At 35.9% G+C, this 72,089-nt stretch overlaps 1 protein-coding gene across 2 annotated transcripts; it reads right to left on the bottom strand.

Annotated features, from left to right (window-relative positions):
- Positions 1 to 20,069: 20,069 nt before the first annotated feature.
- Positions 20,070 to 33,832, bottom strand: LOC115955067 (diacylglycerol kinase 5). Of its 2 annotated transcripts, none has more exons than XM_031073107.1 (13): positions 33,633 to 33,832; positions 32,667 to 32,886; positions 32,450 to 32,572; positions 32,185 to 32,313; positions 31,646 to 31,731; positions 28,190 to 28,313; positions 27,022 to 27,070; positions 26,568 to 26,650; positions 25,888 to 25,955; positions 22,557 to 22,631; positions 21,625 to 21,712; positions 21,388 to 21,504; positions 20,070 to 20,774 (listed from the first exon to the last, which is right to left on the bottom strand). In XM_031073107.1, exons 2-13 carry the CDS (start codon positions 32,880 to 32,882, stop codon positions 20,451 to 20,453), a joined length of 1,482 nt encoding a protein of 493 aa, XP_030928967.1. In that variant the 5' UTR covers positions 32,883 to 32,886; positions 33,633 to 33,832; the 3' UTR covers positions 20,070 to 20,450. The 2 variants fall into 2 exon arrangements, with proteins under 2 accessions (XP_030928967.1, XP_030928968.1); XM_031073108.1 differs by having other exon boundaries at positions 32,667 to 32,876.
- Positions 33,833 to 72,089: the final 38,257 nt, after the last annotated feature.

Below are 72,089 nucleotides of genomic sequence, written 5' to 3'. Positions count from 1 at the left end.
ACTAGCCACTTCAAGAAAAATCTAAGTACTAGATAGAACCAAGGTCTTGCATGGTCCTCGGACTCAAACCTATGGGGAAATTAGCTACTTCAAGAAAAATCTAAGTATCGGACAGAACCAAAATCTTGCATGGTCCTCGGACTCAAACCTATGGGGAAATTAGCTACTTCAAGAAAAATCTAAGTATCGGACAGAACCAAAATCTTGCATGGTCCTCGGACTCAAACCTATGGGGAAACTAGCTATTTCAAGATTCATAAAAGTTGCGAATATGGCCTAAATATACGCTTAGTACCCTGGATCATCTACTCGGCCCCCATCCCCTAAAAATATGGGCAGACGCAAACTAAGCGTCCCCTTGATGCCGGTGAGTTAAAGTTTAAAGGTTTAATTTCAATTATGATACGTACATATCCATTTTTACCCATTAGGATAACCAACTCATGAGATACAAGGTTCACAGTAATAACAATAGCAATAATAACAATAAACACATAATATAAAAAAAATAAAATGGAATTTCATACATTTAATCTAAAAGTTTAATTACAATGATTCCAATGTTGTTAAAACTAATACAAAAGTTAGCTGGGTTGCCTACTTCAACTTTATCTTGACCCCTTCCTTAGGGAGTTGAGCAGGAGTGACCTCAAGACCCTTGGAGCCCTCGCTCGGGGGAACAGTTTGAAGGGGCTGAATCAAGAGAGCTGGCTCCTCGGCATAAGGGGCCTAAGCATCAGCCGTAGACTTTGTAGTCTTCTGGGCGCTTCTGGGTTCAAGTTTTCATTGTTTCTGTCGCCCCAAAAAGCTCACCCTCCTTGGCTGGCTCATTATGAGCAGTTATGGCTAGAGCAGCTTCAGGCCGAGTAGCCTCAACCTCCTCAAGAGCAACCTCAGCCTCGGAGCTAGCAGGGGCAGTTTCGCGGATGGCCGGAGGGTAGTATACATTCTCCACCTTCCATAGATCGGATGAAGCCTCAACCCCACCTTGTTTAAGGGCTTCATTCCAAACCTGGGAAACAGTAGAGCCTGCATACTCCAGGTACTTAAGCCTTGAGAGTGGCCTGGGTCTCAGCCACTCCTAAGTCGTAAGCCTCCTCCTCGGCTTTCTCCTTGGAGCTCTCAGCCTTTGTCCTGGCGAATTCCGCCTTTGCCTTGGCCCTTAAGGCCTCATCCTTGGCCCACTCAGCAACGTTCTTGGCCCCCTCTACCTCGGCTAGTTTCTTCTTCAAATCAATGATTTGCTCTTTGGCAATCTTCAACTGATCCTCGGCATCGAGTAGGCACCTTGTCTGGTCCTCGGCCTATTTTTGAGCACCAGCTAGGCCTACTTCAGCGCTTTCTCGGGCCCTCGTCATCTCCTTCAGCTCCTCCTTCGCTTTCAAGAGATCGGCCTTGGAGTTTTTAAGGGTTTGAGTAGCGTTCAAGCGCTTGTCACGCTTAAGCTCCAGGGACCTACTCTACTCCTTAGCATCCTTTTCCAGCCTATAAGTGGCCTGGACAGCCTGCCAATTGAAACAAGCACATGGTAAGTTGGAAACCAAGGAACGAAAACCAACGGAGTCACAAGTATTAGAAGTCTTACCATGCCCAAATACCTCTTGATGTTGAGAAAGACCTCCTGCCTCCTCAGATTCCCCAACTCGGCCATGTCAGCAGGAAGTAGCAGGGACCTCTCCAACGCATCAGCCACATATGTGCCTTCACCCCCTCGGAAGTTCTTGAAGGAGGCATTGTCCATCAATGGCTCCCCATGGAGCACTGGGGCAGGAAGCTAGGCCTGGGCCTCGGACTGAGTGGCGACCTCCTTTTCTTGGCCCTGGTGCCCGATTTTTAATTGTTTTAAAGCTCGTAAGGCTTCATCTTCCTCTCGAAAGGAGCGAGATCTCCCCCCATCTATGGGCTCCTTGCCTTTGGAAGCCCTCTTCCTTTTCGGATCAGCGGGCTCGGGCCGAGGAGGCAGGGTCGACTGAGAAGAAGGAGGAAGTCTGGACCGTGGAGATGATGGCTGTAATTGGGTGGAAGACAACCTGGTCTGAGCAGGCTGAGGCTGGGGTGGAAGAGGGGGAAGCTTGGGTTGTGACTTCCCCAGTGCGTCCTTTCCCGGTTGGCCCTTAATTAGGTTGAACAGGCTAGTTGGAGGTTTTCTCTTAAAACCCATTTCAGCCTGAGAAGAGGTCCCTACTGATAGGAGATCCGCTTCAGTCAAATCGAGGTCACCCAAGTCACCAGAGGGATCCTCGGATTGATTAACTTGGTCGAATGCACCAAATTCATCCTCGGACAGACCCAAATCACCCTCGACCTCTGCTGCTTGGTGGGATGAAGAAGGGCCTGTCAACGGGATGCCTTTTGGGACAGGAGATACTTCGGGAAGCACAAACCCGTGTTCTGTTACGGTGATTTTGTGAAGCCGAGGATTGTTAACTCTGATCACGTGCTTCGGAGCGAGAATGATTTTTGGATGGGATCGTACCCTAGGATCTTATGAGCAGCCCTGACTTAGTTGTCAGCTTCGTTTACAAAGACCGCCGCCTTGAGAATAGTTTCTAAATCTTCCCGGTTGACCAGGTGGAAGTGTCGTTCAAAGGCGTGTGGATCTGTAAAAAGAAAACATATTCATATTAGTAACCGAACAATGCAAATTATGATAACACAAAAGATTAGCCCTCTCCTACTCTCGATACCCCACCTGGTTCCCCCTTCTCTGTTGGGCAATGAAGGTTATCGTGCCACTCCCCAGACACAATGAAAAAGTCCTTATTTAACCCTTTGCTAGTCTCGAGGAGGCACTGAATAAGCCGAACCTTATCATCCCTCGTCTTCATATAGTAGGATTTACCCTTCAGGTGTTGGAGGTTGTAGCACCAGTTTACATCGTGATGAGTTAACCTTAACCCCATTTTCTCGTTTAAAGCATCCACACAACCCAGGATCCTAAACACGTTGGCAGCACATTAGGTGGGAACTAATCGGAAATGCCAAGGTAATCCCTCATCACTGGCTCCATAGGGATTCTCACGCCACCTTCTATGAAGGCGATTAGGGGAATCACTACTTCACCCTCTTGCCTCCTAAAATGCCACTCCCCTTCCTCACAGTACCTCAAACCTACATTAGGGGGTATCCTATAATCAATGATGAATTTTTTCATCGCCTCTTCAGACTCAACCAACTTTTTTAATTTACCTATCCCTAGAAACGGCTAAAAAACTCAGGGAAGGACGAAAGAAAGAAAGGAATAAAAGGAAGAGAAACTTAGAAGAGAGAAAACGTGAGTTAGAGAAAGAAGAAAACTTACAGAAATGAGGAAAAGCTCTTCGGACAAGCTTTTTATGCTAAAAAGAGACGTGAGTTTGGCTGGAGATTTGACCAAATTCAGGATATGTGCGTAAGAACTCTTGAGTGTAAAAGTAAAGATGAAAATTGGTTCAAATGGGTATTTATACCACCCATTAAAAGTAATTGTGCGGGTTTTCATGTCCATGAAGTTAAGGAAATCCACACCGTTGGATTACCATCGCACCATTGAACGTAGGGAGCATAGAGCTGCTAGAATTTAATGAGGACGTGCTCCGCATACCAAGGCGCCAGGAACGTGCCTTAGACAAGTGAAGAGGCTCTGGCACTGATGGAGGACAAGACTTGACAAGCCATGATAAAGGCCCGAGGACACCAAAATCCTCATTTCCATCTGAGGAGCCGGACAGCAGGATTTTGAGGGGTTATTGTGGGGCCAAAGAATTTGACAACCCCGACCCACTTTATACTAAGCCCAAGGCCCACGCCGAGGAGGAAGAAATGGCTGATGACGAATAAAGAAAGCCCAAACGGCCCAGAAATATCGCCGAGGACAATCTTGTCTTTAGCCAACCTAGATCCTAGTAGGGAAGAACGACCTGCCATCAACGGCAACCTCCCAGAGCATCCCAAGAAAAAGGACAAGTACTGTAGGACAGTCATGGGAGCATGGAGTAGGAACAGTTCAAGGAGAAACTGTCACATCTGCATTAAATGCCCACAACTAACATTCTAGCTGCATTAATGAGGAAATGACCCCTGAACAGTACAATCTTGGTTGCTGCAACTCACTGAAGGTTTAAGAAGGTGGCTAGTAGGACAAGCACTCGAGTAGTGACCTGCATGATCAACAGATGGAGGGCCAAAATTGACTGGAGGGGAATATATAATGTGAGAAATCCTCCAGGAAAAAGGGGAGAAAAAAGCAGGAGAATACGGTAGCAATTTGCATGTCCTTGGAAACCTTTGTAACCTAGCACTGAAGAGATAAGAATAACACTAAGTTCCTAGGACGAAATGCCCGATGACAGAATTTCATACTTTAGTTCATATCCTTGCTATTCAATCCATTCATAACCGTGTCTAATTGTTGTAATCCTTACTAAGACCTAGTTCTTAAACCTACTCTCTATAAATTTATTATATTGGGCTAGTTGGGCTTGAGTCCACTCATCTAGCAGCAGAAGTGCTCAATCCCAGTCCTTACAAGTACTATATATATATATATATATATATATACACACACACACTACTACTACTATTTTTTTTAATTAAAATATAGGGAAAGATAAGCTACCGCTAACCATATTGATTTAGAATATAAAAATTCACCAAGATGTAAGGTTAATTTTTCCTTTAAATCTATGGGATTTAATATGTCTATGTGCAAAAGGTAGAAACCTTCACAGTTAGCATATACCCATGAAAACGTATAAAGGAAAACACTACCTTCGAACAAGAAAATAAAAATAATAATTTTTTTTTAGCACGAAAATGAGGATAATAATTTAAATGACGAGAAAAGTAAATGATTTGAAAAGTGAATAGCAAGGAAAATAAATGACATGAATGTAAAGAGCAAGGAAAGTAAATGACATAATTGTAAAGAGCAAGGGAATTAAAGAGAATGTATTAAAATTTAGAATGTATATACAAAAGAAGACGTAAAAGGAATGTATATGCAAAAAAAATGGAAAGAGAAAGGGGAATAGAGTAGTAGCTACACTACCCTAGCTCTAGCAAAGAACTTTGGAGGCTTACTTATGGGTTTTTGGGAGAAAAAAGGGGGCTGGAATTTATGGGTTTGGTATCTATTCTAGAGAGGGAAAATATGCCTAGTGAGAATCCTAGAGAGGTTGGATAAGGTAGGGAATTTTTGTGTATAAAAATTTGGGGAAACTACACCTTACCCCCTTAAATTGTGACCCATTTTACACTTACCCTCCTAAACTATGAGAATGCACACTTATTTCTCTAAACTATTACCCATGGGATGGGATGTAAAGTGTTATATGAGTAATAGTTTAAGCGGTTAAGTGAGCGCTCTCATAGTTTAAGAGGGAAAGTGTTAGGTAAAGTGTGCATTCTCATAGTTTATGATAGGGGTGAGCAAAACATTACTGGAGTCGACCCAACCCACCGGCGCTGATGATACCGTCCCGAGTCTAGCGTCGACCGAATGAGCTGAGGCCGGGGTTCAGACTTCGCTCTCCATTTTCAATGCAGTGCGATGGAGTCACCGGCTTGAGATATCCGAATTCGAGATAGTGGCCGAACCGAGCCGATCCATATTCTGTTGTTCTTAATTTTTTTTAATTTTTTATTTTCTATTTTTATGAAACTGATGAGACGACGTCGTACTCGTATGTATAGGTGTGATTAAAAAAAAACTAAAGCAAAACGGTGCGTTTTATGCTAGGTTTTCAGATTCTCAGGGTATATATACATATTTTTCTCTCAGAATCATTTATCTCTCTCTCTCACTCTCACCTCTCGCCTGACGCAGTGCCTTGTCGTCGCACACCAATCACCGCAAAACAGTAAGCTTCTTCGTGTCTTTTCCTTTTCATTTGTTTGGGAAAGCTGAAAGCATGATTTAAGTTGGTTTGATTAAGTTTGGCTGTTTGGGAAAGCATGATTTATATTTTATATGTTAACCCCGAGACTCAGTGACTCACTCCATAGCAAAACTTCCTTTGCCTACACACTTCCCTCTAATCCGAGAAACCATGTTGATTTGTTTGAGTAAAGCTTAGCAGTTAGCAGCTAAGCCAATAGCACCTTTTAAAATCTCTCAAAGCAAAGCTTGTGTCTTTCTATTTTGTTGGGGGGGGGGGGGGGGGGGGGGGCAAGTAGCTGCTTAAATATAATAAGCAAAGCTTGTGTGTATATATATATATATATATATGAAATACATGGATGCATGAATGTCTTCGTGTTTAATAGTGGACTGGAAACTACTGGAAATATTATTATATTATATAGGCTAATAAGTATCCGGTTAGCCCCCCAAAAAAATAATAAAATAAAAAATAAAAATGCTATACTCTAATATGTCTTACTGTCTTTAATAAATTAATGTCTTAGGGTTATAACTTACTTTAATATGTATTAAGTAACTTACTTTAGTCCCACTTACTTTAATATGTCTTAATTATGTCATGAGCCTTAGTTGTTACTTAGTAATACATTGTTAGTTGTCACAGTCTATGGAGGAGGATCCTAGCACCGTTGTGTTGGATGATGATGAGTAATGTGCTACTCTTTGCTTGGAGTTAGTTAGTAGTTAGTATTATGTAAGTATACTTGCTATTATCATTCGTTTGTGTTAATTATAAATATTTTATTGTTCATAAACGTTTTATTGTTATTACCACGTGTTTATTTTGTTTTGTTTAGTATTTTGTAGGAGTTCTAGAATGATGCATAGTGCACAGACTTACTGGACAACGAACTTACAAGAATTAGCATTCTTTTGCCTATATGCTAATTATATTTGTACATGTTATTGGTAGTGGACTTTTCACTAATGGTAGTTATTTAAGTATTCATGGGTGGGATTATTATTGGGGATACAAGCAATTAGCATTCTTTTGCCTAAATACTAATTTAATTTGTATATCTTTCTTTTTGGCATTTGTGGACAGTGAAAAATGGTTCTGTAATACGTTATTAAGTGGATACATTAACGCTTATTGTTATTGGCACTGACACACACAGTGACACTAATGATATTATATGCTACATGATAGTATTTTGGGAATTGAACTCTTATTGAGGCAATTTCGAAATATTTTTGCATGGTGAATGAAATGAAAAAATTTGGATAGTTTGGATCATTACTATTTGGTTGAACAGATTTTATGTTGAATAGATATTTTGCACAGGTATTGCACAGATGGCTTGCTAAATAAAAAAACGGTTTGTATTTACTTGAAATCTTGAACAAGTTGATATATTGATATTGGGCTTGAAAGCCCAATTTTTTTATTATTAAAAAAACAAATTTTTTTTTAAATATTTTAAATTGACCAAACCGACTAAACTGATCGCAAACAACCGCACCGCTATAGGTCAGAAAACCGACCCTAAGCAGTGTGCATCGGTTCTAATTATGAAAAAACTGCTCTCTATCGGTTCGGTAATAAATTTGGAAAAAAATTGCCTCTATCGAACCGTGCACACCCCTAGTTTATGAGTGTAAGTGTGTGAGGGTCCTTTTCAGACGATGCCCAGGCCCAAGTAGGAACGAGGACCTCAAGCCTTTTAGTTGTTGTTTTAAGGGACTAGGTTTGGTTCACCGCAGCTAAATGAGCTAATTATGAACCAGATGGTGCACAGAACAGGAATCCTACAACACATACATACTAGCAAACAAGAAATATATGCATTAAATAGCAAGAAATAGTAAAGGGGTAATGCGATAGAGAAAGACACAAAGTAAATGTTAGGGGTCCTTAAGATATTGTGTAATATTTCATTAATTTCTCAATTGTGTAATATATCATGCTCACTAGGATGTATCACAAGGTTCAAATAAGTTCAAAAATCACAGACTTAGATGGCTCTTTAGGCCTCTATGACTTGCAAAGTTTGAATCCCTTTGAATCCAAATGTGTTCTCTAGTGGCAATTTGAGGATACCGGGCGATATTTCCTTCTCTTTTCTTACTTTCTTTTAATTCTAATAGAGATTTCTCAATGATTCTGCTCTAATTCATTGTTGCTAAAATGCCCTTCATTGTTGGCTGCTTCCTCCTTTTATAGTGTCATCCCCGAGTCCTGGGTACCACTGATTCCTCCCATTTGCTCTCCTGGGTCAGAACCAATGTTGTGCCAGCAACATTGGTGAGTTGGTCCCTTCCTTATTTCTCATAATTTTCTCCTTTTGGTGCTTCTTCCCCAAAAGTCTCTTGCTGACTTTTCATTCTGGGGTGTCCCTAAAGAGCTGACCTTTGGTCATTCTTCCTTCAAGGCCTCTCACCTTTTTTTCAGTCTCAGCTTTTGGCTACCTTTCCCTTTGTCATTTTTCCCAAGTGAGCTGATTCCTTCCTGCCAGGTTGAAAACTTCTTAGCCACTTCCCTTCATGGTTCTTCTTTCTAGGTTCCTCGAGGTACTAGCCCCTTGTTCATGAATTGTTGGTTCCCAAGCTTTTTGATTCCTTTCTGCATCATTGGGCGGCTGATAGGGACATATCTATTCTCATTCCTTATGTTTCTTGGCATCCCCTTTGAACTATCTTAATCCAACTCTGGCTTTGCTGCATGTCCACAGCATCCCAAGCTCTTGGCAATCCCCAGGTATCCCGGCCCAGTTCCCACTATTAGGCTCCCTAGCGATTTTTTGACCTTGGCAGGCTGGGCTTTTCTTCTTCCCTTCGTTTCATGGATTCTAAGGCTTATCCATTCATGGGGTTTAGGTTCCTTTTTTAAAACCTTAATGGATTTTGGGCCTATCAACCTTTTTCTTTATTGCGGGCTCAAGTATTCTATGGGGTTCAATTCTCTGTGCCATTTTGGTCCTTGGTGCAACTTCATGACTCTTTAAACCCTAACAAAGTGTAAAATGAAGTATAATTTAGGGAGTAAAATATAATTTTCCCCAAAAATTCCAAGAGGACCGTTGGAGGAGGGGTGTATTTATACAAAATTGAGGCGCACACCTTAATGGTATCCTACTGCCATCTCATCGTTTCTTTTAGAAACTCCTCCATTATTCATTTCCTAATTTTCTTATTTTTCCCTTTTCCAACCTAGTTTCGTGCTACTTTTTGGAGGTATTCAGGAGTTCGGATTTCTTCAAACAGACATTTTCAAAAAAAATTAGATGTATAGTTTCCAAAGGTTCTAGCTTCATCCAATTTGGAGTTACAGTCACTGAGATATTACGCTCAGAAAGGAGGTGATGCAGTATAAAAATTTATGTAACACTTTTCTTAGAAAATTAATTCCTCCTAATTCAAAGGGGATATCATCAAACCCTTTTTTTGTAGAGTAGCTAATCTATCATATTTTAATGCAATCTAGGTCGTTTGCACTCGTTGTGGTTGTATTTGTTCAATTTATTGCATGGAAAATCCATAAAAATTGCATTTTGACTTGGAATGAAATAATATTTTAAATCAGGATTTTGATATTTTTATGTTATTTCATCCTTTTCAACTCTAATTTTGGTCTATAAACTGTTGTTTTAAAGGTAATTTCATGATCTTTAAGAAGAAAAAAAAAAATTCTTGATCGGATAGTTAGATCTTTAGTCAACGTTTTGACTAGTTCTGGTTCAGGTTAGCTGACGTTGGTCAATTTTGGGATTTTGAACTCTTGGATCATTAAAATGGTTTATCCAATATCAGATCGGGACAAATAGAATTTTTTTCATGTAATTTATTATCATAAAAACACAATTTAAAAAAAAAAAAAAGGGATTAAGCTTGAATTTTGGCATGCTAATAATGATCAAATAAAATACAGTATCAACAAGCTCTATATTTCATTTTAATAGACAAACTGGAACAAATATTGTAGTGAAATTCACAACATTGGTTTATCACTTATTTAATAGGTCCATGAAATGCTCACTCTTAATTGTTTTAAACTAACCAAAAATGTTTTTAACTTTGAAAACACAATAAAACAATTTTTTTTCCCAATTCTTTTTATTTTATTTTATTTATGAAAACAAGTTTTTGAAAACTTAAAACAAAAATAATTACCAAACATAACCTATACCTAAACTCATTAAACCGTCCAAACTTGCATGAAAAAAGGGTAAGAGTAATAGAAATAGCAACTAGTTTAGTCCGATTTGTTTTTTATATAGCTTATTTGACTTGACCTAAGCAAATTTGATGTGCGGTTGTCAAATTTAAGTATTTGTTGTAAAATATAAAAAATATAAAATAATAAGAAGGAGAAATATAGAAAATTTAGAAAGAGATAATATATAGAGCTTTATTATTTAAGTGGTCAACCACACATTACACAAAGCTAGTTAATACTTTTCGTCCCTTAATAATTCAACTTCACCAATATATATATATATATATATATATATTGGTGATTGGTTGAGTTGTGTTTGATTGGTTAATGGTTTGGGATACCTGCTTATGAGGTAAGCTACATGGTGAAAATAGTGTAGTGTGGGACATCATAGCACACTATCCTAGGAGGTCTTTCACAATAGTATTTTCAATTTGAGTAAAACTTACGTACAGTATTTAGATATTATTTCTTAGGTTCTCTTTTTAAGATTCTATCATATAAATTTTTTCTTATAGGATAGAAGTGTATTTTTTAGTTAAATAGTCATATGACTAAATCTTAAGACGAGAAACTAAGAAACAGCATCTAAAGTATTGTATTTAAGTTTTGTCCTTTCAATATTAAATATACTGTTGCAATGACTTTGAGTACTTTTTCATATAAGTCCATTATACATTTTTCCTAACCATATTTTTACCTAAAACATGATATTTTTAGTCTTAAAGCTCTACCATGTGAGTTTGTATTAGTGTTTTTCTTTTAAATTTTTAGTTCATTTACTTATTTATACCTTTCTAAAGTCTCAATTCTTTTTTTAAAGCATAGCTATACTTTGCAATATAAATAAATGTGTTTTTGTGGGTTCCAATTAGCTCAATTGGTAAAATTTCTGATGGTTGAATAAGAGATCTAAGATTCAATCCCCGCTTACACCAAAAAAATGATTAATGTCTTAGTTTGATAATAAAGAGCTATTATCAGGAATGGACGTCATAGGTTGAAACTCTCTAAAAAAATAAAATAAATAAGTTTTCAACAAAATCTTCATCCATATGCACACTGTGGTGGGCCTTTTTTGCAACTGTAGGCTGGGCTATCTCTTACCACGTTACAGCCCAATGATTCTGGGTAGAAGAGTCAGGACTGGCTTGACTGCAACTCACTCCAAGCTAGTTTGTGCACAAGCTAAAACCCCTTTGCTAAGACCTTGAACACGTGCCCATGGTGAAGGAAACTGTTACAAACAGTTATGTCAGGTAAGTGTAATATGACAATAATAAGAAGAATATGTTTACTGTCAGCTAGGGGGAAAAAAAAAAAACAGAAAAGCTAAATCATGATCTTAGTAAAGGAGGAGATAATGCAGTGACATAAATGCAGCAGAAATGAGTTAATAACAATGATAAAAAGAAAAGGAAATAATATTAATGCTTGATCAATAAAATAAAAGGAAGGAAGGTTAGTCTAATGTGCTTGATTTCTCAACGGAGTCAAGTCCAAGAAGGGAACCACCCTTCAATGTGCGTAATCTCACTAGGACATCCTACCACAGAAATTGCCCACTTTGAAAGAATGGACCTAGATGGATTTTTCTCAACTTCCTTAATCCTCACTAAAGAGTAGGCTTTTAGAGGGAGAGAAAGGAACAGCCTATTGGTGCATACCTACTATCACACTCTTGCTCACTCTCTGTTTTCCCTCTTTGGTTCCTTTTTTCCTCTCAAAGTTTCCTGCTTTCCCTCTTATCTTTCATTCCTTTTATTACTTTTTTTTTTTTTTTTTTAATCTCGAGTTTTTCTTCCCATTTTCTCTATTCTCCTCCGTTCTCCCCTGTCCTGCCTCCACTGTGCACAATTGAGGCCCTTTTTTATACTACCTGCCATGATGAGTTTTTACTGTTTTGCCCCTTAACCGCTTTTGTCCTGGTATAGGTGTCCTTCCAAGACCACCCATTGGTCTGTCGACTACCCAGCCATCACCACTTATCTGTGCTGGCCATGCCACATCCCATTCCCAGACAAAAGAGTTTTATTTTGTTTTCTTGCTCACCATGGCATTCCCATTCGGATAAGGGTGGACATTCTCTCTTACTATTCCCGATGGCATGCACCTAGTGATTCCAGCTCATCTTTCCCTCTTTTGGGTGGTATGTCCTCCCACCAGGACATTTACCCCAAAAAAGCTGGAGCGGGAACCCTAGAATAGGCTTTTCCCTTCTCCCTACCGCCAAACCATACCTTCTCTTACCTCTGACTCATGGCGCACCACTCCTGTATTGACTGGGTAAAAGTGGGTGGTGCTTAAGCCTCGTAAGTGCTCCACTTCCATGTGTGTCAATGGCTTGTCTGTTGTTCATGCGTTTGCCATGACCTGAGGGCTTGTCTGCACGTTCCGCTACTCATTCTTGACTTCTTGTGGCATGGATGAGTCTCTGGGTTTCATTCTTTATGTCTTACTTCTTTCCTAGGCTGGGTCTTACTTGATTGTGGGCCTTTCCTTCTTCAATCCATCCCTTAACCTCTTTGTAGGTCGATTGACACTCTTGCCATGCTACCCCGTTGTTCCTGCCATGTTATTATTTGACTTGTGCTTACTGGGCCTCTTTTGGGCCTGCTGTATGCTTTCCTTTTGCTCAATTCCAGTAGCCCAGTACTATCATTGGTCTTGTACTCATGTTGTTTTGGGCTTCATTGGCCCATTTCATCACTTTCGAGCTCCCTTGGCCCATTTTATTCTTTTGGGCATCCTCGGCCCGTTTCATTTCCTTGGGCATCCTTGGTCCATTCCAATCCTTCATTCCTATGGGCTTTTGCTAAATCTTTTGGGCTTCCCCGGCCCAAGTTACCATATCCTTTACTTTCGGGGCTTATAGGCTTTTCCACCAACCCCTATTTACTTAATTCCTTCCTTTAGGTTCCTTCGGCCCATTCTTGCTTGCTTTCCATTTCTCATAATATCCATGGGTTTACTGCTTCTTTCTTCGGGCTTCTTTGGGTTCGCTTGCTTTCTTTGAGGCCCTTTTACTATTTTACAGGACTATGGTCCATTAATCCTACCATTCGGGGTTAAAGATTTTCTTCTCAATTTGCTAATTCTTCTTCTTTATTCCCTCCCATATTGTTGGGCTTCTTCTTATTATTGGGCCTCCTTGCCAAAGTGGGCATCAACACACACACTTAGTGGTTTTCTAGGTGATGTAACTTTATTCCATTTTTTATGTATAATATATAAATGCATGTTGTTTTATTCATTTTTAGAATCATTAAACTAGTAGATTTAGGATTAATTTACCTAACTATAAATTTTTAATAATTTATGTATTATTCAACTTTTTATTTTTTAGTGTTTTATTGAAAGAATTGAGAAAGAAGAAATTATAAAACATGTTAACTTTTTTTTTATATACAAAAAACATGAAAAAAATATACTATTAGGATAAGTTTTATCTGTTGTACAGATTTCGTTTATTGATTTTTGACTTGTGAGGTAATGGTCATTGGAATAATAACTTGTTTTGCTCCAAACATTTAATGATCTTTAACCAATTTGAATTTTACTCAACGAAATCAAACTCAAACCCATCCTCCCCCCATTTGCTAAGTCGAGTATTATAGACATTACATATTTATGTCAACAAAATTGAAAGCGTGCATATATCAAATTCATTAATATTATCTCTTAATCTAATTGAATATTGAGTTGGCATTCAACGTTCAGCTATTAGACTCTCATTTGATTGGGTCAAACTCTAACCTAACTTGTTTTTCAAATCTATTTTTCCCTCTCTTCTTTCCTTAAAAGCGTGACTATTTGCATTAAGAGCGCTAAAAATTTGAAAGCATGCATATTTCAAATTGTCTTTTGTTTTTGTTATAAAAACTCACATTATTCCTAGATTTTTCATTTCTTAAAATATACATTTAAAATTCTCGATAATTAATTATTTTTTTTATTTTTAACTTCGTTCTTCTTCTTCATTCCTCTCCCCTTTTATACAATCCTTCCTTCCTCCTTTGGCTCATTCAATGGCCACTACATCAATGATGTGTCTTATTATTGTTTCAAATATTAATTTTATAGTTTATTACAAGGTTTTTTTTTTTTTTTTTTTTTTTTTAAATTTTTTAGTACTGTTTTTCTTTCAAGTGTTCTAGTGAATGGGTATGCATTGTTTTGGGTGATGATGATGATTGTTTTGCAACACTATTCATGGCCTCTTAATGTTATTTGAAAGAATAGACTTTTGGAGCTTTAATTTTAGATTTACTTATGTTAAGTCCATGCTTTTGTTGGCTTAATTTAGTGACAAAGTTTTATGTATTTTTTCTTTGATTTTAATTTTTTTTTTCCCCAGAAAAAAATCGTATTTGGGTAAAATGTAATTAAGCCTAGTCAAACTTGGTCTCAAAACTGTAGAATTTTCTTTTCATTTAGCGTTAATTTTTTAACAATATCGTTAGTTGTCCTGTTGCAAAACAAATTGGAGAACTAGCATCTCGAGTTTTTAAAACTCGAGATCCATGTTAGAACTCGAGTTTTTAAAACTCAAGATGCAAGATCTAATCTATTCCACCTAGAACTCGAGTCTTAGAAACTTGAGTTCCACCATTTTCTTTTCAGACTAGCTCTTCATCTTCGTCGTCTTCTTCTTCGGTGGATTTCTTCTTCTTCCCCTGTTCTTTCGGTGGATGTTCCTCTGTTTTGCTTCTGATGTTCTTCGGTAGATCTCAAACCAGATTCTTGCTCTGTTTCCAGATTCTTCTTGCTTTTGATGTGCTTCCAGATTCTTTGCTTAGCACCAGTTCTTTGATGGATCTCAAACCAGATTCTTGCTCTGTTTCCAGATTCTTCGCTTAGCACCAGCATAAATCGAGTTTATAGAACTCGAGTTACAAATCGAGTTTCTAAAACTCAAGATGCTACTTTACAAAATCCTTTCAACCGTTTGTCAACTAATTATATTGTTTCCCCTCAGCATGCTAGGCTGCAAATATCCCCCAAAACTGCATTTTGTGACCTACAAGTGACCTCTATGCGACCTACCAGCCCGCGAGTGACACATGGCAAATAGATTAAGTGAGCTTGGAAAGTCGCAACCTACTTGCCACCTAGTAGGTCACGATTGGCATGCAAATAATAAATATTTTGTTTTTTCTTGATTTGCTTTTTCAGCTTTATCATATAAGTTAAGACTTCCACCCTCTGCTTCTAGGACATGGATGGAGTGTGAGTTGAGCTTATAAGACTAAAGAAACCATATACACATCTCAACTTTTTTTTTGAGAGAGATCTACCCATTCCTTAGAGAGAAATGTACTCCTTTACAATTTAACCATAACAAGTGTGTGAATATATTCTATGGAATCTATGTATAAAAGTGTAGGTGTCAAGAATATCCCCACTTACATAGTAATTTACTAAAGTGTGTGAATTTTTAATCTCTAGATTCCAACCTTCATATAGTGTCTTAATATTTTGGTATCACTAACATTGTTGAGTCCCATATATATATATATATATATATGAGAATAAACACTTGACATTCCACAATGAGAAACTCAAACAGTTGATTTCTTTGACCACATGTATTTCAATTTCTACTCAAATGTTACAACAGGAAATTCTCTCGTTCCCATAGTGTTACGCACACTTTCTCTCTTTCTTTCTTTCAGATTGTTCCCTTTTATCTCTTTTTTCTTTTTTCCAGCTCCTCCCCATTCATTTGCCTCCCTCCCCCCTTTTATAGTGACATTCCTTACTCTTATCTCTATAGCTGTCTTGTTACCAGTCAGATTCTCAGGGATATTTTCCTTTACTTTATCGGTTTCCTCCCCACCCTTATCCTAGAAGTCTGACTTTTGGGAGGTTGTTTGTACTGTTCAGGCTGTCTCATATGCATTCAATGCAGCAGAGTTTAGGTAAGAACCCCATCATTAATGCGGAGGCAAAAATTTTCAACTTTCTTGCTTGTTTTGAAAGTTTCCCATGGTTCTAAGCATATCCTGAAATCCATACATGGATCATTCGAGCATCGTTCCTTGGGTAAGGCTAGTTCCTTACTCTCTCCATGTGAATGACTTTCCTACGTCGCTCTCTTCTTCTATAGTACTTAGGATGGTCTAGCTTCCTTTCTTTCACAGCCCATTGTCCACTGGGCCTTCTTTTTATCATATAGGCTAGGCCCAATTCATTCCCTGCAGCCCATTTACTTCTTGGACTTAAGGTTTGGATGGGGACTCTTCCACTCCCCACAAATTATATTATTGATTTTTTCTTTTTCATTTTTTTTTTTTTTTTTTTTTTTTTGTATTCTAAGCAATTTTAATATGGGAGAGGATTTGTTGCATCATTGTTTGCAACAATTGCTACATACAAGGTAAGGTGGTCGCCAAAGAGAAGTGGCAAGTGTCTAAGGGGTCATGTGTTTTAAAATGCAGGATCACAACACCAAGTTGCAAGTCATCTACACGTTGCAATGTTTGAAAATGAAATAAATCATTATTTGCTAGGGTACTAGTGGCATTTCTCAACTTAGATTTATTATTATTAATAATCATAAGAAATTCTTTTACGAAGACGTTATATATATTTCTTATTTAATTGAATATGCACTTGACAATTTAATTAATTATTATTATTATTATTATTTTTTATTATTTTTTTTTTTAGGTGAGCACTCAATTTTAAAGTAGGATTTGTTGAGTTGAGGGAAATCTTAGGTTCCACTTCGTTATGAATGCACTTTTATATTATTTCTTCACAATCCCAATTGATTGGTGTAGGCTGAAAAGGTCTATCAAATACAAAATTCTTATATTTTTAGATTTTTAGACATGAAATAAGGAGTGTTCATAGAGGGTCGGTCTCAAGAACATTTTACTAGATTCATAAATTATCTAATCTGAAGCCAATTTAAATTGACTAAAAATAATTGAATTTACTATAATTATTGATTAGGTACCTAAAATGATCTTAGCAACATTATGCTAAGAGAAATCTCTCTTGTATTGTCACTACATGATTACTTCAATCTATTTGTAGTACTAATACTAGGCTAATCACACACTGCTATGTGGGTGCTCCAAGCCGCCCACCCTCCGAACCCCCCCCCCCTTTTTTTTTCTTTTTTTCTAGTTTAATGTCAAAATTTTCTGCTCATTCCAATTTGAAGTTTACATGTTTGTCCATCAGTGTTATGCATTTGCAAGCTACTGATATAGTCAAGAGAATGATGAGGCTAGGGATAAAAAAAAACACACACACACACACACACATTTTAGTGTTCATTTTTTGATCTAGCCTCATCATTCTCTCTCCAAAAAAATAAAATATCAAATTTCCTTTTTGATTTTTTTTTTTTTCCTTAATTCACACATAAAAAGTAAAGTTGCATGTTGTATGCTAGACAATTATTATGAATTCCATTACTCATGAAAAACAATCTACTTTGGATACCTTTTCATGTGATCAAAGCATATAAAATACTACATTGTAGTTTAACTGGCATCATCAAGAGTTCAAATTCCTTCACCCTCAACTATTGAATTATATATATAAATATATATATAAAAATACCATTTTATTTTTAATATAAATTTTCATGTAAAATATTGGAGGAAATTAAAAGCCTACAATTGTTTCATCCAAGCTCCCAACTACCATGTGCATTGATTCTACACCATTATTCTTCGATTTGGAGTTTGAGTTAAGGGGAATCATATTATTTTCATCACATGCAACTTGATGATGATTAATTGCATCAAATTTCTCCTTTACAAGTTACAACTTTGAAAGAAAAACCATCCTGTTTGTTATATATGGGTGTAGTGTAAAATTCAAAATATAAATGCATATAAAAAAAAAGTCCAATACAAGTGGAAAATGCTAGAGGATTCCTGTTAAAGCTATTTAGAACAATAAATCCATCAGTAATAAATTACTATTACATGAGTCCACCACTAAATCAAAGGTAATGGTGTAGTATAGGATAACCTTCAATTACGAGAGGGAATGAAATTAAAATAGAATAGGAAAACAAGCAAAGAAAGAAATTGCAGTAATCAATTGATGCATTGGTTTTGAAAATAAGATTTATAGTATGTCTAAAGATCATTTTTAGAACTCATCAGGTCAGGATGGAAGTTGGAGTAACTTGGAATGAAAATGTGTTGTAGGGCTTAGTTCAAATGCATTGATAAGTTATAATTGTTGAGCTGGATCATTGTCAAATTGTCCTATTAGTTGTAGTATTCTAGGCTTTCATATTGGACAACTATGTGTCATGTGTTCAAGTTCTTAATTCTTCCATTCAAGTTTGTAAGTCTTCCTATGTCATGTTTTCAAGTTCTTGAATCCTACTCCATATTCTAACTTTTTATTTTTCCGTTCATGTTCTTGTATCATTTTTTCAACTTGTTTCTCCAACAATATGATTGGTTAAGCAATAATGGTTCTTTCAAAATCCAACACTTTATTAATACAGAAATGGTTGTCATCCACCCAAAAAAAAAAAAAACTTTTATTGTATAAATTTGTTTATTAGTTATATTTAATAAAAATAATAATATTCTTGTATCATTCCAACCTCATTAACATGTATTGGGATAAGTTTCATCTTTATACGAAATTTTTTTATTGCATTAGGGCTCATATGGGAGAAAATGGGCAAATGCCCCTTTCAAAAAAAAAAATCTAGCATTTTGCTCCATTTTCCAAACTAATTAGGGAAATGTCCCTCTTTTGAAACTGGATTTTCTCAAAATCAAGTTATAAAAATAAAAAAAAAATAAAAAAAATCTAGAGCCCTATAGTGGCATTTTAAGGAGCTTATAGTGACATTTTAAAGATCTATAGTAGCGTTTTGTAATCCGATCTCCATGAAGTCAAGTTACATGCAATTTTTTTTTCTTTTTTTACCTATAACTCGACTTCATGAAAATTGGATTACAAAACGCCACTATAGGTCCTTAAAACGTCACTATAGAATCTTTAAAAACGTCACTATAAGACTTAACTCGATTTTGAGAAAATCGAGTTTCAAAAAAAAAGCATTTTCCTAATTAATTTGGAAAATAGAGCAAAATGCTAAATTGTTTTTTTGAAAGGGGCAAAAGCCAATTTTTTCCGGGCTCATATGTATCATACCTGATTGACAGATCCGACCCATCAAACAATGAGCAAGGTTCATAGGACAATTTGTTTTAATCCAATAATTTAAGAATCTGTAACCAATTTGACTTTTACCCAACCAGATAAACCGAAACCTATCCTACCAAACCCATTTGCTAGGTCTAGTTTTATAAACATTATTTTTTTTAATCAGTTATAAACATTGTTTATTAGTGTCACAAAATTTGAAACGCTAATACATATATCAAATCTATTTAGCGTCCAATTTTTGCTTGTTTAACTGATTTCTTATCGAGTTGGCATTCGGCCTTCAACTAACAAGTTCACATCTGATCGGGCCAAAACTAAACCCGCATAACCCGACCTCTTTCCCAACTCTACTCTTCCCTTTCTTATTTTCTTCGAAGGGTGACTATTTGCATTAAGTGGCTGAGCACTCTTTCTGCTTTTTGTGTTTGTTCCAAGCAGCAAGTTTTATGAAATTTTTTAGGGAAGACTTGAAACTTTTTTTTTTTTTTTTTTATACTTCTTTAATTGTTGCCATTAAACTTTTAAAAACTCATATTTATCCATGTCATCACTCTAATATTTATTTTATTATCTGGTTTTTTGCGTTATAAATATTCCCTAAATAACTTACCTTCAACTTTGGAGGGTTGAAACAACTCGGTACTTAACTTAGGTTTGATTTTCTCTAAACAAACTCTAATTAAATTGTGTAAATTATTACTATTTTTCTTTTTCTTTTTTGCAAATTCTCTAATTTGACTTTTATTTATTAGGCTGGAAGTAGCATGAGAGAGGAAAAATTATCGATGAGAATGTTACAAACTGAATATCTAAGCCTGATTAAATTGTTTAAAAAAAGAAAAAATCACCAGTACACAATTTTTATCTTTTATTTTTTGAGGTAGACCAGTTCACATTTATTCACTACAATTATTTTTCCCCCCTGAATCCTATATGACTAAATCCACACGTACGCACCCAGTACATATAATTGCAAATACAGAAAATGACTACCAAGAATCAGTACTTAATAATGAAAAATCACTAATTGTTTAGCAATAATTCTTCTAAGCTAATGTAAACTAAAATGTTCCCCACCCTTCCTCCAGAATATGACTACTAAGATTACCAACGGCAGTTAAGCTTCAATCAACTTGATCGGATTAAGACCAAGCAATCATAGAAGTGCTGAAACCCAAAACTATATTGGAACTCCAGCAACAGGACAAACTATTGCTTGGAGGAAATGATTTAACTAAGTTGGGAAATATCAACCTCATCAGGGATCTTAAATGTATCTGCTGCACCGAACTTCCTAAACTCTTCTTCTGTAAAGTCTTCTTCATTGCTATCCTCTTCCTCGTCATTGTGATGGCTAGGTGTTGTTTTGTGATCATTAATACTTTTGGACCTACAATCATGGGTGGCAAGCATGTTTACTTGGCCAAGGTGAGAGATTTCTACCACAACAGTGTCATCATCAACTGGGAGAGGTTGTTTCCAGGGTTCCCCATCAATTCTCATGAACGTATGATCACATGCGCCTTTGTGAAACTCAAAGCGGATACGATGTGCCTAATGCCAAAAATCATAATATACTGGGTCATTCAATTGGTGAGCTGGTTTTCAGTCATCCTTTCATTGAGTAATTCAAAATAATATATGTCAAATGGTAGGTTAGTGAAGTCATTCTCTGATACAACCAAACCTTGTAACCAAAAAGTACCACTCAATCTGTTCACAAGGGAAGGTGTATGCTTAACCCACCGGAGCGGGGAGAACTACTCAGAAATCTGTTCTCTGAAGGACCAAGATAAAAATTATAAAAAAATAAATAAAATAAAATAAAAAAAATAAAAAAAGGCCATGGTCTTCTAACTAGTGTCTCCTCTGCCAATAGGTTCAATCCCATATAGGGGTGTGAGTTGCATTTACCTACCACAAATAGAGTTGTCTACCTCATTACCATGACATAAAATTTCCAATGTTTTTGGAATTCTCTGGAACACCAAGATGGTGAACCTCTTAGCCATAGACTGCCAAATACATATATGGATTATGACCATATCCAAAGTTATGCAATTCCTTGTGCACGCCCTTTTTTGAGATTTGTCTTTTAGTTCACCAGAAAACTACAAAATTTTCTACCAATAAATTGAGGTTAGCACTTTAACAGTTGATTTCTTACCTGTGCAAGACGAGTTCCATGCCCATTTGGAGCGAGCAAAACAAGCCCATGCCAAGCATCTCTAAATCCCACAATCTCAAGAAGGCCATCATCTACAAATGGTGGAGTCAACTCTCTCTGTAAATCATATTCCATCAGGATATAAAATTAGAACTGTGTAAGCAGAAACAACTTGTGTGAAATTATTCAAGATCAACACATAGATTTGCAAAAAAAAGATTAAATGCAGTGAGCAACATCACGCTTTTTCTTGCTATTTGGCGTTCCCCAAGGATTTAGTCCACCAGAAAAGCTAGGCAAGTTCAGGCATATAATAGACCGGATACTGTATTTTTAACAAAAAATAAAAAAAAAAGGGTTATAATATTGAAACTTGAACTTGAACAATCTAATGATAAATCTAACTTTAGGAAAAAAATATAAAAAAGAGATACAACAGAAAAAATTTAGTAGCTGCATTTGTTTTAGTAACCAAGAAGGCAAGAACTCAATTGATTCTCCCCCCCTTCCCCCCTAAAAAAAGAGTAAGAAACCAAGGAATTATATACAGGAGCATTACAGGTAAAGGATGTTGCACTATAGATTAATGCTTTCAAAAAAATTTTACATGGTAAAAGTAAGAAATTAGGATCTCATACTAAGCATTGGATTCTACAATGTCAGCAACAAACAGATAATGTAGAGCCCCAATGAGCAATAGTTCAAACCGTACTTCCTCCTCCCAAAAAAACATGATGAAGGTTGTCTATGGGGTTAAAACCCACCGAGGCATATGGAAAAATAAAATAAAATAGATGATGAATAATCTCACACCTTAGATAAACAGATTGCAGTCAGACATTAACACATGAGAATGACTAATGAAAAACTTTTGCATGCTATGTATGTTCTTTTTTAACGTTTAATACAAGGAAGCAGATCTGATTTTGTCACCTGCAAGACAACAGCCAATAACATCCAAGCACAAATTTTTAATGAGACAGTCATGTAATTTTACATTGTTAACACGTAGCTGAGATTACATTCAAATCACATATAAATGAATGATCTTTTTCTGTTTAAGGGATCGATAATATGCTGTCCAAGTAGTCCATAAGCAGCAACCAGCATAAAACTGGGAACACGAAAACTAAACTAAATTAGTTCTAAAAATAAACACAGTGATTTACCTTTGATGTATGTGGAGTTCTTGCCAGGAACCATGTTTCCTCATAACCTTTACTTTTGCAAGTTGTGCTATGTTCCTGTATTGAAAGAATAACATTTGCAATTTACTAAAAACTGCTAACAAAAGCAGGTAATACAGGCTGAAAACCTTACCTTCCATTGCATAGTGGTAATTGTTCATGCATCGTAACAAACATTTTTTTTTGATAAGTAAAATTTTACCAAAAAAAAGACTTTCATGCAAAAAGACACGAGGCAGCCAGAAATTACAAAGAGAAAAGAACAAAAAGCTGCGTACATAAAAAAAAGAGTCTATAAACATCTAAAGGAGATCACTAGATGTGAGTCTCCAAGCTTGAGACCAATCAAACAAAGTAGCAATAAACATAGCAAACAGCTGATTCCCTGAACTTTCCACATCCTCAAATGTGCAATTATTGCGCTCCCTCCTAATACACCACATCAAGCACAATAGTGTCAAATTCCAAATGTCAGATGAAAGCTTCCCCATCCAATTCCTCCATCCAAAGAAAAGATCTAGCACCCTTTTAGGTAAGACCCACAAAACCCTGAATGATCTAAAGACAAAACATCACAATAGATAAGCCTTCTCACAATGAATCAAAAGATGATCCACTGTCTCCCCACTATGCCAACACATACAACACCAATCCACAATAGATAAACCTCTTCTCCTCAGATTGTCACCAGCGAGTATCTTCCTTCACGCCACAGTCCAAACAAAAAAGGAAACCCGAGGGAAAGATGACAAAAGAAGACCCTCTTAACGCATTATAGTAAGACTGGATATCAAAGATTATTTTTCTTTAACTTCCATGATGATTAAATGTATATATAAAAAGAAGCAAATATAAGTAGGAATGCTAATCAATTAGCAATGCTATGGACACAAAAGTTTATACAACTTTTTTCACAACCGCTAACATGACTTGTTGTAATTGGAGCAATATCATTTTTATTTAGAAGAAACATCATTTTTATTTTGGTTTACTACTAACACCACTTTTATTATGCACCAATCACAACAGGCAATGTCAACAATTGTGAAAAAAATTATGAAAAATATTGTCTCTAGACTTATTGATAATTATAAGTGTTTATATCTCTTATTTAAGGAATAAATTCTGTATATAAATTTTGGTAGTTGGTTTTGCTAAGGCTTATGCATAGTATGCATCTTTTGAACAAATTACCAAATTTTATAAAGATCCATAACATATGGACAATATGGATAATATATGGTCCGTTGATGTAAGCTTACATGAAATAATAATTGATGGAAAGTCAAAATTGTGATCAATTGTATATAGCAAGTGTTAAGCTAAAGAATTGGCTTTCCGGATATGAATTTCCCAAAAAAAATGGTCCCTCCGTCAATTTCATTTTTTCTTTATTTATTTCTTTTTTCTCTATGATTTTTTTCCCAGAATCCATAATTAATAAGACTTAAGGAGTTATGTTCATAAACTAAATAGGTGCATATATGGCATCCCCTTTGGAAACTCTTAAAGTGTGTTTGGAAGTGTGGTGGGAGATGAGAGTAGAAGCTACAAGGGGGAAGGAAAGGGGAGAGGAGAGGGAAGGAGAATGGATACAACGTGCAATTACGTAGGGTGAGTAGAATAGATATCCCTCCCCTTTGTTTGGATGCTTTCAAAAATAAAACGGAAAGGAGAGGAAATATTACAACGTCATATAAATTGAAAATTATACCATTTTTTCTTTAATTTAAAGAAATATTTATAAATGGTCATACTAAGAGCAAATGTATTTGTTAATAACAAATGTAAATTTAATTCAATATAAATTATCTTGTTGAATTAAATTATCTCACCCATAGCATTTTCTTAAATTATCTTGTTGAACACAAATGTAAAAATTAGTAAATTTAATTCAATATATTTGTTAATAACACACGCTTTAATTAAGCTATTAAAATTATAATATTATTACATCTGATATTTTAGAAAATAATTTAGCAAGCATAGATACACACTGACTCTTTATTTTTTAAGTAAGTTTTGGGCCCAAGGAAAGTGGGAAGGGAAGATTTAAACTAATGGCCTACGCTTCATGAGGTGTGATCCCTAACCAATTGTGCAACCCCTTAGGAAAAATACATGTTGAAGCCCATGTTAAGATATGACAAAATTCATCATCTGGATGTGAGTCCTTACTGTCTTATGTGAGCAATTTGGAGAGAACGTAATAACCAAACCTTTGAATGCATGGAGATCTATTATTGAGATTAGGCCTGTCCAATAAGAACCGAACCTGAAGAAACTGACCAACCCATCGTCATCCAACCAATCTGATGAGCCTGTCAGTCAGCTGCAGTTCTGAAAGGTGTAGACCTGACAAAGTCGGTTCAAGTGATGGGTGAGAGAGCTTGAAACCAGACAAACCCAACCGTCCGAAAACCTTCTTTTCCACCCTTTTTCCAGCGAGTTCTCCACCATTTGAAGGTTCCTTTGCTGTCCACATCAATATTCCAGCCAGATTTCATTGTCTTCACCTCATTCCAATAAGAATTTTCTTTTGGTTCCGTACTCCCCCACCTGAAGTGGTCGGGTCGAGTCCGGGTTGGGCACAAACCCAACCCGGGACCAATCAGTGAACACCCCTAATTGAGATTAAGTCTCTTTTCTTTTTCTTTTTTTGCTTGTGTTTAATGATTGAATGTTGCACTATTTTTTTTTTTTTTTGGTTTTGTGGGGGGGGGGGGGGTTTATCCTATAATTCTTTAGTTGACCTCTATTTTTTTAGTAATAAAATTCTTGATCACTTATCAAAACAAACAAACAAACAAATAAATAAAGAAAATTCTTGATCGCTTATCAATCAGTATACTTTAGTAATATGTTGATTTTTTTTACCAATAAATTTAGGCACCTAGTGGGTCTCAAACCCACAACCTCACCCTCCAACTTGTTTTTACAAAGAAATGACGTGTCATTTGAGTTAGAGCTCATTGGTGCATTAGTAATATGTTGATAACATAAAGTGGCTCATGTTGCGCAATTGAAAATATTCATGAACTGATATTAATCCATCCTAGAAAAGTTTCTACCAAAAAAGAGAGTTAAACTAAGACAACCAATGGCAACTAGTTCTTCATTTTGAGAGGTAAATACACGGGCACTGAATCCCCACCCTCCCCCTCCACCCCACCATACTTATGGGGGTGGAAATGCCATTTGGCCCAAAGGCCAATGGTGCTAATCTATAGTGACTAGTGGGACGATAATATAAAAAAAAGAACAAGAAAAGAATAGTATTGACTTGTTTAAAGGGTCATATCTTTGTACTCACCGGGAAGCAGGATGAAAAAGAGAAGCACAAAACCATCCTTGCGTACATCCAAGCTTTGCATAAGTACTCTAATTTTGAGGATTGAAATAAGAATAAAAGTTAGATAAAGGGTTAAAGAAAAGGGAGGCAGTAAGTAGCATTTGCTTCCAACAAATATAATTTTTGGTCAAAATATGATTTTAGTCCCTGAACTATGAGTCAAATTTCAGTTTTGTCACTACACTACTGACTATCTCAATTAGTCCTCGAAGATCCAAAAAAGTCTACCTGACTGTCACTATGTGAAAAGTGATTCAATGTCCATATTTTTTATGTATGATTATACTATATTGACCAGAAAGGGAAACTATATATATGATTATGAGAAGCATAAGAATGCCACTGCAATATATATACTGTCTTGTAGCTAATCAATACAAGCATTATACATACTTTCTTATAGCTAGTCAATGCAATTATACATAACAACTGTGTACATTCCAGGAACATCTGTGCTACACGTATCACATTCTTCTTTGCAAAATTACTACACTATTTCACCTCTGACAAGTTTGCTTATCAAAGTCCTCCTTCAAGATATTTAAGAACAGTTATGTGTACTCCAAAATTCAAAGAGGTCTCAATATATCTCCATAGAATAGTACAAATAAGCATAAATGGTCCAGAAACAATAGCAATACCTGATTAATTAACTGGTTTTTAAATTTTTCAGGATGCAACTTTCGCTCAGAATGAAAAGCATATGAAACTTGAGCATCCATTCCTACAGACGACAAATAACATGTTATTCCAAAACCAGATGGATTCATAAAGAGTTGCAAGAAATAAGCAAAAAGATATTAATTATGAAATCAAGTGAAAAAAAGAAATAAATGGAAGTATCAATCTTAGTTCCTAATCTCTTTTTGATAGGATACTAACGATAAACAACAATCAATAACTAGAAATTTCAAATCAATGCGTACAAAAGAATTTTATTTTTCAATTATTGGCCATAATTTATATGGATGTTTGAATAACTGGGCTCCTATTAAATGGTAAGATTTATTTCTCCAATATCAGATTTGTATTGGTTTAAAAGTTTAAATGTTAAGAATATAAAAGTTTAAGTTTGTTCAGGACTCATACTCTTACCCATGCTAAAGTAGTTCCAAAATCCCCCACGAAATGTGTGGCAACCTTCCTGAGGAGATGTCAGACATAAGCATGGTCAAAAAAATGCAGTATATACTAAAAGGAGACAGCTTTCACTGAAGGAATGTCAAGCAGGACAAAACATTAATGTTATCGTTATGGTTATTGTTTCTTCTCTATACAACTACTTCAGAATTTGGGTTGGGAGTGCTTATTTATGATTTAGCAGAGATGGAGACTGATGTGTTCAGAAGAAGTAATTACATACTGATCAACTGGGTTTGAGGAAGGTTTCATTTGAGAATCTAAAACAAAAGTGTCAAATTATAAATAGTCAGGTAAAACAACCAATTATAATTGCCACACAAAAGTTAAAATATTTTGTTCCAAATTCTTCATATAAAAATTTACCACCTGAAACCAACTGGGCAGACTCTTAAAAGATAGCATGACTAAATCAGTTGTGTAAATCACTGAAAATCATAATCAGGTATATTAATTAGAAGTTCCAGTTTGGCTACCTTTTTTTTTTTAATGATAAGTTCCAGTTCTGCCAGCCGAAGCTTTTTTTGGGTCAAATCTTAGCGGTTACAAATAAATAATAGTTGTATCATTAGGCCTAGGCATTTTCCAGCAAATCGGCCAATCTATCATATTATCTCTGTAGATCCAAAGCTAACATTGCACACTGTCATGGAGACTTACATCCACCTTCAATATTGCCTCCCCATATGACCATTGAATAGAGCAGTAAATTTCTCTCTCTCTCTCTCTCTCTCTTCCTTTTTTCTGCCTTTAACTTCAATGTCATGTATCATGCCACATGAATGAAATTTAACCTTTTTCTTTTTTTTTTTGCATGATTGTCATAGATTTGTTCATCCCTAAAAATGGAAGCTTGGGTCTTTAACAGAAAGACCTGGGAATGGACCGGAGAGACAACCAGCCATTCAGAAAAAAGAAATGGAAATATTCAAACATATTTGTGAAAATTTTGAAGTATTATTAGGAACCAAAAAAAAAAAAAAAAAAAACTAGTCTATGATTTAGAAAAGGAGGGCTTTAAAAAAAAAAACTTCTTACATGCAAGATACAGTATCTAAATTTAGAAGCCACACAGGATCACAGATACATTTAGTTTAGAGTGCATATAAGTTTAGATTGGTACCACATTCAGTTCATCAGCCTCAGAGCAACGATGAAATGCATGCAGAGAGTGTGGTAGTTCAAGAGGTGCAATGGGATCACAGGAACCTTCTTTTGGAGTCTTCATCCTCATGATAATATGCCAGCTGGATTACAAAACAAATTCAATAACCATATCTTGGGGGATGATAAGGGGGAAGACAAAGGAAAGAAAAACTGATGGATAGCTGTTGTAACAAAATTGACCTAGGCTATCAATATCAATTGTCCACAACTCCACATGTAAATGATAAGTGCCTTGTGAAACACCAAGTACTACCGGAAAACAGATGCACAATGGCAGTTAAACTAAGCAGCACAGACGCACAATGGCAGTTAAATTAAGTAGCACAGCCATAAAATGTTCGGAACAAAGGAGCACAGCTGCACAATGGCAGTTTAAGATTCAGGCGCTAAATAAAAAGACCTTAAGAGGAAAGGTGAATCCCTCCCAACTTTACTGACATCGCCAACCTCACACATATCCACGAGTGCCCGAAAATTCTTTGATAATATGCACAAACTGGTTTTGGAATTTCAACCAAGCTCCAACTTATTTATGGTATACTAAAGAAGGAATAACCTCAAGCTACAGTAATCACTCTTGCTAAGAAATGTAGATAACATAGTTCATAATAAGCTAAAGATTACTACGCCAAAGAAGGGCAGCTCCTCAAAAGCACATTGCCTTCATTTCATCTAAGATGTACATCACAAGGAAAGTATGTAATGTTAAAAAGTTTAGCATCATTTCGGTTTTAGATCACTTTTGTGTGAAACTCTAGAGTTAGAAGAGTAAAGTTGAAAGGATAAAGACTAAATCATCTAGGAATTGATACTTTGATAGAGCATCTTCTAGGGAGTAACGCTATAAGGGTAAATTATACTTTTGGCCCTTGAAAATTGGGGTAAGTTCGATTTTGGTTCCTTGAATTTTTAGAAGGTGACAATTTAGTGCCTTCATAATTTTCTGTCAATTTTATGCACACATCCCTTAATGGGCTGCTGATTTGGAACTTTTTATTTGATGTGGCTCTCGTTTAGTTTAATTTTTTTCTTTTTTTTCTTGGTCATTCCTCTTTGTCCTTCTTTTCACTTCCTTCTTCTTCTTCTTTAAATTCTCCTTTCTCCTTTCTTCTCCAGCCACCATGAACTCCCAAATTCCTCACCAGAAATCCACCGGCAAGAAAAAGCTCACCACCACTACTCCAAAGCCTCACCACACAAAGCCCATGAAACCCATTCAACAAAAACCAAACACTGCCACAAATCACTAAGATCACAAGACCACTCTCTTGTGGTTTTTATTTTTTATTTTTTATTATAAGTAATGGCATTATATTTAGAGAATATATTACTTCATGTTCACAATGACCTTAAAGTAAGTAAGTAACTAAAAAAATTACAAAGAAGTATACAAAAAGGTGAAGTGAATCTTGGAACTCAAGGATAAAGTTACAGTGTGTAAAACCCCATGTGTGATACCCATCAAACAAAGTTTGAATCAACAAGGATTCCAACTAATCCACTGGTCTCTCAATATCCTGAAAATTGTAGCTATTATGTCCCCCCACACTACCTACATCAAACATATCAGTCATATTCCAAACATGTGAAGAGTGCATCACAAACCAATTCTTCCACCCAAACAGTAGGTATGCTATCATCTTCGGCAACACCCAATGAACCCCGAACACCCTAAAGACTGCACTCCACAAAACATATACAACATCACAATGGAGCAACAAATAGACCACCATTTCCCCACTACACTGACATATACAACACCAGCCAGCTAAAGATAAATTCTTCTTGATAAGGCTGGCATAGGTGGTAATATTTCCCCAATCTGCCGTTCAAACAAAGAAGGGCACCGTCGCTGGGGCCTTGACACACCAATACTCTTCCAAGAGAATGAAACAGCATAAGTAACTTAGATAGCCTTTTAATAAGAATGACCATCAAACTTTTCACTCCCATTCAACTGCCATCTCATCCGATCACATCCCTCTTCCCCCTCTTCCCCTAGGCACCTGAGTAAATAAGTTCTAGAAAGGAATTTACCAACTCTAACACCCAATCATGAAAGTTTCTGTGAAATTACACATTCGAACTCAGTCCGCCCTATCCGATTGGCTATCCAAACATGCTAAAACTGAGGTATTTCTGTCACCTGAGCATACCAAAACCTTAATCATGTGCGAACTCCTACCACAAAGGACACGTGCCAGACAAATCTATCCATCCTGCTCTATAATACACCAAAAGCTAAGCCCATGAGCCCCAATTGGTTTTCCTTCCACCCCATACTTTGAAGCTATCACCCTACGCCATACGTGCATATCTTCATTCCCAAAGCACCATAATTATTTCCTCATTAAGGCTTGATTAAAGCTCCCTATGGGCATGAGGATAAATTACTTAACCCATCAGGGGTGAAAAGCCCCTGAATTACTCGGTTATTAGTTCTGGCAGGTAGGGTCAATTGCTTGAAGAAGTTTGATTAACAATGAGTATTGTTGTGCAGTATGCGCTGCAACATGCAACTAATTTGAGTGAACAAACCTTATTTGAGCAAACCTTATCCCACTCCACCAAAGAATATTTGAGCCCCTCTTTTGAGGTACTCCACAAGAAGATTGACTGGTGACTAGTGACTGGTAACCAGGGAAGTTTGGTGGTGATGGCTTGATTTGGACTTGTGTAGTGTGTGGTGGCTCATGACTGAGACTAGATAAAATGTTGGCTGGCCATGAAGGTTGATTTGCCAGTGGTGATGCTTGGGGCTTGGTTTTGAGAAAGATTTTGGATTTTAGCGTTAATCGGGATTGTGGGGGTATGGTTGTTTGGGAATTGCATTGGTTGATTGTCTACTTGTAATTTTTTAGCAAAGTGGTAGAGGAGTGATGACTATGGCATTTCGGCTCAAATGAATGAAGTTTCACCACCCTCAGATTTCAGCATTAATGGAGTTTGTGTGGGCTTGTAAGCAGCCATGGAGTTCTTAGTCCTACTAAACAGGCTTTGGGGTAGGGAAGGGGAAGCACATGTGTGGGTTTGTAAGCAGCCATGAAGTTCTCAGTCCTAAACAGGCTTTGGGGCAGGGAAGGGGAAGCACATGTGCGGGACTATAGTGTCCAAAAAAGAAGAAATTTAAATTACTATATCAGAAGCCACCTTAGCATGCCATTAGCCACATAGCAAAAAATTGATAGAAAATTAGAGGGACAAAATTGTCACCATCTAAAAATTTGTGGGACCAAAATCAAACTTAATCTATATTTCAAGGACCAAAAGTATATTTACCCAAAATAAAATAGATGAAGAATAAATCACCAAGGAAATGGTATAACACAAATAGATCTAGGCATCTAAGCAGCAACTCATGAAAATTTTATAAGCTATGCTTTAAAAGAAGAGATCAAGCCAGCTTCATAACCTGTCTATTTTCATTTCCTTGGCTTTCATTACTTCACCCAAAAATAGTTTCACAGAATTATCGTCTGTCCCAGGGTTCTTCTTTCCCTATAAAAGCAAATACACATTACCCAATTCAAATCATCGATGCATATACTGCTTACATATTAAAATGGAGAAACTTCTTGGTAGCAATATAATCACAATCTTCAAAAGTGGATGTTGCATAAAATATAGATGGCAACATATCTTCAAGCTCAGAGGCTACATTAGTAAAGTAAAAAAAATCTTCCAGATACTACAGCAACATACATACTCGCATGCTGTCTTTGAGATGCTTGACTAATGTCAAATGCTTTATCCAAAATGGTAAAATGGAATGGATCAAGACAAATACAAGCTTTCAAATTAGATAATTGCATGCAAAATTAAATAGCTTTTATTAAAAAAAAAAAAACTACAGCCTATTGAGCTTGAAAATGAAGATGGCTCATCTAGCCATTATAACTATTTAAAGGTAGTTTTAAGTCATAAAGGCTAATATGATAAGTCATTTCCTACCCATCCAAAAGAAAATGGAAGATTATTTCCTGTTCCCAAGGGAACTGTAGCTATTGGTGGTGAATGAGATAATTTTAGATCAGAAACGACTCCAAGAAGCCAGCCAGCTGTTCCATCACCACCTGCAACCTAAAAGGGAAATAACAGTCAGAAATATTAAAGGGAAACCGCATACAAGGTTGCCGCAAATAATACATTGTAAAATTAACAAGTACATATAAAGGAAACATATGCATCAGAAAGCATCCAAAACTACTCAACTCACAATTAATTTCAATCTATCCTGAATCTTAACAGCCAATTCATCTCCACTAATCTTGAGCTTTTCTAAATTGACATAGATTCTGCGCAGCACCTCATCAGGAGCCTCTTCCCCCAGATCAAAAACCTGAAAATCAGTTACTTTTAAAGTCAGCCCTCATGACAAAAATAGATGCTTAAATAAAAGAAATCTACCACATTTCACACACAACTAAATTTACCTGCTTTTCATTGAGAAGCTTACGAAATGTCACAAGAAGATCCCCACCCAGCTGACCACCACTCTTGGAATTGATGAACACTATCACCGGACACTTAGGCTCTTCAGGAATGTTCTCAACCTTCGCTTCATGTACAAGTATGTAAGTAGGGATTTTGAACTCCTCTAATTTCACGGACTCAGAATCAGCAACCGCCATTACTGCCTCTAACTGCATATCACTTAATCATTGTTTGTTAATTTCAGTGACCAAGAAAGAAATATTTTTCTTCTTTTATCTACAAGAAACATGAGAAATACCACCCATACCACCAATTCAACTGTTTATCAAATACAGCCAAAGAATCAAATCTTTATTTCTTAACTGAAATTGCAAAACAATGCAAGCCTTATCAAAATTTCAATACGAAATTACGAATCATACTCATCTCAAATACAACAAAAAACGATAACTTTCTTTTTCTTTTTTTTTGGGGGGGGATAATTCAATAGTTACAGTAATAGAGAGAGGGGAATTTGAACCGTAAAGGTGTCCGTTAACATCAGTTAGGCTTAAAGGAAAAAAAGATAACTAATTAAGCAATTTCTTAGCAAAATTTAATATTAAAGAGGAATATTTTTAGCAAAATTTTATTTAAAAAAACAATAAGAATACGAAAGAATATTCTTGAGGACATAGAATCATAGTTTGAAAGCTACAAAAAGTGAATATTCCACATCAAAAAATGTATTACCAATTATAATATTCGTAGTCTTGCGCGACCAGCTTTAAAGCAATCTCATTCAGTAAATTCAACGAACACGTTACGTTTGAACGGAATCCAAAACATATAAAAGCTAAAGCGGATTCATTAACATTCTCAGCAACCAAACAATACTCAATAACACAGATTGAGAAAGCAAAGGAATTCCATTCTTTCAAATTATAGAAATGAAATTTTGATTAAAACAAGAAAGTCCGAAGTACCTGGAAAACAAATTCTCGGGAATCGGAATTCGGATCGCTTGGAATTCAGAACTCAGATCCAGAGAATATTTATAGTTGTGAAATGAAAACCGTTCTTAAAATAATGGCTGTATTTTGTTTTTATGTACGAAAGAGGAACGATTGAGAGGAAGAGGATGCGGGATCCAGAGGTCTGCGTTGACCGATTCGGATTAACAGTACATAATTTTTTTTGCCAAATTTTAGACGCAAAAAAAAAAAAAAAAAAAAAAGCGAAATTGAATATAAAAATATTTTTAAAAAATTGCTAAGATCCGCAATATTTTAATAATATATTTATAACAAATTATATACGTGCGTATTTATGTGTATTTACGTGGAGTTTTTTTATGTTTTTTTTAAAGTTGTATTTTGATTATATAGGGTTCGTTTAGATAATATTGTTACAGTAATATTATTTGCATTTTTGAAATATAAATATAGGTAAAAAAATGTAAAAATACATATAATAATATTTAAAAATTATAAATATATGTTTAAATATATATACCAAATACGTCCATAATATATTATAAATTTAATTTAAAATATTAATATTATTATTATTATTTTTATCTTTTTTCTAATAAATATTGAAAAAAAAAAAAAAAAACGTGGATCTTATGTGCCAGTGCTGGTGCTTCCTTCAATGTCCAAATCCAATGGTTGAAATGGTGAAAGATTCAGAGTGACACGTCGGATTTCCAATTGGCAAACGTGGGATCTTCTATGCCAGTGCTGGTGCTTCCTTCAATGTCCAAATCCAATTATTGAAATGGTGAAAGATTCAGCGTGACACGTCGGATTTCCACTTGGCAAGTCTTGTCGGGCTGCTAGGCAAAATCAGGTGCTATGTGGATCACGATGGGTTTGGTGTTCTTTTGCCATTGATTTTGTTGGACATGGTGAAATTTGATACGATCTTGGTTTTGGACCTAACCTGACAGGTCCGGGTTGATAGAATTCAATGGTTCCACCCGACTTTATTTGGGTCAAAAACGGGTTGTAAATTATATGTCCTTTGATTTTTTAAGGCTCCTCTTAATCTGATATGATCTGTATTTTTTTTTCACATGTCAACAAAATAATAAAAAATCAAAAGATTAATATTATCATTTTATCATTCTCTTCCTTTCAATATATTTACTCCATAATAGAACAAATAACCGAAAACAAAGATTAAGTTGGTAGTGGTCACTGCTCAGTGCTCGGTGCTCACTGGCTTTCGAAAAAAAAAATTGGGAGACTCCAAGCATATTCTGGTGGTGTTGCAGAAAGATGATTTAGATTATTTGTTGCTGGAAAATGAAATTGCAAAAGCTAAGTCACTATTAAGAAGATTTGAGCGATGTGAGATTTTCATTATAATTTTATGGACAGAAATGAATATATGTATTAGCCCATAAAGTTGGCCACGCAGGCTCACACGTTTCGGATTTGGCTGTTAGGAACTTAGAGCAATCACAGCAGTAGAGGCATATTGCTATATTGCTAAAATTTAGCTCTACAAACACGAAAATCTTACTGCAGCAGTGGAGCTAAATCTAAAAATTTTAGCTTCATTACTACAGTGCACATCTATCTATAAATGTATACTGTTCATGAGAGCTAAAAAAAAAATATTATTTTATTCTCCCACTTGCTCTCTCTTTTCACCGTGCCTCTCTCTCTCTCTCTCTCTCTCTCTCTCTCTCTCTCTCTCTCTCTCTCTCTCTCTCTCTCTCTCTCATTCACTCTCATCTCCATCTCTCAACTCCGGTCTGCAGCTCATCCGCATCGTCAACGTCGCAGCTTCATCGTCAACGTCGCCTCCTCTCAACTCCGGTCTGAAGCTCATCTCAACGTCGCAGCTTCATCGTCAATGTCGCCTCCTCAACTCCGGTCTGAAGCTCGTCAAAGTCGCCTCCTCAACTCCGGTCTGAAGCTCATCGTCAACGTCGCCTCCTCAACTCTGGTCTGAAGCTCGTCGACAACTCCGATCTGAAGCTCATCGTCAACGTCGCCTCCTCAACTCCGGTCTGAAGCTGCGACGATTAGACCCACGCCGACACCGTCCTCCCCAAGCCGCAAGCCATCGTCGCCGCCCATCTCTCTATTCTTTTTGCTGTGATTGAGTTTTTTTTTTTTTTTTTTTAATGTATTTTCATATGGGTTTGGTGGCTGTGGTGGTGGTGGTTGATTTTTACTATGGTAGTGGTGGTTGATGTTGATGTAATATATTACAAAGAGAGTGCATAGTATTTTAAATTTATTACAAAGAGAGTGCATAGTATTTTTTTACAAAGAGAGTGCATAGTAAATTTATTACAAAGAGAGTGCATAGTATTTTTTGACTATGGTAGTGGTGGTGGTTGATATTACATAAATATATTACAAAGAGAGTGCATAGTATTTTAAATTTATTTCATATTTTACCTACGGCACGTTCAACTAAGATAAGATGATGGAGGTTGATAATTTAATATGGTCCATAGCATTTAATTTTATTTCCATTTTTTTCCTGGTTATGATCATAAAAGTGGCGAACCTTGGTGAATTATGTAATATATTTATTTCATTTGACTCATTTTTTTTATACTACCAAATACAAGAAAATGCATAAAACTATTTTCATATAAGGATTTTCATTGAAACACACTTAGAACAAAAAATATGAATTTAAACTTGAAGCACACATAGAATATATTATATTAAACTTGAATCACAATCAAAATCTCAATTGAATTCAAATTAGTTTCTAATTTATTTATAATTTTGCACCATGTATCCAATTTAATTTTCAAAATTTTGGTGTCAAACTCAACGTGAAAATCAAGATGATCACCTCACTCACTTATGTAAGACCACCCTAACATCACTACTGTTGAATGATTCATGCGTAAGCATGAGTTACAACTTAGTAATATATAATTTATATTCATATAGTTGGCTCTTTTTGGTTATATTTATGTGCTCCCAAACAAGATTTGAACTACATACGTTTTTTTTTTTTTTTTTTTTGCATTAAGTTTTTTTTTTTTTTTTTTGTGGTAAATTAGATAATAACAATGGGAAATGAATGATTTAAACCCTGAATGTCTTCTGTTGAAAGCATCAAGAAATACCAATTAAACTACAAAGGAAAAAGTTAATGATACTCTAAGGACATTTGTTTATGAAATATTTTTAGAAAATTTTCATGAAAAAAGAAAAAAAGTAATTGATTTTTTTTATTATAATTTTTTATGTTTTTTTTTATAAAAGTGGTATTAAAACTTTTTAAAAATTTTCCATTAATAAATGTTACAAAGACATTATCATGATCCAACTACAAAATAGGTTTAATACAACAAAAAAGTGTCATTGGAGCACAAGGCTCATGGGCGGCTCCATAATTATTTCTCTTTGGCATCCACACCAAGTTATGGCCCATTAGTTTTGAGAATAGACAATTTTGTATTTTGGAATTTCTGAAGCAGAATGAGGAATGTGTTTTGAAAATTGAAAACTCCTTTCTCTCATATAGCACGGATTGGCCCAATGTTTTAAGCCTTGCATTCTAAGTTTAGGCTAGGGAGTAGGGGCGTTAAGTGGGGACCAAATATTAAATGAGATAATAATAGATCAGCTATGTCAACGTGATTCATGAACCCAAAACCAATAGTTCCATAACTTAACGTGTGTCCCACATTAGTGATTCCATGCATTGATGTTTATCCTTGCTTTGAATTTGTATAATCCAAGAAAAATTGATTTTGCATGATCCTTCAATAAAATGATCTCATTTTTTCACCTGAGAAGTGACCTATAGATCATTAAAGATTTTGTTGATGTCTTAAATTGGATTTTGAGTCTTTTAGTGGTACAAACTGACCTTTACTCTCGAACATGTTAAATGACCATTTTACCATCAAATTTGGATTTGTTATCGGTTGCAAAACTAATTGTCTACACATTCAAGATATATTGTATATTTATTTTGTTTGTAACTGTTTTGTGTTTTGATCAGATTGTGTTTGATTCAATGTGCTTAGAACATAATCTTACTTAGTAGGATTTTTTGGATCAAATTGTTTTTGATTCTTAGATTGCCTCACACCATGGTTACTCAGCTTATGTTATTACATAGCACATCGACTTTGCTTATAAAATAATTATTCTACAGGAGTTGCTGGAAGACAAATTATACTTGCTCTCTTTCAACAACTAGAAGAATTCATTCACCATTGATCATTCCAAGAAGGGGCGGCTTGATGCATTTGAGGGTCTCAAGCGAAAGCTGAATTAAGGCCTTTTATATACCGCCATAGTTATCCATTATTTTGTGGTTATACATTACTTTGAAGTATGTTATCTCTAACAAACATTATTTTGTTTTACATCTATTTTCTGATTGCACTTTCACTCCCATATATTGCATTCTTCATCTACTACTTCATCTTAGTCAGTGTTTACTGTTCTTTCTTTTGGTGATAGGCTGAGCCTCCCGTTCATTCAAACTGTTTATTATCTTGTGATTACCTGTTTAAACTAATCTTTTGCTTCCCAGTTATCTTCTTTTTCCTGTCTTTGTTTCTTCCCCACAATTTGTTGCAGATGTGTACTAAGCCAAGTTCTGTGTCAGAATGTTATCCAGTAAGTCTAGGAGTAAGCCCGGTTTTGTGTTCGTTTTGCTACCCAGTAAGTCTAAAGTACCGAGGCTGAGTGTGAACCAGTGTCACGAGAGTCCCGTTTAGCCGTTAGCCAGGAGGGCGTTAGGCATTGAGGGTAGGAGTGACAAGAGTTCGTATACACTGGTATTAGGGAAAAGCGACGGTCAGTAGTAGTAGAAAACACAGAAGGCGTCCAAGCGGCGGTAAGTTGGTAACTAGGTACAGAAGGCGTCCATACACTCCCTGTTTCAGATCTAAGGTTAGATCCAGAAATTGGAAGATAAAGGTAGTCTAGGCTGTAATTGATTTCTTAGGCTTGTGATCCAGAATGATAAATAAGATGTTTAGAAGGAGTGACTCTTCCACTTCCATTAGATCTAGCAGTACAAACCCCCCTGAGATTCCACAAGAAGATGGAACAATCAACTCGGAGTCGTACCAGCTTTCAGATCTAGATCAAAAGTTAGGAGATTGGAACATACCCAAAGTTCCCACAACCCAGATCTATAAGTCTTCATGGTCCTTGAAAAAGTCTTTCAGAACGGACTACCATGTTAGGACTATAGAACAAGTCTACAGCATTAACAAGGAATATGAAACCTGTTATTTGTTGTCCCCTGCAGCCATGAAAGCTCATAGGGAAAATGGTCATAGATTCCTCCATATAGGACTTGTCCAAGTTGGAGTAAAACCATTGATTAGAGAAGGTTTGAACAACTCGATCCTTATGGCCCTTAGGGATACTCGTCTTGTCAGATTCAACGACAGTCTCCTAGGAACCATAGAATCCAGTTTGAGTGACGGTCCAATTCATTTCGACTGTTTCCCAAACCTCACAGTTGCACTTGACGACCCTCACATCCTGAAGGTCCTCACCCTCAACATTAAAACCCATGGAACCCTTGTGTTACATGGCACCAGACAGCTTGCTCTTATATACAGAGTGTATTATAAGTGCACGAGGACGAACATGTCCATCCAGGCTTTTGATAAGAGAAAGGCAGGTGAAACCACTCTTATCCAAACCTCAGATGTTAGATCCACCGTTCGGGTACCAAGAACCCTGAAATGGTCTGATATAACATTCCCAGCACAATGGTCTTTAGAGAATGAAAACTATCCTCTACAGATCCAGAATCCTGTTAGGAACCCAGATCTAGAAGTTGTCCAGCAGTTAGCCGATGGAACGGTTAGACTTAGCTTTGACCAATCTAGGTTTAGGTCACCTTTAGAGTATGATGATACATACCAGGAACCAAGGTCTAGATCCATAGATCTACGCCAACCCTTTAGGCAGCCAACTATCCTTTTGAAAGATAGACCTGCATCCCAGTATAGTTCATCTAGAACATGAGCTCCCACATCTAGAAGAAACTTAGGTCCACAGTTTCAAGGTGTCAAAGACCACTCACAAGTTAGTACTCCTTGTTACACAGCTAAGCAAGACTCAGTTGCTGATCAAGAAGAAGACAGCAACAGTCAAGACAGTCTTAGACCTCCTTCACCATCAGGATCTGATTTTAGAAATCCTATTCAGCAAGAACCTGAATATGACCATCAGCTCCTAATGTTGACAAAGGAATTCATTCCTGATATGGACATGCTCGAAAAGGAATTTAATTCTGAAGAAAACAGAGTTAAAAGAGAAGCCTATAGAGCAAACCATACCAAGGAACAAAAGGTTGAAGTTTTAGAGAAATGGAAGTTATTCATGAAAGAGGTAAAAGCTGATTATCCTTTCTTTGAATACTTTGAGAAACATTTCCAATGGCACAAAAAGAACTGTGTCATCACCAAAACCAACTGGAAGTTACTCCCCAAAAAGGATGCACCAAGCTCTAGCAAACCAGAAATTGTTAGGACCAGCCATCCTCCTCAAGAAGCCATCCTCTTTAACCAACGTGGTACTGATGTTATTGCCTCTCCTTTCAAATGTGCTACAACCCCAGAAGAAAAGGTTGTCAGAAAAGTAATAGAGCAAAACAACTATACCAACCAGTGTTTAGGAGTTATTGGTAAACAGCTTGATAGGATTGAAGATAGGATTGACAACAAAGTTCTCCTCCAACCAGGAAACCTTAGCAAGCCAGTCCAGACTCTCGAAAAACCCCTAGTCAAGTTACCTACAACTAGACAAGCCAGCCTCAAACCTAAGGATCAAACAGCCTTACATGAAGTGGCACAAAAGCTTGAAGATCTTGTTAAAAGAGAACCAGTCACCCTTTCACCAAACCACACCACAACCAGTAGGGACCCCAGGCTTGAATCCCAGGTTGAAACCTTACATGCCCATACAGCTTCTAGTAGTTCTAGTAGAACCTCCTCAGAAACTGAAAAGGAGATAGAACAAATAGAAGACCAATTTCGAGGTTTACAGGTAAATAAGCTTTACCAACCAAAGGTAACGCCAACTAGCCTTACCAAGAATTGGTATCCCAGACCAACACCCCCTGACCTCCAATTTGAGGAAAGGACCATGCAGTTCACAGTATCCAGTGGTAAACTCTATGAATGGAACATAGATGGTTTATCCGAACAAGAAATCCAAAACAAAATCCAGCATATAACCATGGTAGCCAATAACTATCTAAATGATGGTATTCCAAATACTGAGGTTGTAGAGCTCATTGTTTTAGGATTTACTGGAAAACTGTTGCACTAGTGGAACAACTGTATGACAGCAACTTCCAAGGATGATATTAAGCATGCTGTTCAAAAAGATGAGGATGAGAACCCTATCTTTGACGAACGCATAGGCAGAGGAGTTCCCAATGGAGTCAATACCCTGATCTATACGATCATGAAACACTTCATTGGTAAACCCAGCAATATCACATCTAGGATTTACGACCAGTTGAGTAACCTTAGATGTAAAAACCTTGGAGAATATCGGTGGTATGAAGATGTGTTCACCACTCGTGTCATGCATAAAAGCGATTGTAACTCTCCATTTTGGAAGGAGAAGTTTATCAATGGCTTACCCACATTGTTTGGACAGAAGGTCAAAGAAACTCTTGCCAGCTCTTTAGGTGTCATAGACTATGATAACCTGACCTATGGAGACATCTCTAGCACAATCCGAAATGAAGGGATGAAGATGTGTAGAGATCTCAAAATCCAGAGCCAAGCCAACAAGAGCAAAGCCAAGTACGAAATAGGGAATTTCTGTACCCAATATGGCTTACCTTCAATCATCCCCAAAAGGAAATCCAAACACAGAGGCGGAGAACCCTCTAAAAAGTCCCATAGGAAGAAACCTACCTCCAAACATTATAGAAAACAGAAGTTTAAGACTAATGATTTTTATAAGAAAGGTAGATCTAGACCCACAGGTAAATTCATACCTAAAGCATCAGGAACATGTTTTAAGTGTGGAGAGAAAGGTCATTTCCAAAAAGAGTGTAAAGCTAAGGCCAAAACCCTTATCAATACTCTCATTAGTGACCAAACCAGCAAAAATGAAATCCTCAAACTCTTAGAACTCGATCACCTAAGCAGTGAGTCTAGTGACCAAGAGAAACACCAGCTGTTTAGGACATCCTCTGAAACCTCTAGAGTATCTTCTAGTTCCTCTAGTGACTCGGATAAAATCCTAGCATGCCAGGATAGTTGTTATAGAAACAAAACTGTCCATGTTCTTTCTAAACAAGAAGAACTGCTCCTCGATCTCATAGAACAGATCAAGGATCCTGAAGAAAAAGCTCAAAGACTTAGTGAGTTCCACAAGACCCTAGTCAAGGAAGCCAGTACATCCAAACCTAGGTTTCAGGAACCCAAAGTTGATTTGGAGAAAATCTACAATAGGTTTACCAAATCCAAGAAAGAAGTAACCATCCAAGATCTCCAGAAAGAGATTAAGGATAACAAATCAGAAATGAGAAACCTTAAGCAAGAATTAACCATCCTTTGGGTTGATCATGGTCTCATGGATCTTAGAATCAAAAATCTGGAGTTTACTTCAAATCAAGGCAATGAGGACAGAATCTCATTACAGAACCCTTCCGATAATGAAGTAGATGATACACTTAATCCTACTGCAGATATGGAACCAGAACCATCAGAAGGATCGTTCTTACAAACCATCAGCAGGATTAACTTCCAGAAATGGCATTCCAAAGTAAGGATTGTCATCAGAGATTTTGAATTTGAGGTTGTTGCCCTAATTGATTCGGGTGCTGATCTCAACTGCATTCAAGAAGGAATCATCCCTTCCAAATACTTCCAGAAAACCAAAGAAAGGTTAACTTCTACAAGTGGAGGAAAAATGCAGATTGATTTCAAAATTCCAAAAGCACATGTATGCCAAGACAATGCGTGTTTCAAAACCACCTTTGTTCTTGTCAAAAATATGACAGATAGGGTCATCTTAGGAAACCCATTCATGTGTCTGTTGTATCCTTTCACCACAGATAGTGAGGGAATCACTACCCATCCTTTTGGTCAGCCAGTTAAGTTTAAGTTCCTTAGAAACCCAGAACCTAAAGAGATTGAGAGTCTCCAGAAAGTTTCTGTTTCTAAAAACCTTAACCTCATCAAAACCAAAAATCTTTCAGGATGTCCAAATCAAGCTGAGAACCTTGATCAAATTGTACCATCCATCATATTTGATAATACTTTGAGTCCCAATCAACCTCATAAATTATCATCTCATCATATTACATATAAAAGAATTTGTTCCATGACATATCATGATTTTAACAAAAATGTTTTTGAAAACAACCATTTTGTTAATACAGGAATGTCTTCTTCAAATTCAAAGAAAAAAGGAAAGGCACCTATGCAGGGATTTCCTCAGAAAATGCATGAAGGCGCTTCTTCTGGTCAAGAACCCAGAAAAGCAACATCCCTTCAACCTATGTACCCCACAGCGGTTACATATTCCAGTGGTTATATGGCTATCACTCTTCAAGAAGTTAAAAACAAGACCTTGCAATTTAGCAATGGAGTGTATACAGATCTCCCTCCCTCCTCTAAATTCATCCTTGATAACCTTCAGAGAGCATTTACCCAAAACCACTATAACCTTTTCCAAAGAACCCTTAAAGCACTAGAATTACACCTAGTTGAGCTTGAGGCAGGAAATGCAATTCTCACTAGTCAACTCTTTGGCAAAGAGGATATCCATTCCATGGATAAAACAACTATCATGGGCACTGATTATGCTAGGTTAAGTCTTAAGACTCAAAACCAGCTCAGAAGTGCTGTTGCCAACTTGCCTTCTGATATACAAGAACGTATATTTAGAAGCAAGGCTATGTCTGAATCATGTGACCAATGGTTCACGCATTTTGAAATTATGGTCACCACCCATTTTCCGGTTTTAGGTGAAGAAGCAGATGCCATAAAAACTGCTTTCATCCGAGCAACCTGGAACCAATATTTTGGAAGCAGTCATAGGGTTTATGAAAAGAAACATCGTTTTCCTGGTCTAATAGTCAACTATGAAGACGGGGCAGATGATGAAGACAGAAACCCAAGCTGGCTTTCAAGAATGTTTGAATATGGCTTTATCAGACTTATCAAGCTAACAAGCCATAGTCAAATCAACCAATTCCCTTTGATAATACAACAGGTGGTCACAAAGATCAAAAGTCCATTTGTATCCATCAGATGTTGGAGCACTCTCCCACAATGGGACGGTAACAATTGGATGACAGTTCAACCTGCTCACCACCTTGTACTCATCAATGGGTAAACTCACAATGGTCCCTGGTTTGATGGTGATTCCTACCTTTCTTATACAGACCCTTTGGCCCTCGTAGAATGTTGGACAAACTACTTCAACAATGAACTCCGAGATGTCACTGGAGAACTATGGGAAAATTACCATTTTGTAGGAAATACTGGCAGAGTTACAATATTTACCACTAGGCCATACTCAGAAGCCTTCACCACTCAAAGGCTTGACTATACAGATCCTCCCCAATACACGGCTCTGAAAGCAGACTATGAACCTCTCCTCTATTGTGGGTTTTGTAATCTGTTTGACATGTACCACGAGCATGACCATAACGATAGCCCTCCTACTTTTGATCCGTACGAAGGGTATCCCTCTGGTTATGATATACATTGAAATAGTCTGTAGAAATGGCTCCTGAACGCTCCAGAACAGCTCCAGAAGCCCAGAAGAACTCATGTACCACCTTTGCAAAATCCGGTTACTATTCAGAACAGTACCCACACTTGCAGAGTTGACCAACAGAGCACTATCCACTGCACAGTCCAGAACACTATGCAGAGTTACTATTTCAGAAAAGCAAGGGGACAAAACACTGTTCATAAATAGTGACCAGCTACTGTTCACTCAACAGTGCCCTGACAGAATCATTGGAGTTACTATTGCTTTCGGCTGAAAAGATATTCACCTGAAGGTAAAAGCATTTCACCTCCCATGATTTCAGCAGTCTCCTGAATGGATCCAAGGCTCCCTCCATCTATATAAGGCATCCTTGGCCTCAGTCTTCAGCAGGCTCAGTTTTCACAACTATCTCAGAGGCTTAGTTTTACTTAGTACATATATATATAAATATGTTTTTTTTTTAAAAATTAATATTACTTAAACTTTATTCACTTGTTTTAGTTGCGAAATTATTAATTAAGCACATAGAATTTTTTTTTTTTTTTTTGGAGAAACTCTAGACACAAAAAATTTGACTAAAATTTTCTCACCTATTGATGTGACAGATTGATAGTAGTAAGTAAAAATATGATGTTAGTGATAGACCTAGAAGGGAAGTGATACATTCATAACATTTTCACAACAAATCTTAAGTTGTTACTAGTTCTTCCTACCACTAAAATTACTTTTTATTTACCAATAATAACCAGTAACAATTTGACACTTAGGATTTGTTGTAAAAAAATTATAGGCATATCATTTTTTTTTTTTTTTTTGTCATTTGATAAAAAAATATAATTTTATTTATTTGCTAATATTTAGATTTAATTAATAGAGTTTAAGTTACCCTATTGCCTATTGGTTAAAATTTGGAGGCTTTAGAGAACTGCCTCATTCGCTATACTATAGAGCCGGCCTTGTCCCAATATGCACAGTTGTATCCATAAAATGAAATGCATTGGATAATTTGTAAATTGTAATTACTAGTAATATATATATATATATATATATGAATAGTACAATCTGCATGCTAATCTATGGGGGCTATCATGAAATATGTGTGGTGATTCTAGTTTTTGTAAGAACAGAGGAGTGTGCTAAATAGAAAAATTCTGAGACTAGTTGTTGTGTAAATGCATTGATGGAGAGTAGCTAAAGGGGAATGAAAAATCCTATCATTACGAGCAAGCCAGAGGTGCCAAAGAGCATAAGCAAATATAATGTTCCAGGGTGTAAAAGAAGGCCCTACAAGGTTTGTATTGGTGATATTTTCTTTTAACCAAAGGTGAGTGAAAAAAGGAAATTTCTCTTTGTGCTGGTAAATTTATCCAAAAATCTTTAGCCCAAGGACAGTATCTAATAACATGTGAAGGTGTTTCCTGGTAAATTTATCCAAAATTCTTTAGCCCAAGGACAATATTTAATAACATCTGAAGTTGTTTCAACATGATTGCATCGAGGACAAGTAGGGTCAAAATCATGGTGGATATTTGCTAAAAAGGATCTGGTAGGGAGACGATTATGGCAACATTTCCATATGAAAATTTGAACTTTGTGTACACATGGAATTTTCCATATCCAATTCCAATCATTAGGGCCAGCTATTGTATTGTTGATTTTGTATAGATATCTATGCTCTGTTTGTTTTATTGGAAAACCTTCTATAAAGATAGTTTTCCACATTTTTTAGTGTTTGATAGTATTAAAAAAAAAAAAATTTAATCAACGAAAAATTATCTTTAGTCAACGGAAAACTCTTATAAAAATAAGGCTTATTTTCTATAGGTTGTTTTCCAAAAAAAAAATTTGGAAAACAATCTCTCTCTCACACAATGCATAGCTCCTATAAATATTATCTTCTTCTGACTTAGGAAAAAATATTTTCTTTCGCTCATTCAGCCTTTCTCACAATAAACTCTCTCACTTTTTCTTTTCCCTTTTTTTTTTCTCTCTTCTCACACCCTCACTATCATCCCTTCTGGCCTCTTCTCTTTTCATAGATTTCTCTCTCTATCTGCCTCTCTTCTCTCTTTTCTCCCTATTTCTTCTCCCCTCTACAGCACTGTTCTATAATAAGGTTTTTGTTTTTTTGTTTTTTCTCCTCACAGATCGGTCAACGGTTTTGATGATGCAAAAAATCAATAGTTGAGTTTCTCGTCATAGCAGATGGACGATGCTGTGAATTGGGTCATCTCTATAGGCAAGAATCCTGCAAAATAAACTGAGGGGAAGAGTAACATGCCGTTGTGGCATTAGCCAAACCGCCTCCGATGCTTAAGTCAGTAAGAGAGAAAAATTCTAGAGAGAAAGATTCTAGAGAGAAAATGAGTTTAGAGTAATTTCATAGAGTATTTGTGTGTACCTTTAACTTTGGTTGTCTTCTCTTTTATAGTTATGTGCCTCATTTATGCTCAACGGCTAGTGCGTTACAGAATTTTTGTTTGGAGATCACAACTTATTTTGTGACCACTGTCCATTACATTTCGTCAGCAATGTGCATAATAAATGTGTAGCGTCTTCTTTGGGTGAATGACAATCTTCATGTAAGGATGACCATAATTTTCTGGTTCATTAGTTGCCCCCTTTATTCGTTTTCTCGTCTTTTAGATGAGATAAGAACAAGTTCATCTGACGCTTCGTATTTCGTGTACTGCGCATTTATGACGACTTGATGTCTAAGTGGTTGGGCGCCACGTGTACGGCTGGGATATGCTATGTACGGCTGGGATATGCTAGACGTGCGAACATGTCTTGGTTTTCCCACATGAGTTTTGGCCGCTTGTTTTGCATTTTTCCCTCCTCTTTCTTTCCTCTTGTATTTTTCCTTATTCAGTTTTCCATTTTAGGGTTTGTCTCTCCTCCAAGGTTCCTTTCTCTATTCTATGATTCCTAGTAAGTCCTTTGTGCTTCTTCTTTTTTTTCTGATTCTTCCATGGTAGATTATCCTACCGTTAGAAAGAATTGTCCTTCCATAGCTTTCTTTTTTGCTCATTTAGGTAGTTTACTTGAGTCTGAAGAGGGGAGCGTCTTGAGAGGATTAGTTCCTTCGTAGGGAAGGATTGTCCATATACTTTTGTCATTTCTTCCTTATTTCCTTTAGTTTCCCATTCTGTTGAAGTAGCTAGGCTGTTGAGGATGTCCGAGGAAAGGTCTAGTGACCTAGAGATAGGGTTATCCTCGTCTGATGATCATGTGGTCTCGAAGGCCACTTCTGTTTCTACCACCTATAAGGCTTGGAACATATCGTGTTCTCTCTCCGAAAAGGACGAGAAGCGGATCAGAGATAGATTTCAGTTCCTTGGCTCTGTAAAAATTAGGATCCCGAGTGACGAAGAAAGTGCTTGTCACTCGTATGCTGATAAGGTTTATTTCTATGAGGCCGATTTTACCAATGGCCTTCGTTTCCCTGTTCATCCATTTGTTAGGGAACTTTTTTCCTATTTGCATCTTGCTCTCGCACAGTTGGTGCCTAACTCTTGGTGGATCCTTGTTTCTTACATGGTGGTATAGATGTCTGCCAATGAGGGTGATGTCATTAAGAGGGATGAATTCCTTCATTTTTATCTTCTGAGGAAGTCTAAGGACCTCGGCTACTATGAGTTTAAGCCATGGGATAGGACTTCTAGGTTAATCCTTGATTACCCCTTGTCTCTCCAAAACTAGAAGCTGAATTTCTTTTTTATCTTTGGAAGTGGTTGGGAGTTCGTCTTTGGTGCAGACTTGGACGAAGCCCCCAAGTTTTTTCGTAGTTGGGGAGTTCCCGTGTCTGGTGCGTCTTCCTTGTCTTTTAGTTGTTTTTCCTTTTTTCTAGGAGTGACGATGATAGGTGACTTACTCATATTCTTGTTTTACAATTGCTTAACATCCTTGTCTAAAGAAGAGGTACCAGCTTCGTGTTGAAAGAGTAAGGGAATATTTGGAGACCGTCAAGGATTTTGACGAGCTCGTCTCTCCTCAATCTTTATTTCTTCATTTCTTGGGCTCGGAAATGTCTACTAAGGTTCAGAAAGATTTGGAAGTTGTGAAAAAGAGTAAGTGCTTCTTTTCCTTTTGTCTTCTTCTTATCCTTTATTTATTTATTACCTTTTCTTCGTCCTTTCAGGAATGACAACTAGGTTTAGTAAGCTGAAATTCAAGAGAAGAAGGCCAAGGGCGGAACCGTCAGTGGTCTTTTGTCCAAGAAGAAGGCTGGTGACGTTGTTAAGAAAGATCCCACGAAAACGCCTCCTCCTGCCAAGGGCCCTACCTCTCCCACTTCGTCACTAAAGATGATTGCCTTTGGTGGAGAGGAGATTAGGAAGAAGAAGAAATCTAGTGGTAAATCTTTCCTTCCTACCTTCTGGGACGATGCTGATGCGGCAGCTTTGAAGGCCCGCGAGGCTCTTTCTGTGGACGATCCGAACCCTTTGATGGCGAAGTCATCTAGCGAGGTGATGTCGTCTCACGTTTAGAAGCTTGTGCAGGTAAGTGTTTTAGGCCGTCTTTACTTCTTCTTTTCCTTTGCTTTATTTATTCTAAGGAAGGTTCTCTATAGGCTTTGGGGGAGTCTTTGTTTGTCTCTGGGAAGTTCTTGGACTTGGAAAAGAAGGTGGCTACGTTCGAGCCTTTGATCAAGTCTTTATCCACCGAGAATGAGATGTTCAAGAATAAGTTTGCCATCCTTGCTGCTGAAGCTGAGAATGACAAGAAGCATGTGGCAACCTTGGATAAAAGCCTACAAATGGAGAAGGACTTTTGCAAGCTGAAGGACAAGCAGATTTGTGACCTGGAGTTGAAGCTACAGAATGTCGAGGCGATGGCGGTACAGGATTTTAAAGACTCTGACGAGTATTTTGATGAATTATGCAAATACTATGTGGAGGGCTTTGATCTCCTTGTGAAGTGTATGGCAAAGCATCACGTTGGCATAGGCCTTTCTAGCTTGGCTGTTGACAACGTTGAAAAAGAGCTTATGTCTGATCGTCCTTGTGAGGCTACAATGGAGAATGTGAAGGAGGAAGCCATAGACGTTGCTAAAGGAATGAAGAAGGCTATTGTTGTAACCCCTGCAAACCTTGTCCTTGATGAACAGTAATCTTTTATTTTTTTTTCTACCTCTTTTATTTATTTATTTATTTTTTTATTTCTTTGGAAGACAAGAACAATATCTCTCTTTGGGCTCATTTTTTTAGGCAACTAAACAATTCCTTTGGCGATGGTAGATAGGTTTATGGATTTCTTGCTATTAGTTGTAGTAGACAACTCCTTTATGCTTGGACAACCCTTTGTGATGGTGTTAGTTGAGACAACCTTTACGTTTAGCTTGCACTTGAGCAGCTTTTTCGTACTTAGCTTGTATATGAACAACTTTTTATTGAGTCATGCTTGAATGACGATTTTAGTTGTGTTTGAACAATTTGGTATTTTTTAGCTGTGTTTGAACAACTTTTTATTGAATCGTATTTGAATGACGATCTTAATTTTGTTTGAACAACTTAGTATTTTTTAGCTGTGTTTGAATAGCTTTTTATTGAGTCGTATTTGAATGACAATCTTAGTTGTGTTTGAACAACTTAGTATTTATTAGCTGTGTTTGAACAACTTCTTATTGGGTCATGTTTGAATGACGATCTTACTTATGTTTGAACAACTTAGTATTTATTAGCTGTGTTTGAACAGCTTCTTATTGACGATCTTACTTGTGTTTGAACAGCTTAGTATTTTTTTAGCTGTGTTTGAACAGTTTCTTATTGGGTCATGTTTGATGATGATCTTACTTGTGTTTGAATGACGGTCTTACTTATGTTTGAACAACTTAGTATTTTTTTAGCTGTGTTTGAACAGCTTTTTATTGAGTCATGTTTGAATGACGATCTTAGTTGTGTTTAAACAACTTAGTATTTTTTAGCTTTGTTTGAACAACTTTTTATTGAGTCATGTTTGAATGAAAATTTTGAGCTCTACTCGTGACTTAGAGTCGTGGTATTGGAGCGTCTTCTAGGTTAACCATTTTTTTTTTTTTGGGTCTTGAATGACGATTATATTGGTTGCGTTTGAACAACTCTGATTTAGTCAACTTTGGTAGTTGCGTATCAACAACTTCAATGGCTATGATGTCGTTTATTGTGCGTGAATAGCTTTTGATTCAAAATTTCAATGATGGAGGTCCTTGAGACATCTCCCAAGGACGAATCCTTAGCGTTGTGCACATTTTGATAATGATAGATCATGGGTAATCATTGACAAATACGTATTGTACATGGAAAATCATGGATAATCATTGATAAATACGCATGGATAATGCTTTCATGTATTATTGATCCTATAAATGATGAAAGTAATGTTTGTCATACATACTAATGTGAAGGTTAGGCAACTTGAAATGTAGAGCCTTCCTTATTGGTAGTATTTCTTCAAGTGTTCTATGTTCCATGGTTGAGACAGCTCTTGGTCGTCTAAAGGTTTCAAGTAGTAGGAGCCTTCTCTAGAATAATGGATTACCTTGTAGGGGCCTTCCCATGCTGGTCCAAGTTTTCCTTGGGATAGGTCCTTTGTTGCCTGTGACACCTTCCTAAGGATGAGGTCTCCTGTGTTGAACCTTCTCACCTTAACCTTTCTGTTATAGTATTTAGCCATTGCTTCCTTGTGCTTGGCCATTCGCTTCATAGCTTCTTCTCTGACTTCGTCAATTAGGTCCAGATTGCTGATAAGCTCTTATTGATTTTTCTGGTCTTCATATGTTTTGACTTGGTAGCTTGTTAGTCCTACTAGTCCTACTTCTACTGGTATGATAGCCTCAGTGCCAAATGTCAGTCTGAATGGTGTTTCTCCTATTGGAACTCTTGTAGTTGTCCTATATGCCCAAAGGACATTTTGTAGTTCTTCAGGCCATGCCCCCTTTGCCCCCTCAAGCCTAGTTTTGATAATTTGAAGCAAGCTTCTATTTGTCACTTTTGTCTAGCCATTGGCCTGAGGGTGTGTTGGAGAAGAATAGTAATTCTTGACTCCTAAGTCTTGGCAAAATTTTCGAAACTTGGGGTTGTCAAATTGTTTTCCATTGTCTAATATTATGACATGTGGGACTCTAAACCTACAAATGATATTTTTCCACACAAAACTGGTGACTTTGGCCTTTGTTATCGTCGTCACTGGCTTTGCTTTTACCCATTTTGTGAAGTAATCAATTGCGACTATTAGAAATCTAAGTTGCTTCTTCCCTAAAGGGAATGGACCCATAATATCAATTCCCCATTGAGCAAAGGGCCATGGTGAGGAAATGGGTGTCATCGTCTCTCTTGGTCTCGTCTGGATATTTATGAAGCGTTGACACTTGTCGTATGCTCTAACGATGTTGTATGCGTCTTTCTGCAGGGTTGGCCAGTAATATCCTGCTCTGAGCGCCTTTCCTGCTAAGGATCTTGCCCCAGCATGGTTTCCACAAGTTCCCTCATATATCTCACGAAGCACATAATTTGCTTCTTCTGAACTGGTGCATCTTAGATATGGGAGTAAATACCCTCATCTGTACAGCACGTCGTCAATAATGACGAAGCGAGCTACCTTGATCTGTATCTTCCTTGCCTCCTTCTTATCTTTGGGAGCCATCCCTCTTTCAAGTAATAGACGATGGGAATCATCCACTTGTCTTGCTCTTTTATCTTCATAACTTGCTCTCCTTCAGTGCTCGGTAGCCCCCTTATCTCTACACATAGTTCGGAGGTCGCATTGTGTAGACACCCCATTTTACAACTTGTATTTAACCAACCGGTAGATCTTCAAATTTATGATGCAAAACAAATCTTGATGCTCTAATGATCATAATGGTATTTCCTGGGTTTTGATTGGACCACCTGATCAAAAGTTATCATACAAACAATTTTCAATGATTATGGCTCACCTACACGATGGGGACCGATCACGTCCTATCTTAAACACTTAATTTTGATTGATTCTCACAAGAATTAGTTTAAAATTAATTAAGTGTGATTTTTGATTGGATTTTTTTTTTTTTAAAGAAAAAAAATTTCCTTTAGGGCATCTTATCTGCTTTTTTGAAAAATTTTGGAGATAGGAAAAATTCAAAAAATGCTCAAGAATGTCATTATCTTCAACAACAACTTGAATCGCATTTTTGGCTTGGAAAAAGTTGAAATTTGATTTTTTCTATTTCTATAAAAGTTGTAGATAATTGAAGTTCCTTTTCAAAAATAGTAATCCCGAATCAATTGGAATTTTGAACAAAAAGTTATGGCCAAAATATGAAATAGGTGCAGAAGATAACACAAATTCAGCACCATCTTCAATTTTCTTTCAAAATTTCAAATGGGGATTGTGAGAGACTGTGCCCCCGGCCCATTTTATAGAATGTTGGGCCAAACCCATGTGAATAGGTGGAGTCGTGTTATCACCTCTCAAAATGGAGGTTCAACTAGTTATATTTTCCCCTTTAGATTAAGGGTTTTACAATAGAGTTGCCATTTATTTAATTATTGGAATAAATAAGAAAACCAAAATTGAAAAATTCCACATTTTATTAATTTTCAATTGAATTTATATTGATCATAGGAAAATTACATGACTTTGGCCCTAGATACGATCTAAGACAAAGTACATAGCTTTGTTTCGTAGTTATAATCTAAAAATTGAAAATTACAAGGATAAACACTGATCTATCAACCCTTGATCTAAGTTTGGAGGTTATGTTAAAAGGTGGGAAGGTGTTAGACACCCACCTTGCCTAGTGAAACCGGTCTTCTAGACTATGGTGGCTAACATTCATATCACATCATCTAATATGTTATCAATCAATTTGCATGTTGAATTTAAAGTATGTGCATGTGATAAACCCTAATTCAATTTATTAAGTATTTTATTTGGATTTAAAGATAAATTCTAGTGAATGTGTGTAAATGGTGATATCCTAGATTCAAGAATTTAAAAGAATTATTAAACAAAAATATTTCTCATATTTTTTATGCAAATTTAAGATCGAAACTAGTGTTATGCATGAACATGTGGAGAACATATAAGAACAATTAAGAACATTCAAACATATTCAAAGGAATTTAAATGATTATTATCATACTTTAATCTTAAACTCTCATCATGGCAACATAAAAGACAATTAGGGAAATAAATTATACCTTCATGCAAGATCCATATGGTGGAGGAGGAGACTCTTGAGGAAGGTCCTAAGGGTGGAGGAAAAGAAGAGTTAGGAGAGGAAAAGTGAGTTTTATTCAATACCTTGAATCTCAAAAAGACCAAGATATGACATGACTACTCAATTTCTTAGAACTCAAAAGAGGAGAAAAGAAGGGTTTTTTTTTTTTGGTCTTAGAATGAAGGAGACAAGGGGTTTATATAGTAGTGATGAAGGAAATATGAATGAGATGCCATTTAATGAGGGTTGACAAAGAATCATGAACCTAGACCGCATTTTAACCTTTAGGAAAATCTGGTGCATTAAATGTGGAGATTGGTGAGAGTGAGGAGCAAGCAAAATTCGTTTTTCCTGTAATTACTGTAACAACCTATAGAGCTAACTTCAAAAAATCATATCTTACTCAATTATGATTGGAATTGTCTCATTCTTATGCTCAAATTGAAGCCCCGGATGTCTAGTTTCTGGAAAAATTAATCTCATTCACAGATTCAAAATATTTTGAGAGATATCAATGAAATGGTGAGCAGAGGTCATTTGTTAAAAAACAATTTCAGCACAATTAGCATTAATAGGTCCCAAATTAGTTCACAATTAACACTAATAGGCTCCAATCGCTCCCATTTCAGACCTAATTAGTTCCAAATTTATTCTAATTAAAAGATAAGTCCACAAATTACTCATTGAATGATTAATGTTTAACTATTTAATTAATTAGGTATATGCAACCTTACTATAAAATTTGGTCATAACCCATCAAATTATGACACATCATTAATCTTAAATTGGTTATAATTCTAACCAATTGGAATCAATTGTTCATAATAGCATATAGTCAGACTCAATTTGTGATAGTGCATCTCGACCATTTAAACTTGATTTGATGATAACTTTCAATCTGATGGTCCGATTAGGGCTTATAACTAGTCGATTTGATCATTACAGCGTCAAGATCATTTTGGTGAAATGAGATTAAGGATATAGTGACCAGAATCAAGATGCATATTTCCAAGGAAAAATGACCCTTTTACTCTTCATGTGAGGTTAAATGCAGGTTGCAAACGTAGTTAATGCATGCATTTTTTTTTTTTTTTTTGAATGTGTACAAGACATGCTTACCTAAGGTCAAGAAAATATAGAGATTCTAGTCATGTGTTTCTGAGGACCAAAAGTTCTGGATCTTGGCTCATGTTTTTAGAGGACCTAAGATTTTTGGGTTTTGGCTCATGTTTTTAGAGGACCAAAGGTTTCTGGATCTTGGCTCATGTTTTCAGAGGACCGAAGGTTCTGGATCTTGGCTCATGTTTTCAGAAGACCAAGGGTTTTTTGGGATTTGGTTCATGTTTTCAGAGGACCAAAGATTCTGGATCCTGGCTCATGTTTTCAGAAGACCTAGGATTTTTGGACTTTGGATCATGTTTTCAGAGGACCTAGGATTTCTGGGCTTTGGCTCATGTTTTTAGAGGACTAAAGGTTTGGGATCTTAGCTCATATTTTCAGAGGACCAAGGGTTTCTTGGGGTTTGGCTTATGTCGATGTGTGTGGGTCTTTTACCCTAGTACCTGCAAAATAAATATTTTCAATTAGTAACAGAGTTATTCATTGAAAAGAAGTTGGCATACCTAGCGAATGCCCCTAGTTTGGGACATATTCCATACTTCAATGAATGCTAAGGGTGGACAGTTGACTTGATGTTGCACCACTGGAAAATATGAAAGAGGATCCTAGCTTTCTGTTCCTGAAGAAGAATTTAATGAAGATTTTTTTTTGGGACTTTTGAATTTTTTTTTTTTTTTTGAAAAATTTGGAAAACCTGAATTTTTTGAAGGAATTGAAAATTTTGATTGATGAATTTTTTTTTTTTTTTTTTTTGAAAAATTTGGAAATCTTGAATTTTTTCAAGGAATTGAAAATTTTGATTGATGATTTTTTTTTTCTTTTTGAAAGCAACCTAAGAAGTACGAGCCCAATGCCCCTAGTCCCAAGGCCCTTTTTGAAAATTTCCTTTTTTTTCTTCTTCTTTTTTTTTTTTTTTTTTTTTTGAAAGATTTAGAAAGAATTGATTTTTTTTTTTTTTGATTTTTTTTTTTTTTGAAAATTTTGTCTTTTGTCTTTTTTTTTTTTGGTTGAAAAACCTATCCTTTGAATGAGAATAACTTTGGCTGGAAGTTGATGCGGATTGCTAAGTCCTTGCTTAATTCCTGCAAAAAGATAATTTCAATTTAGTAATGAATTTATTCATTGAAATGAATTGGAAGTACTTAGCTAGTGCCCCTAGTTTGTGGCATATTCCATGCTTAGATTGAAGCTAAGTTCATTTGATGTTGCGACCACTGGGGAACATGAAAGAAGATCATGGTTCATCATCATTGGTTCCTGCAAAATGGCTTTCTTTCTCTAGTTTGTTAAAAACCAGTTATCATGAAAACATTTTTGGCCATTGCCATTAGTATAGACATGCTTGCAAAAAATGGATTGATGCCTTGAATGAAAACTTGCTTTCATGCGAGAAGGATGTATTCGCATACAATATAAATAGGCCAATGCCCCAAGTTTAAGCATGCTTGATGCAAAACAAATGGATTTAGCCTAACATGCATCCAAACAATTTTGTCACATTGTTTTGACTTCTAGCCCTAAAGTTGTTTGGGTGATTGAAACCGGGCCTTTGAGAGGCTGCCTACGTACCTCTTTCATAGAGGATTAGGTCAAGACGTAATTCAAGAGAACTGGATTTTGGAAAAGAATAATTTATTTATTTTTTTGAAATGAGATTTCTTTTTTTTTTTTTTTTTAAATTATGAACAAGAGGTGATCTTTTGAACAACCATTTTGGCAAATCAAAGTGTTTAAGAGTCAAACAAATCTCTTTGATTAGGAAAGATCAATATCATTAAACTCATGTAATCAAATTTGCTTTTTCCTTTTGAACATCGTCAAATTAAGTCTCCAAAGGCAATCAAGAAATGAAATGTGATAATATTTATGAATCACATTGTTAGGTGCAAACAAGGAGAGTGTCCCAAGTTTGGAAGTTCTTTTGAGTCATTTTGAGGATTTGAGAATTTGAGAAATTTTTTCTCGGACATGTCATCAAGTGGGGTTTGACAATTTTAAGTATTTTTTCTTTTTAATTCAAGAGAATATTATTAGAGTTTAAGATGCGCCTACAATTAGCAAGACTTCAAGGAGGTCTTATTCATGGGTTGTAATGTAGGCCGGGTTTGGGTTATGAAATGAAATATATAAAAGGCTCAAAATTCCCTATGATGTTTCCCCCAAGTATGCATTACTCAAAAATCAAGTATTGGAGGAGTTTTCCCATTTCTTCTTTGTCATCTTCTCACTGATCTTCATTGGTCACTTATATCAACAATCATTTTTATGCTCATTCCTCTTGAATCATACCTCTAGACTTTTATCTTATAAAATTATTCTCTTTTTAGGTTGCATCTTCAAGTTTCCAACTTGGTAGGATTTTTCAATTTTTTTTTTCTTTTCTTCTTCTTTTCTTATGCCCTAACTTTTGCCTAGACCGCCCTTTTGGGTTTTCAACCTAGCGGGCTTTTTTTTTTTTTTTTTTTTGATTGAATGAAATTTTGGGGACATTTTTCCCTCCTTGTTTTTCTCATATTAATGATTTTTGGTCATTTTGATGCACTCTCTAGATTTCTTTCTTGCCTCGATGTGCTTGCACATTTCTATACTTGATGAATCTTTTCCTTTTTCGATGAACTCTCTTTTGGATGAACCTTGTATTCCTCTTGGAATGATGAGTTTTAGGTTCTTCAAACTCGATGCACATTTTGTTTTTTCTCATATTGATGGAATTTCATTTCTCTTTCCTTGATTGAGTGAAAGCTCATTTTTCTTTGATGATCTCTTATCTTTAGCTTAATGAATTATGACTTGTCTTTCATGTCTTCTAGGAGAGCTTTATCAATTAGCTTCAAAGCTACAAGGTTGACTCCTCCTCAACATGAGATTTAAGCATGCATACTTTGAATTTTCCCACCCTAGGTTTAGATTTTAGTGGGTTCATAACAAAAAAGGCTAAATGTTTGAAGGCTCAAATGGGCTAGCAATGGATGATGAACATTCAAGGTAATAGGAAATAATTTCGTTTAACCAAAGATGACCTCCTATCCCTAGTAATGCTTGCTTGTAGGCATAGTGATTCAAGTTCTTTTAATAAATTCATCTTTAAAAAAAGTATGAATGCTCTAATGATGTGAAACAAAATACTTTTGAAAATTGGATTAAAGGCATGGATTCTTGGGATTTTCTGATGGATGGATTCTTTTTGATTGCTTTTTAAGACCATTTCTTCCTATATTCTAAGTCAAGTAGAAAAAGTCTTTACATGGATCCAATGAAATTAATCATTCCTTGATACAAGTTGATTGCTCAAGCCTTTAAACATCAAGATTTAGAAAATGTTTTGTCCAATGAATCCTCTTGTACCATTTTGAAAGGAGAATTTTTTTTTTTTTTTTTTTAATCTTGAAAGAAAATAATTGGGTCTTTTTGAAAAAGTCACTGGGAAGTTCAATGGTCCTAGTTCAAAGATTTTTTTTTTTTTTTTTTTTTTGACTTAAAGGCCAAATGCCCTTAGTCCAAACACTTTGTCATTTGAAATTTTCTTTTTGGAAGATTTGGGAATCTTGATTTTTTTTTTTTTGGATTTTTTTTTAAATATATACATGAACAAAGTACATCAAATGCTACATGGATTTTTAGAATTCAAAGAAACATAGAAACATGGAATAAACAAAAAAACTTTAAGCTTGACCATGATGTTGCAAACCAAATGTAGAGTAAGGCAAAGTTGGGTCACTTACTTCTTCTTGGTCCATTAAGGATGCTTGAGACTAGGTATTTTTGAACCTTGATTATGATGAAATGGCTTGGGTTTGCACTTGGAAGGCTTGAACCTTGATTATGATCTTTTGGTATTTGCTTGAAATGGCTTGGGCTTACACTTGGAAGGAATGCATCTTGTGAGCTTTTGGCCTTTGATGTTGACTATGTCTATTCACCTTCGATGGACTCAAGTGTTAGGCTTAGACTCATTCAAGAAACAATTTTGGCCTTCCATGCCAAGTAGAGTTCAATCATAGGCTTTTAGGCTTGAGTTCATTCATAACATGCAAGGTTCAAACAATTATGATGGGCTTAAGCATTGGACTAGATTCATCATGGTTCAAACAATAGCCACACACATGCATGATGTAATGCAATTTACATGGACCGACCTAAAGGTAGGTTCTATGGGTCATTACAACATGGGTAGAAGGTAGGTTAAAAGTACCCACAAGTTAAGACGTCGTACCTCCCAACTTATGACACTAGGAGTGTCGTGTTGGTCCGAACGGTATAGTTTTTCCTTATGAACCACCATGGCATAACCATGATAATCCTTGTCGCAGTGGGTGGTAGGTTCACCGTTGGGTATGTGAGTCTCAAGAAGACCACAATCCACAGCTAATACTACCGGGCTTTCGGGCTAGCACACAAATAAAATAAATTTCATTCAAGCAAATGATACATGACATGCAATATAATAACATATTAGACATATTATATACAAAAAATAATAAACAAACAATGACATGGTTGACCACCATAACCTAATTGAAACTTATCCCTCAATTTCCCCAGTAGAGTCGCCACTGTGAGAGACTGCGCCCCCCGCCCATTTTATAAGATGTTGGGCCAAACCCACGTGAATGGGTGGAGTCGTGTTATTATCTCTCAAAATGGATGTTCGACTAGTTATATTTTTCCCTTTAAATTAAGGGTTTCCTAATAAAGTCGCTACTGTGAGAGATCGCGCCCCCGGCTCATTTTATAGGATGTTGAGTCAAACCCATGTGAATAGGTGGAGTTGTGTTATTACCTCTCAAAATGGAGGTTCGACTAGTTATATTTTCCCCTTTAGATTAAGGGTTTTACAATGGAGTTGCCACTTATTTAATTATTGGGATAAATAAGAAAACCAAAATTGAAAAATTTCTCATTTTATTAATTTTCAATTGAATTTACATTGATCATAGGAAAATTACATGGCTTTGGTCCTAGATACAATCTAAAATAAAGTACATAACTTTGTTTCCTAGTTATAATCTAAAAATTGAAAATTACAAGGATAAACATTGGTCTATCAACCCTTGATCTAAGTTCGAAGGCTATGTTACAAGGTGAGAAGGTGTTAGGCACCCACCTTGCCCAGTGAAGCCGGTCTTCTAGACTATGGTGGCCAACATTCGTATCATATCATCCAATATGTTATCAATCAATTTGCATGTTAAATTTAAAGTATATGCATGTGATAAACCCTAATTCAATTTATTAAGTATTTCATTTGAATTGAAAGATAAATTCTAGTGAATATATATGGATGGTGATATTTAGATTCAATAATTTAAAAGAATTATTAAAAAAACATATTTTTCATGTTTTTGATGTGGATTTAAGATCGAAATTAGTGTTATGCATGAACATGTGATGAATAACCAAGCATATGTGAAGAACATATAAGAACAATTAAGAACATTCAAACATATTCAAAAGAATTTAAATGATTATGATCATGTTTTAATCTTAAACTCTCATTATGGCAATACAAAAAACAATTAGGGAAAAAAATTATACTTTTATGCAAGATCTATATGGTGGAGGAGGAGACTCTTGAAGGAGGTCCTAAGGGTAGAGGAAAAGAAGAGTTAGGAAAGGAAGAATGAGTCTCACTCAATACCTTGAGTCTCAAGAAGACCAAGATATAATAAGATTACTCAACTTCCTAGAACTTAAATATGGTGCGTTAAATATGGAGATTGGTGAGAGTGAGGAGCAAGCAAAGTTCGGTTTTCCCGTAGCTACTATAACAACCTATAGGGCCAACTTCAAAAAATCATATCTTACTCAATTCTGATCGAAATTGTCTCATTCTTATACTTATATTGAAGCTCTAGATGTCTAGTTTCTAGGAAAATTAATCTCATTCACAGATTCAAAATATTCTAAGAGATATTAATGAAATGGTGAGCAGAGGTTATTTATTAGAAAACAATTTCAGCACAATTAGCATTAATAGGTCCCAAATTAGTTTCCAATTAACACTAATAGGTTCCAATCACTCCCATTTCAGACCTAATTAGTTCCAAATTTATCCTAATTAAAAGATAATTGCACAAATTACTCATTGAATGATTAATTTTTAACTATTTAGTTAATTAAGTGTGAGGAACCCTATCATAAAATGTAATCTTAATTAATCAAATTATGACACATCATCGATCTCAAATTGATTATACTTATAACCAATTGAAATCAATTGTTCATAATCACATATAGTCAGACTCAATTTGTGATAGTGCATCTCAGCCATTAAAACTTGATTTGATAATAACTTTCAATCTGGTGGTCCGATTAGGGCTTATGACTAGTCAATTTGATCGTTACAACATCAAGATCATTTTGGTGAAATGAGATTCTAATGACCAGAATTAAGATGCATATTTTCAGGGCAAAATTACCCTTTTACCCTCTAGGTGAGGTTAAACAAGGGTTGCAAAATGAGGTGTCAATAATGATCAACATCAAATTTGTTCAAGCTTATCTAAATAGGCTTATCCCTTCCTTTAGCTTCAGAAGAAAAGTAATTTTTTTTTTGAAAAGTAAATTGGATAAGAAACAGATATATCCTATGAAAATTTTCAAAAATGCTCAAAAAAACGTAACTATTTTCAGCAGCAATTTGAAATGCATTTTTGGCCTGGAAAAAGGTTGAAATTTGGCTTTCTCTATTTTTGAAAAGTTGTAGATAATTGAATTTCCTTTCAAAAATACACTCATCTGGAATCAATTGGAATTTTGAGCGGAAATTTAGAGCCAAAATACGAAGCAGGTGCAGCATCATCTTCAACTTCCTTTCAAAATTCAAATGGGGATCAACACCAAATCCGTTCTAGCTCATTTAAATAGGTTATCTCCTCCCTTAGCTTCAGAAGAAAGCTAATAACTTAGTTTTAAAGCTAAGCCATCCCTTCCCTTATAAATAGAGAAGACCTCTTTCATTTTCTGGATCCCAAATTCTCTCTAGAGAGCTAGTGAGAAAGCAGAAAAGAAAAGTTGTTGTGCAACCATTGTTCCTATTTTGGTTGTAGTTTAGTACTTCCTTACTTTCTCCCTAGCCCCTTAAGTGATCACGTCCCCTTTTTAATTTATGCTCTATGCTGGTAAGTAGTTAATTATGTTCTTAACTTTCTACACATGTTTGAATAAATGTTTAACAAGTTGTTATTTGTTTCTTTCATGATATGCTTGGATGAACATGCCTATATGTCTCAATGATATTCATTTTACATGATTAGATGAACACTTCTAGGCTAATACACAATTTTCTCTTGAATGCTTAGATGAGTACTTCTAGGCTAAAACACAACTTTCTCTTCAATACTTAGATGAAAATGTCTAGGTAGTTGTTTTACTTTTTTAAATGCTTGAACAAACATGTCAAAGTATTTTGATTTTCTCTAGATAAACATGTCTAGGGATTTTCCTTTACTTCTTTTCATAATTGCTTGGATGATCAAATATGCTCAAATGTTTTATTTTTATTTGTTTCTCTTTGCAATTATGTTGATGACAAATAACATGACAACTTTATTTTTTCTTCACATGCTTAGATGAACATGTCTAGGCTAGGAATTCTTTGTTTACATTGATTTCTTGGATGAACATGCCATTACCTTAATGCTTTCTTTACATTAAAATTGTTATCTAACAAGTTTCACTTTTTGTTTCTTTTTATGTCTAATTCCCTTAACACATATTTGTTTATAATTCCTGCAAATTAACATGTTTATATGACATATTGTTTGTATATGTTTGACATGACATGATATTGGCCACCTTAACCTAGGAGGCCGGTTTTACCAAGCGAGATGGGTGCTTAATCCCTTCCCATCTCATAAATTAGCCTCCAAACCAAGATCAAGGGTTCTAGACTATGTTCTTGTATATGTAATTTTACATTTTTTAGAATGTAACTAGGAAATAAAGCAATGTAATTCACTTTTCTAAGATTGTATCTAGGACAAAAAAGCATTGTAATTTTTTGTTACAAAATTTGATGTAAATTGTCATATATATTAATACAACAGAAGTATTTTTTATTGAAGGTTTTCTTATTTTTCCTTTTAAATTACATAAGTGGTGATTCCATGTAAAACCCTTAATCTAGGGGGGAGTACATTTTACACATTTTAATTGTCTGACGAGGCTAATCTTGTTAGAAAGTCAGCTTCTAAATTTTTGGCTCGAGGGATTTGCACAAAGTCCAGACTGTCAAAGTGCTGTGAGAGTTGTTGGACAATTTTTAAGTACTTCTGCATCCTTTCTTCTTTAGCTTCATAATCTCTCTTCACTTGTTCAATTATTAGCTAAGAATCAGCTTGGACGATAAGGTTCCTTACTCTTAGAGCCTTTGCTAGACTCAGCCCTGTTAGCAATACTTCATACTCTGCCTTGTTATTTGTTGCTGCAAACTGTAACTTGACTGCATACTTCAGTGTTTCTCCTTTTGGAGGTCTAAGAACTACTCCTACTCCTCCCACTTTCTTTGTGGCTAACCCATTTGTTTGGACCATACATATTTCCATGGGGGGTTCTTCTTCCTCACAGGGGTAAGTGAATTCTGCAATGAAGTTCGCCAGTACTTGGGCTTTTATTGCTGCTCAAGGCCGATATTCGATGTCAAACTGGCCTAATCAATTGCCCATTGAATGAGTCGTCTTATTGCATCTATCTTGTTCATTGTCTTTCTTATAGGTTGGTCTATCATGACGACGATGGGGTGTGCTTGGAAATAAGGACGGGGCTTTCTAAAGGCAACCAATAATGCGAAAGCTATCTTCTCCATCCTTGGTTAACTTGCTTCTACTCCTTAGAATGCCTGACTAGTAAAACTGACTTCTGAACGTTCCCTTTTTCTCTGATCAGTGTCGAACTTACTGCAGTATTGGATACTGCTAAGTAGAGGAATAGCTTCTCTCCCATCACTGAGGGGCTTAATAGAGGTGGTTTCGTCAAGTACTTCTTTAACTTGGCAAGGGCTTCCTCGCATTTGTCATTCCATTGAAAGGCTTTTTTCAATACCTTGAAGAATGGCATGCATTTGTTTGTTGCCCTAGAGACGAATCTGTTTAGGGCTGCAACTTTCCCTGTCAAGCTCTGTACCTCCTTCACTGTTTTTGGTGATTTGACCTCAATTATTGCTTTTACTTTTTCTGGATTTGCCTCTATTCCCCGTTGGGACACCATAAATCCCAAGAATTTTCCTGAAGTAATAGCAAAAACACACTTTGCAAGGTTTAATTTCATATTGTACTTACGTAGTATGTTGAAAGTTTCCTTGAGATCATCCAAGTGGTTGGCTTTGTCCTTGCTTTTCACTAGCATATCATCCACGTATACCTCCACATTCCTTTTAATGATGAGAGAACATACGTTTCACCAATCTTTGGTAGGTGGCTCCTGCTTTCTTTAGTCTAAAGGGTATAACCTTATAGCAGTATAACCTTTGGCTAGTGATGAAAGAGGTATTCTCTTGATTGTCTTCATCCATAAGAATCTGGTTGTAACCAGAGAATGCATCCATGAAACTCAATAGCTTGTGTCCAGCACTTCAGTCTACCATGGTCAATCCTTGGCAAGGGGAAGCTGTCTTTTGGGCAAGCCTTATTCAGGTCTGTGAAATTGACGCACATTCTCCACTTACCGTTGCTTTTTTTTACCATGACCACGTTTGCTAGCCAATCTAGATAGAAGACTTCCCTGATGAAATCAACTTCTAGTAGCTTTTCTACTTCTTTAGTTACAGCTTTTTTGCGTTCTGGTGCAAATATTCTCCGTTTCTGTTGTATAGGTTTGCATTCTAGGTTGTCGTTGAGATGATGCTGTATGATCTTCCTATCAATCCCGGGCATATTCTCGTGTTTCCAAGTGAAGACGTCTTGGTTTGCCCTTAAGAAGGAGATCATTTTCTCTTTCTCCGAGGCTGGGAGTGGTATTCTGATCTTCAATACCTTTGTCGAATCTCCTAGGATGATCTCAACTTCTTGTGGTGTTTCTGACGGTTCGGGAATGGGTTCTAATTCATTGATCACCCATGTGTGATTCTCTCCCGATGCTAGGGCAACTTGATAGCACTCTTTTGCCAGAACTTGGTCTCCTTTGATTTCTCCTACTCCATGGGTTATTGGAAACTTCACCTTCAAGTGATATGTTGACGTCACTGCTTTTTGTCTATTGAGTGCAGGTCTTCCCAAGATGATGTTGTACATTGAAGGGCAATACACTATGAGGAAATCAATTTCCTTGGTGACTTGGGCTGGGTAAGTTCCCACAATCACAGTTAGAGTGACGATGCCTCTAGGGACGATTCTATCCCCTATGAAGCTTACCAAAGACGAGGTGAAAGGCCTGATCCTTTTCTTATCCAATGTCATCTATTGAAATGCAGGTAGATAGACGATATCTACTGAGTTTCCGTTGTCAATGAGCATTAAGTGGATGTTGAATTCTTTCACTCTGAGCATGACTACCAGGGGATCGTCATGGGGTTGCCTGATGCTATGACTGTCTCTCTTAGAGAAGACAATATCAAGCTCATCATTCTTTAGCATCTTCATTGGAAAGACCCATGAATGGACGCTGTTTATTTCTCTTCCCTATGCTTTTTTTGGGACTTCAACGTTCCGCCTACCCTCAATCCTTTGAGATCGTCTTTATTTTTCCTACAGGGGGTTTGCTATCTCTTTCCTCTAGAGTTCTTTCCTGGTTGTCCTTCCGTTGGTATCTGTATGGCTCCATCTTTTTGATGTATTTCTACAACTTCCCTTGTTGGATTAAAATTTCCACCTAGTCTTTCAAGTGCCTACACTCATCAGTACAATGCCCGTGGTCTTTGTGGAATCTGCAGTACTTGCTCTTGTCCTTTCTTTCTACTGGAGTGCTAATTGGCTTCAGCCATTGCAGGGAAGGATCATTTCTTATCTGCATAAGGACCTACTTAATTGGCATTATTAGAGGAGTGAAGTTGGTGAACTTGAGTTTCCTATTTGGAAGCTCCTTCTTTTTCCCTATGGTCTGTCCGCCACTTTGTGCCTCCTTCTTCTTATTCGAATTGTTGTTGTTCCTTCGTCTCTCTTCCTTTTCCCTTTCATCTCCTTTGCAAGCATTGCATCCTATGCATTCATGTGGTTTTATGGAGTAACTCTGTTACTATTTTTGGTGGACTTTTAGTGATTGAGAAGAAGAAATCTCCTAGTAGCAATCTTGCTTGGAAAGTTGTTAGGATGACTTGATCTTCAGCTTCGTCTACTTGCAGCAACTCCTTATTGAATCGAGTGACGTACTGCCTTAGTGATTCTTTTTTGGCTTGCTGAATGTTGAGAAGATGGCCAGTTGGCTTTTTGTGCCTTTGCCCCCTGAATAAAATGGTGAACAAAACCCTTGCTAAGTTGTTCAAAGCCTGCAATGGTTCCTGGGGGTATCTTGCTGAACCATACTTTGGTTGCTCCCTTCAGTGTTGTTGGGAATGCCCTACACACCACTTCATCTGGGGTCATCTGTAATAACATTAGCGTCTTGAATGATTCAATGTGATCTAAGGGATCTTTAGAATCGTTATATGACTCCAACTGTGGGAGACAGAATTTTGGTGGGAGGGGGCGGTTCAGTACTTCAGTGGTGAAGGTTGAGTCCATCCTTCGAATCATCCCATCCAGATTCTTTTCACCTTTGTCCCATAGCACTTTTTAGTTCATCCACCTCCTTCCTTATGTTGCGGAGCTCATTCTCCATTCTAGTGGAATTTTCTCTTGAAGTTCTGTCTTGCCTTTTGGCTTGAGAATTTGATTCTTCTTCATTTTGGTTTTCATTTGTTCGCCAATATTCTGCGTTTTAAGACTCCATCGTCTTTCGTAGCTCTTCATTCTGGCGAGTTATCTTTTCCACATTAGCCAAGAGGGCTTGAATTTGTTGTTGTTGCACAACATCTAGCTGAGGTTCAGTTTCTACTTCCATCTCATACTTTGAGGAACTCTTTTGTCATTAGGAAAGATGGCTTGAATGATTAACGTCCCCACAGACGACGCCAAATTGATGATGCAAAAAATCAATAGTTGAACTCCTCGTCGTAGCAGATGGACGATGCTATGAATGGGGTCGTCTCCGTAGGCGAGAATCCTGCAAACTGAATTGAGGGGAAGAGTAACACATTAGTGTGACATCAGCCAAACCACCTCTGATGCTTAAGTCAGTAATGGAGAAAGATTCTAGAGAGAAAATGAGTTGAGAGTAATTTTGTAGAGTATTTGTGTGTACCTTTAACTTCTGCTGTCTTCTCTTTTATAGTTATGTGCTCATTAATGTGCAATGATGTGTTGCATTTATGCTCAACGACTAGTGCATTACAGAATCTTTGTCTGGAGATCATAGCTCATTCTATGACCATTGCTCTGTCTGTTACATTTCGCCATAAATGTGTAACATCTTCTCTGGGTGAATGACGATCTTCATGTGATGACAACCATAATTTTTTGGTTCATCAGGTTCTATAACAATTTTTGGTATATTTATGAAACTATTTGTACTGGATTAGTTTTTCAGTAAAACTATTTGACCTATGTGGCATTTTGAACTATTTAAAATGGAACTTAAGGTTATAATGGTTATTTTGAATTATGAGAAGTATGATTTATATATATATATATATATATATATACATATTTGATTATATCCGTTATCAAAATTTTAGTTTGAAAACCAAATTCATTCTTTTTTTTATTTATCATTTATTTATATTGATTGCATTAAGTGGGTTTACACAATACACATATTATACATGTTTTAAATTATACAAGAAATATTATAAAAACTGTGGATACCAAACACCAGAAAACATTCTCAAGCCCATTTTTAAGATTGTTACCAAACATTGGAAAATGAGATAGTTTTCCAAAAATTGCTCTCTGAAAAATGAATTATTTTTCAGAAAATATTAATGCCGAAACAAACAGAGCGTAGTTGCTTCTTTGACAATGCACTTACCCACAGTAGTAGGCCACATTAATTGATCTTATAAATGCCACTTGCCGTGATGATATAAGAAGTCTATGTTTTGAGAAAATTCAGTAATTGGTAACGGTCCCTCCACTTGAGCTCTTAATGTGCCATTAGGAAGCCATTTATCCTCCCAAACTTGGATGTTATTACCATTACCTATAACTCATCTCATACCTTGGATTAAATATTGTTTTCCATGTTGAATAGCTTCCAAATATGGGAAATATTTCTAGGAGATTCGCAAGATAGGTAAGATGAATTGGGAGAATAAATAGCTTTTAGAACTTCTGCCCAAAGTGTATTAGGATTTTCCCAAAGTTGCCAAGCTTGATAATGAAATTTGTAGTACTACTCCCTCTGTCCCAATTTATTTGTCCTCTATTCCATTTTGGGATGTCCCAAAATATTGTCTTGTTTCTAGAAATAAAAGTTATTAATTTACTAATGTTCCTATTATATCCCTACTTTATTTTCAAAACTATTTGAAAAGAAAACTAACAAATATTTAAAAAATAAATCTAATTTGGCACCTTTTTAGTTGCCTCATTAAGAATAACTCAAAAAAAAAAAAAAAAACTAATAAATTTATTTAAGGGTAGTTTTGTAAACTTATACATTTTTATAAGGTAAACAAAACAATAAATAATATTCCCTTAGAATTTTTGACTTTTCAAATAAGATAAACAAATTGAGACGGATGGAGTATTTTTATGGACAACTATCAAAAAGATAAAATTGTAAATAGGCAGTTAGCCACACATGATAATAGCATAATAAATGTCGTGTATGGCACTAATTAATAATTATCTAATGTATTTGATATGTTCATCATACATTTTATAGCGTGTTGACCTCGTAGTTGTGTGACACAATGAGGGAGATGATACACATATCATATGTATGAAAAACCTTCTTGTGAATTATACCCACCCCTTTTGTTAGGGATCTATTCCCCAAATGTGCCCATTCGCTAGCATCAAAAATAAAAAGCTCTTGATTATAAATTTTTAGGCGGTTAAGTCATATGAATCTATATTTTAGATTTTATGTGTTTGAAAGCTCTTCTAAGAGTGCTGGTATCGGATTCTCTAAAATAGGATAAGAGGAGAAAATAAGGAAACAAATATTAAAAAACAAAAACCCTAAAAAAAAAGCTCACATCAGATTACCTATCCTTACCTATATTTGCATTTAGTAATTTATTGTTTTTGAGTCTCAGTAATTGTGATAAAGAAAAGTTGATGTATTTAAAATTGAGAGAAATAATAATTAAAAAAAAAAAGGTTTTTAAAAATGAAATAAGATTTAGAATAAGAAATTGGATATGAGTTAAAAATAAAAATGGTTAGCTAAAATAAAAAAAGTAGGTTCTTATCCTAAAATAAGAAGAAAATTTTTGGTGAGTTGATACCAATGCTCTAACCTTTTTTTTTTTTTGGAGAAATAAATGCTCTAATTTTGGGATGTAGATTGCAGCAATTAATTTGTTTACATCTAATAGAAAACCTAACTGTCAAGCGAAATTGGGATTCCGATGACTTTCACACAAAAACCTGCAAGCGGTATTCTTGAGATGGGGCTCCATGTCACCTGAGTTCAGGCCTAGCAAACTAGGGAACTTCAATTTTTGGGGAAAATGTGTTGTATTTATTGAGTTTGGTGATCTTTTAATTTTGCTTGTAAATTGGGTTGGTTAGGCCTAGCTTGCCACTGCGGTGACCAACGTGTTGCAACTTTCGAATATATTAGTTGCTTTGAATTAAGCAGCAGATTGTAATTTAATGCTTCAGACAAAAGGAATTAGCAAAGTATTACATTGTTAACGTACGATATTAGTAACTGCATGTCAGAACATCGAATAGAAAAGTCTTGGCCGGCATTCATATCAGCGTTGAGATCATATCGGCCTTCATTTCAATCCAAGTAATTTGATACTTTACAGTCTAAAGTTATTCCAAGTATGGAAATGTTTCATAAATGTTTCTCATGCGCAAGCTAAATTGTGATTTGTGATTGATTTGAATTAAGCTATTTTTTTTTCCTTGCTAATAATGATTTGTTGAAAAGTGTAGAAGGTTTTTATTTTGTTTTTCTTTTTTTGTTTCCAGAGAGAGAGAGAGAGAGAGAGATATTATGCCAAAATCAGCATCATTAGCAGATCGATCTCCGTGGATCATTAGCATTGGGCGTCACTGTTGTGCCTAACCGCCTTATGTTAGGGATTTTTTTTTTTTTTAATCTATATTATACTGAAGGCTTTTGCATGCATATCCTAGGGGTGGGTTAGAGGGAGTTTTTTAGCAAACACGTGAGGTTACTCACTAACCTGGTTTTTATTTATTTATTTAGGTAATGTTGACACATCTCGCTACGAAACTTATGGTTGATGTCCGGGGAAAAATAAACTTTTGACTTATTAAGACTTACTTTCTAGCCAGAGAGTTCACAAAATGAGTCAAGGGCTTCTTTAATTCACGTTGCAGCAATTTTTCATGTTTGCTTTGGCAAATAATACCAGGTCATTCACAAAGAATAAATGCAAAAATGCAGGAAAATTTCTCGAAACTCTCATGGATCCCATAGCTTTGCATCACAATTTTATGAGATAAGGAAACCCAACATCTCCATACACATAATAAATAGCAATTTAATGAGATAAGGAAACCCAACATCTCCATACACATAATAGATAGATAGGAGGACAAGAGGTCTCCTTTTATTTATTACTTTTTTATTTTTTATTTTTTTTTCAAAAATTTCTTCAAATTGGACTTTAACACTGTGTTTGGTTGGGGTGAAAATAGGGAGGATGGAAAACAGAGGGAGGAAAATAGGGTGGAAAATAATGTTTTCCACTATTTGGCAAAAGAAGGAAAATGGGGATGAAGGAAAACTCTGGAGAAAGTTTTCTCTCCTGGGCCCACAATTTTCATTCTCCCAAATCGGGAGGAAAATGCTAGAGAGAAAAGTGCTCTCACAGCACTTTTACATAAATGCCCTGTTTTGGAAAAAATAAAAATAAAAATAGAGAGAGCGTTGGAAAAAAAAAAAAAAAAAAAAAAAAGAAGAGAGAATAAGAGTTGCGCTTGCTAGTGCTGGAACATTCTTGAATGAGGAAGAAAAAGAAAATAAAAGAAGGGGGATAGAGATAAGGACAACATGTGTGGAAGAGAAAAAGAAGAAAAAAAGAAAAAGAAAAAAAACGTATAGATGAAATGAAGGCTAAGAAAGAAGAAATAATACAATGAATAAAAAATCCTAATTGAGAAATGTTACCACAATATTTTCACAATAAATTTTAAGTAACAAATTGTTATTAGTTAATATTGGTGAGTAAAAAAATAATTTAAGTGGTGAGTTCAAATTAGAACTAGTAACAATTTTCCACATAAATTTTGTTGTGAAAGTATTGCGAAAATTGTTATGGACGTAATACTTCTCATTGAAAAATATAATTGTTGATAAATTTTATATTATTTAATGAGTACAAATAAATTTATTTCTTACCTATTATGTAACAAGAGTATAATAGTCAATTTATATAATCTACATTTTCTACCCTCCCACTTTTCTTTTCAACCAAACAAAAGAGTTTTCCATGCTCCCACTTTTTTATCCCTCCAACCAAACACACATGAGAGAAAACTAAATATTTTCTATTCTCTCACTTTTCCATGAAAGAGTAAGGGAAAAACAATTTGTGGCCATGGTTTGCACACATATGTCCTTGAACATTGCCAAATTGGACTTTAAGAGAAGGGCTTTCATTTCATCAAAGAAGGGTTGTGTTTAAGATACGTGGCCATGGCTTGCACACATAATTAAGGTTCTTACAGTATTAATTGCGCGGTTTCACCTAATTGGTTTGATTGAAGTGGTTGCTTTACGATAAAACTGACTCATACCAACCCATTAAAATTGCTATTATAGCTGTTGACTAAGTGAAGATATAATATAACAGGTATATGTCTTCCATTACGTAGGGTTTGTCTCACTTTTATGTGAGGGGAGAGTTGCATGTCTTTTGCATAATAATAATTTATTTTTTTATTTATTTTTTTTTGTTTTGAATAACTAGTAATAATGAAATTTGTAGATACTATTATTATGGCCAACTATCAAAAAGATAAAATTCTAAAGAGGCAGTTAACCATAAAAAAATAGTAATACACATTATAAATTTATAATAGCCAATAATGATTGCCATGTATGGCACTAATTAATAATTATCTTATGTACTTGATATGTACATCCTACTCTTCATAGTGTGTTGGCCTCATAGTTGTGTGATACAATGAAAGAGATGATACACATATCATATATATATATATATATATATAAACTTTCTTGTGTGTTATGCCCATTCCTTTTGTTAGGAATCTATTCCCCAAATGTGCTCATTCACTAGCATCAAA

Source organism: Quercus lobata, chromosome 8 (genome assembly GCF_001633185.2).
Source record: "Quercus lobata isolate SW786 chromosome 8, ValleyOak3.0 Primary Assembly, whole genome shotgun sequence".
Classification (NCBI taxonomy): Eukaryota; Viridiplantae; Streptophyta; class Magnoliopsida; order Fagales; family Fagaceae; genus Quercus; species Quercus lobata.
The sequence above is the reverse complement of the archived record's forward strand: the minus strand, read 5'-3'. Positions and strand labels throughout refer to the sequence as shown.

Coding starts and splice junctions, on each gene's coding strand:
- LOC115955067 (XM_031073107.1), bottom strand. CDS start 32,882: ATGCAGTTAGAGGCAGTAATGGCGGTTGCTGATTCTGAGTCCGTGAAA. Junction 32,573..32,666: donor AGCTTCTCAATGAAAAGCAG/GTAAATTTAGTT, acceptor ACTGATTTTCAG/GTTTTTGATCTGGGGGAAGA. Junction 25,956..26,567: donor AAAACCAGTTAATTAATCAG/GTATTGCTATTG, acceptor CCTCAAAATTAG/AGTACTTATGCAAAGCTTGG.